At 22.5% G+C, this 72,089-nt stretch overlaps 3 protein-coding genes across 5 annotated transcripts; 1 reads left to right on the top strand and 2 right to left on the bottom strand.

The window, feature by feature from the left end:
• The first annotated feature begins 1,944 nt into the window (after nucleotides 1–1,944).
• LOC105366698 (CD151 antigen) lies at nucleotides 1,945–8,536 on the top strand. The gene is made up of 5 exons (XM_011505228.1): nucleotides 1,945–2,123; nucleotides 3,075–3,266; nucleotides 4,912–5,085; nucleotides 6,806–6,967; nucleotides 8,186–8,536. Exons 1-5 carry the CDS (start codon nucleotides 2,004–2,006, stop codon nucleotides 8,330–8,332), a joined length of 795 nt encoding a protein of 264 aa, XP_011503530.1. The 5' UTR covers nucleotides 1,945–2,003; the 3' UTR covers nucleotides 8,333–8,536.
• A 9,129-nt stretch (nucleotides 8,537–17,665) lies between these two features.
• Nucleotides 17,666–21,146, bottom strand: LOC105366708 (uncharacterized). The gene is made up of 5 exons (XM_011505241.1): nucleotides 21,027–21,146; nucleotides 19,784–20,080; nucleotides 19,579–19,697; nucleotides 19,130–19,322; nucleotides 17,666–17,847 (listed from the first exon to the last, which is right to left on the bottom strand). Exons 1-5 carry the CDS (start codon nucleotides 21,144–21,146, stop codon nucleotides 17,671–17,673), a joined length of 906 nt encoding a protein of 301 aa, XP_011503543.1. The 3' UTR covers nucleotides 17,666–17,670.
• A 5,222-nt stretch (nucleotides 21,147–26,368) lies between these two features.
• On the bottom strand, nucleotides 26,369–46,650 carry Ets98B (DNA-binding protein Ets98B). 3 transcript variants are annotated; one of them, XM_011505230.1, is made up of 7 exons: nucleotides 46,239–46,650; nucleotides 37,516–37,614; nucleotides 35,328–35,758; nucleotides 33,781–34,433; nucleotides 31,307–31,461; nucleotides 27,628–27,820; nucleotides 26,369–26,744 (listed from the first exon to the last, which is right to left on the bottom strand). In XM_011505230.1, the coding sequence occupies exons 3-7, from the start codon at nucleotides 35,756–35,758 to the stop codon at nucleotides 26,398–26,400; spliced, it is 1,779 nt and encodes a 592-aa protein (XP_011503532.1). In that variant the 5' UTR covers nucleotides 37,516–37,614; nucleotides 46,239–46,650; the 3' UTR covers nucleotides 26,369–26,397. The 3 variants fall into 3 exon arrangements, with proteins under 3 accessions (XP_011503532.1, XP_011503533.1, XP_011503531.1); XM_011505231.1 differs by lacking the exon at nucleotides 37,516–37,614 and having other exon boundaries at nucleotides 27,700–27,820; XM_011505229.1 differs by lacking the exon at nucleotides 37,516–37,614.
• Nucleotides 46,651–72,089: the final 25,439 nt, after the last annotated feature.

Here is a 72,089-nt window from a genome sequence, read left to right on the forward strand (position 1 = left end):
GACATCAACTAATAACAGCAATATAATGGAATTTAATAGTGGAATATTCATAACGAAATGAATCAACAAGGTTAATACAACTTAATGATTGGATAGATTGGCAAATTGGCTGTTGGTATGGGACATTTGATAAATGAGGATATGCCCCTTGTAATGTACTGTTCGTCATAAATTAATGGTGGAGCTCCGAGCTATTAGAGATAGACAGAAAAAGAAAGAAGTAACTTATGAAAGATAGTTTTCCTCTGTTGAATATTCGGGATTTTACTATGCAGGTTATGATTTTACTATTTTCAAAATAAGTTAATTTTGTTTAAGATATGGAGTACATACAGTATAGAATATATAAATTTGTGTTTAAATGATCCTCGGAACATATATTTATCAATTACTTTAAATTCCCATTTAAAAACGTGTTCATTAATCATTCACAAAAACGTTGAAAAAGATTCTATCCACGGTAATATTTAAATTTAATATTAAAAATATATATTACAATTTATTTTTCATGACAAATTTTTGAAGTCTTACATTCATTTTAAGAAATTGTGAAAATTATAATTATATTGAATTTTAATAAAAAATTAATATTTTAGATACTACTAATCATTTATTCTAAATGAAAAATGTGTGTTCATATTTATTTATTAACAATTTGTATCATTTACTAAGAATTAATTTGATAATATTAAATGTACATTGATTCTTAAAAATACATAATTAATAATTTTTTGTAAATCTTTATAAAATTAAGATAACATTTATAAAGGTAACAAAATTTATGAAAAATAATAAATATGACCTGCAATTAAATAATATACACATTCCATTATTTAAAATTTATAGTTCTTAAGGTGGTTCTAAAACAAAACTACTACAAAAGAAAACACGATTTATATTTTAAACTAAATTTATTAATTAATTACAGCAAATATAAGATATCAAATGATAATTACATTAGAATAATTGATTATATTTAATAACTGAGCTTATTATATATAATTATAATTATAGAAAAGTGAAAGTCATATATACTTAATAATAATAATAATAATAATAATAATATATATAATATGTAATTATAAATATGTAAATATCACGTTCATTACAAGCATATCAGTGATGTATATATAAGTATAAAAACATATGATATGTAATGATCAGTATATTAAATATACTGATTCAATATAACCTTATGAAATATTTTGTCTCATCTAATGAATCTATACAAAAAGTTACGTTGTAATACTTAATGTTAAAATCACTTCAACAATTTTAATATTAATCAGAATAATATTATTAACAAGAAACATATTAAAAGTAATTGTAATCATGATTTTATAAAATATTCAAATAAATATTTGAATAATTTGTTTTCTATTGTCTAAAAATTAATTTGTAAAATTATGTATTACTTTCTAAGTGACTGTATACTCTTACACTTTTCTAAAAAATTGCATAAAATATAAATTGATTTAAATTTTTATTCTAGTAAAACTTTTCAATTCCTGAATGGCTTAAGAAGATAGACCTGTTTCAATGAATATTTTAAATCTCAATGTAGATATTGGATCTTACTTCCCCAGCATCATTGTATTAATATAATTATTAAATAAAATAAATATATTATTCAACGTTTTGAAGTAAATTTTTGAAATAGAAAAAAATGATATTGTTATAGTATAAACCATTATTGTCTATCACTTTGAAAATTTCAATAATAAATGCTAATAATTTATAAGTTATTATTTTCTTTATTAAATATATTTTATCACGAAACTATGAGTTATAATTAATAAAAAATTTTTAAATAATGAAACTTTTATAACCTATTTTTATATTTCATGTAATATTGTTTTTTTACGCTGTAATTTCATTTGTACCATAAATAAAAATTCATTTTTACATACTTTTCAAATTTCAGAACATCGATAAAATCATAAAGTAAAAAAATCATATAGATTTTTATAGGCAACATTAAAAGGTGAATATTATTTTAAAAAATGGCTAAAGGAGTGGATAAGTTGCCCGGTACGAACACCAGAATTCGAAACCGTGATGATGGTTGCTGCTCGATTAATTTTCTGAAATACGTTCTTCATATCTATAATGTAGTACTATTTGTAAGTACTATATTAATTCATTGTTTGTATTTCCATAAACTATGTTTGAGATACAGAAAATCTTGTAAAATAAGTAAATCTTGATTATGTATTTTAAAATATTAATCTTTTCTTTAGCCGTACTAACATACAAAAATAATGTTTCAACTATAATATAATTATGTTTTTAATTGAGTTTCAAAATTTCTTATTAATAATAAATCTTAAATCTATATATTATCAATTTATAAAATATATTATTATCGACAATTATATTTAAAATATTATTATGATTATAATAAAAAATAGTAATAATTCATAATTAGTTGTTATCCTACGTAAGTATTTATTTAAAAAATATGAATGTTGTAAATTTTAATTAATAACGCTTTATTAAAAAATTAATTTAGTTACCTTAAAAGAGCAATAAATAAAGTTAATATAAAAATTGCAATAAAAACTTAAAGTTTATCATTATTTTATTTTTCAAAAAAAATTTTTTAAGTATTTTCTATTTGTATCAAACATATTTTATAGATACTACAAGTTTAAATAAAAAATTTGAAGCAGACGGAATATATCTTTAACTCAGTATTAAAAAATTTACAATGTAAACTATTAGCTTTGTACGTATCCATAATTTGAGTTAATAATGAGTTTAATTTAAAACATGTAAAAATCTTCACAAGTAGATTTGTACATTTGTAAACTATACAAATGTGCATATCAATATGTTTCAATACAATTAGAGTTTCATATAAGTAAATGTGACCAAATAGTGATTGTATGGTAGAAATAATGTTTTAGATATTTCACTTTTAACTGCATTGTCTCGTTTAAATGCATAATGTCGAGGAGTTTTAATTACAGATATTATAATTTGATATGTAATTTGTTAAGAATTCTTCAATCAATTCATAAAAGATTAAATGTTACAGTATTAATAGTTGCTTACATGTATTCCTATTATAGCTATCTGGTGTCGTAGTGGGTGGGATTGGTATTTGGACAGTTGTAGTAAAGCACAGCTACATTTCACTTATGACAACATCGACCTATCCTGTTTTGGCTTATGCACTTATTACTGCAGGAGTATTAGCAATAATCGGAAGTTGGATCGGTTGTGGAGGTGTGACTTCAGAAAATCGATGTGTATTACTCATGGTACGTACCTGTGAAAGTTACTTATCTAATAGATTCCTTTTGTGTTCTTTTTACTTCATATATTTATATAAATATAAAATATGCTATTTTTTAATTAAGTTTTTAAATTATTTTTAAATTATTTTTAAATTAATTATAATTTTAACTATTTTTAAATTAGTTATAGATTATATTTTTAGGTTATTTAACATCAAGTTAAGTAGAATGATTTAAAAAATTATTACATTTTAATACTAGAAAGCGTTGAATAAAAAATAATTTCATATTTCCATTTCATATTTTGCGTAGAATTATTCTATATTTTTGAATATCCAGTTTTAGACAAGCTGTTTTTTAACTAAAATTATATTTAAATTTTGAATTATTTTCCTACTAAACTGTAAACTTAATAAAAGTACTAGAAAATACACGAATAACTTAATAGAATTTTATAAGAATTCCAAAGCTTATTTAATGTCTAATATAAATTAGTTGTTTTAAATAAAATTTATTTATGATAATTTAATAAATTAGTGATTAATCAAGACATTATTCATATTAAACTACATGTTTAATATTAATTAAACATTATATAATATTTAATACAAAAAATTTTCTATTCATCATTTATGAATATCATTTAACAATTTCAAGTAATAACTGGAAATTTTATCAGGAATTACTGTGTTTGAAAATGTATAAAACATTAAATTGTGTATATTTTATATATATTGAAAATAAAAATTAAATTATTCTGGAGTTTTATAAAATAACAAATTCTTTCATTAATGTTTTTAATTATGAATGAGGATTTAAAAAAAGTCTTAAATATACTTTTGAATGGCATAATACATTAAATTTATATATAATCAAATGTTTCAAATTATTAAAATTTGAAAATTTAATTAAAAATTGCAAAAATTCTTGTATAAAATATTTATTTATTAAACGTAACAATTCTAGGTTTTATTTCTTGATGCAATTAAGACTTTATCATATTTTTAATTCATTTATAAAGAGAATATATTTTATCCTTTTTTCAATTATTATTAAAAAGCATGAATTAAATTTAAAAAAAAAAGCATCAATTTCAGTAACATAGTAATGACTACTAATTTCTTAATTTTTGACAGATAATTTATGGCAGCTACTAAATATTTAGTGTTTTCATTGTATTATTCTAAAAATGGTGCCAAAATTATCATTCTTTATTAAAATGTCAACACATTAATAGTTTATTTATTTTTCTCTGGTTTTCTTATTCTTTTTTTCAATTTCAATTTATTTATTTAGAGCCAATTCTGCGTGAAGCCATTTGCTTCACTTATTCCTTTGAATATTGAAATCGGAACCACAAATACAGTAAATCCGAATAGTCATCACGATAATCACGTGATTTTGGAAATAGTAGAGAACAGTAATTACTTAAAAATATTATCTCGAAGCTAATTAGTGCATTTACTAAAATCATGAGGAATTTAGATGACAATAGTGCATGATAATAATGTGTCAAATGCACCCACTAAGCTCATGAGGAAACGGTGAAACTGCGTAATAGTCACTAATAGATTATAATTACTTTTGATTTATTAAAAAATTATTTAAATTATAATTTACAAAACTTTTTATATAGCTTATTAAATATAATTCTTTATTCTATTTTTAGTATATTTTTGTTGTGATGAGTATCTTTGTATTGGAAGCAGGAGTGGGTACATTAGCTCGACTGTATGAAGAACAGGTGGAAACAGAATTAAGACTAAATTTAAATCGTACTTTTCTCGAAACTTATTCGTTAAAATCCAGAGAGACATCTGCTATTGATCAAATGCAGCAAGAAGTAAGTAAACTAATAATTTGTAGTTCAAACATTCAATATGAATTATTAATTATTAAATCAATCGTGTAATAAAATAAATAGGATAAACATTATCAATGCAAATAACAAATACCTAAATAAGATATACGAACGTAACAATAATATATTAATTAATTAAATAATTAATATTTATTTTAACCATTTAAACATCTAAAATTTGATTTTAGTAATTAAATGCATTTGTCAATTAAATTATTAAAATGATAGCTATTACTAATTTGCTCTTAGAAAAATTTTGTTTTGAAATCAGAATATATAAACAAAAATTGGAATAGATTTATTAAATTATAATTTATTTTAAACGCGACGATTAATAATAACTTTAATCTATATTTATTGTATATCTAGTTAACCAGTATAAATTTTTAATTCTATTTGAATAATTAATTTACTTTATTTAACTAAAAAGTGTCATAAATAATTTTTTTTAAAATTCGTACAATTTTATAATTTCTAAATTTATCTCTTATTTCTATTTTAAGTACCTTAACTGTAATAAAAATATTGTAGTATTGTATACTGTAACAGTAAAAAAATGAGAATATTATAGGATTTCACAGTTCAAATGACAAATCCTTATAAAATTAACACAGCCAGTTGACAAGTGGCCAAATTAATGCCATGCCATTTTTAAGGTTTTAATTTTGGATAACAAAGACGCTTATAGCTATTTTATTTAACAGAATTCTAAAATTTATTTATTGAACATAGTAGAAACATACGAATTTTGTTATATTATATTAAACATTTTCTATTAAACATTGTAATGCAGAATTCAACATTTTTATTAAATTTTTTTGGATATTTATAAAATATTTTAATTTAATCTTAAAATAATTACCATTATTTATAGTAGATTTTTAAGAAAATATTGGTCTTTGTAATAATTGTAATACTATGAAAGTCACTATATAGAAAAAATATAAATATTGTTATGACAGTTTCTAAGATATTAATTGTATCAATTTACAATTGGTTATTTGAGTTAAAATAATAAGTAATATCTCAAACATAAATTTTCTTTTTTTGAGAGTTTTGGCTAACAGCATTAAGACGATTGTATATCCATCAATGATTTGTAGGAGTACTTTATATTTAATTCCTTGTAATATTTTGACAACTCAATATTCTTGTTGATATATTTCTATTTTTTATCAGAAATTATAAATTGTTTGTATTTATTATCTAATTTAATTAATTTTAGAAATTAATTATTCATTGGTAATAATATAAATAGAGATATAAATGTATTAATTACGGGTGATGTAACAAGTATAGATCATCATTTTTATTTAGAATATATATAAATTCATAAATGGTTAAAATGAATATTTTATTAATCGATAGCTTATACGACGTACTTTAAATAATTCATGAATATTGTGAAGATGAAGATAAATTTGTTTGCTTATCTATGTATTGAAATGCAAGGTTTTATATAGAAAATTATTATTTAAGTTTATCAATTGAGATTATATTAAACTTTGTGATTATATTAAAAAAGTATTATAGAATATTGTATAGCTATTGTTGTGATTTTCACGATATTCTATAAATAAATAGAGGAAGCTTGCTATATGAAATTATTATAAAGTAAAAATCTAAGTTTAAATGAACCTATAATTTACTTTTCGAGATATATATGATATGTATAAATTCATTAAGCTAATGTAATTTATAGTTTAAATGTTGCGGCGCTGTACGATTTGAAGATTGGTTAATGAGTGAGTGGTATAAAGACGAGGAAGTACAAAAAAACGGAAATCTCGTACCAGATAGTTGTTGTAAAACACCAAGTTTCCTATGTGGCAAACGGGACCATCCATCAAATATTCAATATTCCGTAAGTGCTTTTATTTTATTAACAGTGCTTATTTGAATTATTTATTTTAAAAATAAGGTTTTAATTAAATGATAGTAAAAAATTATACGCGGTATAAATAATAGAATATCTATTGGACAACACTTATTGATTATGTTTCTATTTATATTCATTATCGTAACTAAATATAAATATTGAAAAGTGTAATTGTTCATATAATTTAGTGTATCAATTACGTGTGTTATATGATTGACATTGAAATATTGTGTAATATCAAAATTCTTTAATAATTAAATATAAATCATTTGCATTAAGAAAGGTAATATTTTTTTAATATAAGAAAATAGAAAATTTTTAATTTGATTAATACTGTTAAGTATTAAAATTTTAATATATTTCTTTAGTTTGTACACAAATTTTTATATTTAGGTTTATGAAGTAACTGACACGCATATATATATATATATATATATATATATATATATATATATATAAATTACGATAAGTCAATGTAAGGAGTCATTTAAAATAATCGATTTGAATTTCAGTTCGTGGTGAGCTAATTAATAAACGTCAATATAAAAATTTGTGTGCAAGCCGAAAAACTATATTTAAATTTTCATGCTTATATTATATTTTAATATTATATTCTAAAGATTTTTGATTTTACAAATAGTATACATATTTATAAATAAATGTTATGTAAAAAGTAATTATAACATTAATATAATTATAAATATAAACGGCAATTCTTTTACAATTTCTATAAAAGTCACTATTACATTGCTTAGATATATACTTTATAGTAATAAATGTTATCATTTATTCATAGTTACACATTTCGATAATTACTAAGGATTAAATAATTATTTACTATATTTCATAAAATTCAATGTTATCCACATCTAATTTCTGTAAATTATAAACTAATATTAATATTTAACATTATCGACTGTAATCGAAATATATGCGGAAACCTCTTTTAAAAGATCTAACGTTAAGAATGAACGATTCAAATGTTCAAAATATTTAAAATGTTTAAAATGTTTAGCTAAACATTTTAATATAATTAAAATTTGAATATATATCCATATTTATTTTTATTAATATTAATATTAATAAAAATATAATTATTTCATAATTTGAATGAAAAATTTATAAATTTAATAAAATAAATTAGATTATTAAGAGAAATTAACATTTCTACCAAAATTTTATTAAATTATAACATTTTTACAGGGTTGTATCTATAAATTTCTGGAGACCACAAAGGATCACTTGATAATTCTTGGTGCGATTGGACTTGGCTTGTCTGTACTTGAGATTTTTGGGATAATTCTTGGTTCCTGTCTCTATATTAAACTCAGATATGATTTTGATGACTGAGTGTTATTATTCCGAAAAAAATGAGAATGGTCACTTCTAATATCGATGTATCGAAATCTAGCCTTACAGGAACCAATGTGGTTCTTTAAAATTACTATTTATGGTTGTTCATTATTACAAGATTGTAACTGATATATCACAGAATATATTATGGAACGCTGTAAATAAAAATCGAAATGCTTTTACTACTATATACAATATACTAGTATAATTATATAATCTAAAAAATATAATTTTTATAATCTAAAAATGAAAATTAATATGGGAAAGATTTCAAATTTAAGTCTTATAAAAAAAAAATTTTTTAAGTCAGTAATGTGAACATTTATTTCATTTCATTTAAGCTTAAAAAAAATATAAAGTAAAAGTTTTTGTTCAATAAACAATATCTTCGATAAGCACATTTTTTTTATTTCTATTTATTCAAATATATTGTTTCTTGAAAGTACAATAAGCTCAACGTTATATTTAAAAAAAAATATATTTATTGAAGATTTATTGGTGTTAGTAAAGTATTTACTATATTCTTATAATATAAAAAATGAATAAATTATGTGAAATATATAATTTTTAACAATTAATCTATTTTAATAACTAGAAAATGGATAAAAAATAAAATACATAATTGGAAGTCGGATATTATAATATCGTTAATCATGTAATTTTGAACAATCTCAAATATTAATAATATTGAATAATTTAATCGATTTTAATATACATATATTATATATTAAATTTTTTTCTAAAAATCAGAAATTATATCATTTTAAGAACGTACATACTAAAACATCGGCATATTCATTTCTAAAAGATATGGTAATTATGTTTTCAATTTATGTTTCTGTATGTTTCTGAAACAAAATTAAGATTTATATATTAAGAGCTTATATATGTATATCATAATATACTTAAATATAGTGGAATAATTAAAAAATAATTATTTATATTATGCAAATATAATTTTTAATTATTTTCATAATATAATTGATATAATAAAAAAGTAAATAAGTAGTATATACAAGCTTTTATTAATAATAAGAAAAAATATGTGCCTTACTAATGTAAATAATATATAAGCCATTTATAATCATACATTGATTATTCTTAGATACGGATTATAGACGGCAAAAGATTATTTAAATTTTAAATAGTCATTCTAGTCAATGAAATAATAAAACAAAACGAAATGTATTTTGTTTTTCTTATTAACAGAAGAAACTATTTCATAATTTTCTAATAAATTAATAATCAAAATAATTTTATAATTTCATTGAATTTCTTATGTTGTTATCAATACTATTGAGTGTATTCCTTTAAATTCATATATCATTGTGCATTAAAGGTTGTAATAGTAATTTTTAACTTAAACAGAAAAATTAATATAAATTATTATTTTATATCAATTTACTGTTTTATTTTAATTAATAGTATTTTAATATTATTAGTTTTATATTACACAACTATTTTAACAATCAACATAATAAATTATATAAATTATTAACGAATTGGTTAACCCTTATGAAATACTAAATTTTTTATTGTTGTCATAACAATTTTGTTACATCTAGAACAATATTATTTTTTTATTTTAATGTAATTTATAAATTTTAATATATATATATATATTAAAATTTGATATTTCCAACTAAATAACGATTACAGTTATAAGATGTATATACCGATAACTTTATATAGTGCTTTAATAAATAGCATACTAATATTATTCTTTGTATATATTTTATATCAAAATAATATATTTAAATATATTTGATCAGTATTTATTAAAATGTATTTCTCGAATATTGCAATAACTATCAACATTTTTTAACTATATTTTTAAATAATATATGCTTTTCACTTTTCATTGTAACAATATTTTCAGTAATATAATTTGTACAATGTAGAAAAATAATTTTAAGTAAATTAGTATATTAATAAATAATGATTCATGATATAAACCGACATACATATATACTTCCTTATTATCCTTACTAATTTATAAATAATTTGATTCATTTTAATACTAGAAAATGTATTACTAGCCAATAAAAATTATACATTTTCTATTTGGATAATTTTATAAATCTTGTTAATGTGTTTGATATATTGTTAAAAATAAAATAATTAAAATTACATTATTTGAAATTTATTTTTCTTTGAATAGAATTAAACTAACGATATCCATGCATATAAACGCATGGGTTATAATCATATTCTCTTTTATTTTTCACCATATATTCTATTAGGAACATGTGTTCAGACCTTTATTAAGAACATGTGTTGTCTTTCATTTAAATTGAGACTAACAGTTTATAAAATATGAAAGTATATTTTAATATACAGACGTTGTTAAAGAATATAAATTAGAGTGCATAAATGTATCAGCCAAAGAGTTAAAGCAAGAATTAAGAAAGTAATAGAAGAGAAAGAACGTACGTATTTTATGATTATATTAGTTGTATTGTAGGATAATCTTTCGCATCATCTAGTACTTATTTCTTCTGCTATATAAAAACTGTTTATTCATATTATATAAAGACATAATGGATCAGGCTACTGATGCATACATTGACTGTATTTGATTCGATTTTCGATTATTAATATCGTAAAATTTATGTATAAGTATATCTTTTCATAATACATTAGTGGCAATTGTGATATAATTGATATTTATACTTTTAAAAACAGACAAATACAACTTTAATCCTAATATTTTTAATTTATGTATCCTCTTTCTCTATGTCATCTTCTGTTTCTGTAAATATCTTCCATCAACGTAAAAAATCTGTACATTCTTAAATTTATGCTGAGTGGAAATGAAATTCTATATGAAACACTATGATGTATATCAAAAGTATACATTTTTTATTATTACAGTTTCAACATGGTAACAACTGGTGATTTTTGTTGAATTAAAATAATAATTTCTTTGTTTGTGTAATTTATTACTACTTGTTCCGAATAGGAGCAGTTATCAAGAATTTAAAATTGGGAAAAGTACAAGCTGCCGGACACTCATGTTTATAAACATGATTCTGCGAATTCGTAAATTTCAAATATACTACAATTTCTCCGCATAGCAACGATGATGAAGCTTCTAGAACCTTCGAAGGCTGTGCTCTTCGATGCTTCTAGCATATTCTAGAGCTTCGTTTTCTGACGTCACTAAGATTTTCAGCATAGCGACAGGCCCAAGTGCTGTCGCCAGCGTCGCAAGCTGCTACGAGAAACTTTATTGTTTATGTTTGCTAGAGATTAGTTGTGGAAATGATGAGCTGCAAAGAGAGTTGGCTCTTGCTGATTTGGAGGTCCTGGCACCCTTGGCCTACATAGTGGCGTCTTTGCTTTCTTTCTTGTTCCTTGATAACTCATGGAATAGGACCACGTGTTCTCTACTGATGTATTGCCTTCACTGAGTCTGACAGGCCTAATGTATGTGCGTATAGGCCCTGCTCGTCTGCTCGTTTCCGTAAATCTGCTATCTGACGATGAGACAATCCGGCTCGACGGACCAAATGTTCGATTTTTGTGAGTTTGTTTTATGGCTCGAACTGCCAATTCAATAGTTCAGTGGATTAGTCTCTCGTCATGATGACTCATGAGGAAATAACAAATGTAAAGGTTGAAATTCAGTACAGTATATTATTATTGTGCTAAGATATTGTTTATTCTTGTTATCAATTATTATAATATTGCAGTTTTTATTGCTTCAGGTGAGAGAAGGGAAAATATTCTATTGCTGTGGTGAGGTTATTACTTCAGGGTGATGGTGATGTCGTTAATGCTATGGAGATTACTGTGGATCTTGAATGTCGGTTTCGTGCTGATGTCGTAAGGATCAGCACGTGTAGTCGATCATGCTTATTCATTAGCATGAGAAGATGGTGGTTGAAATCAAGTATGCTTGGTAGAAAGAATGATCATTCTCAGTAGAGTGTAAAAAAGTCTTGATGGAAATTGGTACGTAATCAATTATGTCTCTAGTTAGGACGGGAGTAGTTAAAAACTAATCACATGTAAGAATCATAAATGATAAGCCTTCGAACTCTGAAGGACTTGATAAAAATGTATTTATAGTCGATTATTCTATAAACTGTTGTCTAACCTTGACAATGTAATTGACGTATTGCGTCACTTGTGTCGACTGTTTTAGGGATTGCACGATCTTCGAAGTGTTAGTTTGAGAGAGCGTACTCTATCACCCATCGACTCGTTCAAGAGAAGTTTTCTTAAAATTGATTTGCGCGTGTGCGACTAACTTATTTAAAGATAATATAAAGAGATGTACCTCGTAAATTTGCTGCGTGGCTGGCGTGCCCTTTTTTGATTACGAATTCAATTGGCTTCACTGTAAAATCACTACCTGATTTTGCTGATTCTGTTTAATAATGCGCGCGTATCTTTAGATTGATTGCCGAACATGCGGTCACATGTCGCCATCACAATATATACTAAACTACTGAGTGCTGATAACAGTTAAGTAAACGCGAGGTAGAATTACAATGAGCGTATAAGCCTTTTGAATACGATTAATGTAACAGATTACACAATTTTTCAACAATTATTTATTTGATTATTTACATAATAATAATTTTAATATTATTATATGATTTTATTTAATTATTTAAATTAATAATATTATTGTTTGAGTCTGAATTCTTTTAAATTAAAAAAGAATATTTTGGACACTTAAAAATGAATTGTGTCATTGACCTATCCGCAATAAATTAAATTAATTAAATTATGCAGAGGATTATATAAGATTTGGAATATATAGATAATAATAGATTTAGATAATATATCGATTACATAGATACTAGTATATGAGATTTAGAATCATCTACATAAGTTTGTATTATATAATTTTAATTTCAATTCGATATTATAACGATATCTAATTGGATTATATACTGCATTAGATAAAGTATTATATTAATTTGATTTGTGCAGAATTTTATTGATTTACAATAGCTTAATTACTATTCAGGATGGGTTGATCTTTTCATCAATTTTTAACATATCGATTCCTATTCTAACGTTAATTTTATGTACAATTCATCGTTAATTTTAAATAGTGTAAAAAGTGAAATCATTTCTTATTTATAAATATAATTATTCATTGAAGTCTTACGAATCGTAATGTAAAAATAAGTAACTAGTTAAGTATATATTTAAATTCCGCTATCGGCATTGTTAAATTCGACATTATTTGTACATCCACGAAATAACTTATATTTATTCATATGCAAAAATTTAGAATTATTATGCATTTGATGGAATTGATCAATGACAATACACCATTACAAAGTACTTAATATTACCTAGGGAATTTACATATTCATCGAAAGATTAGTACAAAATTCACATTTGTTGATTGGCGGAGCTTTGTTTGCTAACAGATTACATAATTTTTCAACAATTTGCACAAAGCTAGCTTGACAGTAATTGTGTAATTTTCTTTTCATCTCTCGTACTTATTTTATTCTGTACTTTCCTATGTTAGATATACTTACACATATTAGAAGTGTATAGTTATTCTCATTAGTTGCTCTAGGGACAAATTATGAGATGTTAGCAATTGTGAATGCTTGTATATATATTCAAATATGTGCACACATACATGCACACATGGATGGTGAACCAAATCATCACTACCAACACGAAACATTCGGGACGGTGAGCTATTCATCAGAGGATCAGATCAAGGCTACTGTATCTCTGTGAGTAAACAAGTGTAAGGCATAAATCATTGCTAATCCTTACAAGATTAACATGAAGCTATATTAATGTAGCATAAACATACTCACTAATAAGGAGTGTGCAAAATCAGTTGCTGATCTTTACCAGATCAACAACAACATCATCACCATCATCAAGGAGCATCTCGTATAGGTAAACTAGTCACCACAGGATGAGTTTCAAGCAACTGAATCGTCGTGATTGAGCATAGTATATACCCTTCCATCACATAAATCGAACAAATCAATAATGTAATTGTAAATAAATCATATTTACTGAAGAAGCGCACACTGTATTAAAGATAAAGCCTTTCCACTTAAGTCCTTCACAAGCATCCGCCAGGACAGGTGGCAAATTATTCTAAAGCTATCGAACATTGGCAGTTCCGGCCAGAAAATCAATCATTTTCGAAAATTGGGTTTAAAATTTTATATATATATATATATATATATATATATATATATATATATTACGGATTGCAGCATTTTTAAGCGGAATAAAAGTGGCAAAGGTATGAGCGCGCGAACATTTGTTTGTAAACAAATGGCTAACGGACTCGAAGAATGCTTCTAACCGAAAAACTCGAATATACGACTATAATTCCGAAAGGTAATAACAAATGAACCCTACAAGGCTATGCCCTGTTGACGTCACGACAAATATCGGCATAGCAACAGCCACCGATGCGCTGTCGGCGCAACAAGTTCGTACGAGAATATTTAAGGAGCTGCACTTGACGCTCTCGTCCTCTTACTAGTTCAACCAAGCAGTAATCAAGATCGAATCGCCATTTGACAAGTTAACTCCACGTGCATAGAATTTATATCCAACACACACAAAGCGACTCCAACACACGTAAGCTACGCTATTACACGCGTTCTTGCGTATCAATTCAACTGAGATCGACTCAAACACATGTAAGCTACGCTATTACACACGTTCTTATGGATCACCAACACACGAACCAAGTAAGCAGCATATCAAGATAACGGCATTATTGCCCAAAAAAGAGTGACGTCACAGTATCGCTCCCCTCTTACAGCGCCCCACAGGCCGCTCCAGCTTATCGGTAGCGGCAACCGGCGGCGTCAAGACTCTTTATCAGCGCATCTCCCTCCACCACTACGAATCACAACCACGAGTAGGAGAATTAACAAGATTATTATCACAGATTACCTAAAGAAACTCTCGCCTATTCATTGTATCCTACTTTCAATCTCACCTCAATAGACCACTGACTATTTATTATATTCTTATATTCAATAAAGGAAAATCAACTCATACAAAGGCCGTGTTGAATTATTGTACTGCCCATTCCACTTACCAGCAAGCGTCCTCTCAACACCTCAGGGAAGCTTTAGTCTGATCTCAGACAATATATATTATATGAATAGTGTTCAGGATTGCAGCGCTTTCCAAGAAAATTAATTCTCTGAAATTTGTAATCGTTCACGATAGCTAAATCGTAAACATTGACTCCAACATTTCTCGATCATTTTAAACCCTTTGCTTGCGAACGTCCTGTAATATTTATTTGGTTTCCACATTGCAACATCGTTTTGAATTCTACAAAATTTGTAGAGGCTTGTTTTCCTGGAGTTCTCGAAAGTTCTAAAGTTTTGGTCTCTGACGCCATGCAAGACTTTCTGTATAACAACACCTATGTATTGTTGCCAGCTAAGTAATCTGCCGTGCGCATATTTAAAGGAAATACACGACAAGCCTAACTCTCTCAGTGTTGATACCATGACATGGATCACGGTCTGTCTTGGCAGGACCGCAATTGAAAGTGGCTATCTATCAGCAGAGCCGCCAAGGAACGAAAAAAGCCTTCAGTTTCGTGTGTGTATTTAACAGGCTTATAGGCGATCATTGTAACAACATCATTCAGACAGACTTCACAGCTATAAGCTAGTTACTCAGTTACGTCAACAGTGAATCCATTATAATCAATACACGGTCAATTCTCAAGCGCGCAATAATTGAAGTCAGTCAAGAGTGTTGACTTCATTACAAGAACGTATACGACTACAAGAAGCACAAAATCTGATCACTTGCTTGAGTCGACTAACAGGAGACATGCTGAACTATAAGAGGCCACCACACTCACATATGTACGCCGTCAGTGTAATCGGAGCTGTTTTCCGGATGAGGCGCGGCATTTTCTGTAAGACGTCATAACTATTGATCTATATCATAACTATCATGACTATAATTATCATCATCATCATCATCACAATCTCTATCGCATTATCATTATCGTCATCATCATCACCAACCACACCAATACCACCACTATTTTATATAATTTTTGTATTGGCAAAATAATCAGTAATTTTCATCAATAAAATGTTAAACATAAACTATCTAGTTATTTTAGAGCAATAACTTTATTTCATCATAGAACATGAAAAAGTTTATCATTATTTTATGTTATTCAGTATCTTCTTTTTAAATATATAATTTATTATTTTTCTGTAAACACTGTATATAAACACCGGTAGGTGCCAATCAATGACGTGATGAATGATAAAGCGATGAAATATTATATTTTTAATTGAAATCTCCACATTTTTTTACTACGAAAATGAGGTAGTTTTGATTAGTTAATAATAATCAAAAGTAGTTATGTAACACAGGTAAATAAATATAAAAAATAATAAGTTATGAGGTTTTATCAACTTTAAATGTCAAATACATTTCTGCAAATATCTTTCAAGCTGTATAACTAAAAATAAAACAGTTCTATTATATTATGGCAAAAATATATGCAACTTCATTATCTTTCTTTGATGTTTCTAAAGAAAAAATAATTTCTTAAGTGCAACACATGTACATGAATACTTGCATATAAATGGATTGATAAATTCGAAATAACTCTCGAAACGTACGCGAAGCGTGAATTTTCTTTAGCTTACAATGAGATATTAAAACTTAAAATTAAATATAAAATTTATTTTGAATTTCATAATATATTTTATAATAAATTTTCATAATATAATCTCTAATTTATTTATATCGCATGGATTTATAAGTAGTAATACAACACTGAGCGTGTGGGGATAAGCATGTGAAAAAAATTCGAGTATATATTCGTAGAAAAATTTTTATATTTATATAAAATAATTTTCTTTTGAGAAAATAATTATATTTTAAATAAAAATTCGAAATATATAATTTAAAATGACAATTATCATTAAATATGTCATTGTATATTTTAAAAAAACTAGTAAAGTTTTACCTAATAATAGGTAAATTGTATTACTATTCAAAGTATATAAATATTATATTACCAAGGAATTATTATTTTTGTATTACTATTCAAAGTATATAAATATTATATTACCAAGGAACATGTATTAAAAATACTGTATCTTAAAAGAAAATGATTTTATATGTATTATAGGTTTAGTAGTTAGAAAAATAATGATTAAGTAATAAAAATAATATTTATTTAAATATTTTTTATTTACAGTGCCTTTAAAATAATAAATTATATTATATTATGTTGTGTGTTATATATGATATTGAATAAATGTAATATTATGTCATAGTAATAAAAACATTGGAATTTTGAATTCCTTTGAATTTATAGTTAATCATGGATAAATATTCAACTTTTCATAATAACTTAAGATTTTAAGTTTCGCTCGTAGCATATTCTTGCGAATGTCAATAGATACTAATATCCAACCAAATATGGATAACACATCCTTCACAGCTGTAATACTTTGCCAGGTTTTCAAATTCAGAATATTTATTTCTACATTTCTATTCTATTTGAATAAAATATATTAATTAAATTATTTACATAAATACTAAATAGTAAAAATACTAATGAAATGTATATAAATCTTTTTTTTTAATTTTTAATTAAATTATTAGCAATTCTAGATTCTTATTTTAAATATATTCATAATAAAATTAAAATAGGCTTTTTTAAATCGTATCTTAATGCAATATTAAAAATAATGTTTAATTAAAAGGTTTATAATATGAGATTGTATAATTTCAGTATTTTATTTATATGTAGATTTTTAATAATATTTTTAATTAAAATGTTTGTGATATTCGCATAAACTATTGAGTTTTAGTTTTATTCTAAATATATTTGAGTATGGATAAAGTATATTCTTGATACTAAATCTAAATTTGCATATAAATAATATTTGAAATCAAAATAAATTATTAAATAGAAAGTAATTTAAAATACTATGTGTTGATATTTAAAATACGAAGAATAGTTTAAAATTAATCTAAAAAGACCGACATTGAAGTTTGTCGTTGTGTCAAAATAATAACTATAACTGGGTTTCCCGCTTCGTTGCGATGTGTTCAGAAGTAGAAGTAGAAATAAAAGAAACACGGTTAATACTGGCAACATCTAGGAAAAATAAAAGCCTCATGAACATCCGTTCCTCTGAAGTCGAAAAGTTGAATAATAAATATATTTCTGTAATAGAAACTGAGAACATAATTTTCTATTTAATACTGTTTAATGTTCTGTAGTATTTTTGAACCTTTGGATTAATTTTCAAATTAAAATAAAAAAAGCAAAAACATGCATTTCGATTGTAAAATAACGATCAATTTTATTTTATATTGGCATATTAATGAAAAAGTAGACAATGAAGTAGTACATGTATGAAATAATGAAACGTTCAAAATATACAAATTAATTTAGTCCAAACTAAATTTCAATAGTATTATAGTATATCAAAAAATTTTTAGTTAAATATAAAATACATAAAATTGATATAATGTATAATGTAAAAATAAAAAATTATTTAATATAAAATATTATAAATTAATATAGTTTACTTTATTTTTTTTGTGAAAAGTACAATGCTTGTGTTGGTATTACGATTGTAAATAAGGAAATATAAATCACGAAAACGAATATATTTTTCAGCCCGTGCAAAAAAAAATATTCTACAGTTTTAGGAATAATTTATTTTCAGATAGTATATAAAAATAAAAATTTATTCAAATTAATATACTTAAATTTATATAAATTAAAATAGGTTTAATTATACATATGTTTACGTGTATACTTACAAAATGTACTTGGATTAAATGGTAAGATATATTTTTAGAGTTATAATGCAATAATATTAGCTCATTGTCCATTTTCGAAATTATTTGATGTAACAAGAATACAGTTATATATAATGGAACTGATATAATCGATAACATATGCTGTTTAATTAATGTGCAAAAATTCTTCCCCCCAATATGAAAGAAATCAAATCTGAAAAAATTAGTATAATAAAGATAAATATTCATACAATATCTGAACTAAATATGTGTTTCTGTATACATTATTTAAACGGCAATATTTTCTGCAAACGTACTATACATTATACATAAATTATCTAAAAAAAAATCATAATATAAAAATGTGAGATTAAAGGTATGTATGGATTAAAATAACTTTTTAAATATAATTTACATGATAATGATAATTGAGTAAAATGCAAATAAAATTGAATTTAAGTATAACTTACTTATCAAAAATAGAAATAATACAAATAGCAATAAACAATGAAAAAATGCTTGAATATATTTCCAACATTAGAAGATAATTATGAATAAAACTGTTATAGTCATTGAAATATGTTTGCATCTGAAAATAAAGAAATTAAATAATTTTAATTATAGGAATATTATAATTAAACAATCACTTAAGTAAATTAATCTGTATGTACTTACTAAAATAAAATGTAATAAAGCTATTCCACCAAGTAATCCCTGAAAAATATAGCCGATGGAATGTCCAAATTTTTTAAACATGATTGCGATTTTAACCGGAGATAAATTTGACCTTAAAATATGTACATCTTGGAAATTTTTTGATGAGAGATTATTAGTATTATTACTGATTTTCATAGCATTAAATCCATTTTTACCCTGTACATAAATGGTATTAGTAGTAAGCTCAGGAAGAGGCTTTGGATCCACATACTCGATTAGAAGATTATCAGGTTTCTTCACGAACTCTTTGGCTTTCTAAATTTGATAACACTACTTTATACATTGAATGCAATTTACTTTTATTGACGTAAAATTAGACTCATTCTTATTTAAATGAAATTTAAAAATTAGTTTTTGCAATCTCGTAAATATTAATCTAGAGTTCTTAAGGAAATGCAATGAGAACGAAATCTGATATGATAGAAATTATCAGGACCCGATACGATATTGCAAAATTATAATATTTCTAACTATAAGAGATATAACCAATGCGTATAATGTATATTAAATTATGAAATATATTATGATTTTATTATATTTCTTAATGTTAGCTTTAAGTTTTTGTTTATAATATTAGCATACTAATAGTACAAATATTTAAAAATGAACATCTCCTTATTTAAAAGTAGACTTATTTGTTGCTAGATTAATTATTTACGATACAGAATATTTGAAAACTTTTAAAAATTAATATAAATGAGCGCATACATTCAACAAAAAATAAGAATGTTATAATTCATGAAAATCAATATATTATCTACGAATTCAATGAATTTATAATTCAAATTTTCTTTGAATAATAATAATAATCATAAAAAAAGTAACAATATGAACTAAAAAGTTACATAATATAGAATACACTTTGGTTTAATTATTTATTAATTTTCTTAATGAGATTGGATTTGTACTTTTATTTTAACTATTTAATAGTAGTTGGTTATATCGATTTGTAAGCTCTTTTTCTGAAGATATTTATATGAATAATAAATTTAATTTTACACACATTTTTTAATCAGCTTATATTGAATATTTACATGAGCGTTTTTTAATTATCAAAATATTTTAAAGTGATCATAATATTTAAAAGTGAATCATTTTAATAATAATATTATTTACAAACACGATCAAATTTTACAATCCAATTTACTATTTAATAAAATATTATAATTGTTAATTAATAAAAAAACTTTTTATGATGTACCTTGTCGGACATATGTAAATGACCATCAGAAATAAATGTAATATTTTGATTTGATAATTCTCCATCCTTGTTGGAATCCCTTTTATATTTGCTACAATTTCTTGCTTTCTGGGATTTCATTTTTATTTTTGATAGTAAATTAATTTATGTAATCAACAAAACAAAATCACTATATAAATTTCAAGTAAAATAAACATTAGAGTATAAATCATATTAAAACTTTTAGAAAATCTTGATTTGTAAGCAATTATAAATAACTAATAAGAGTTACAATTACATTTTTATTTTTACTCATTATATTATACTAACAAATATGTAACAATTAAAGTTTTATATAAGAATTCAAGTATCAATTAAATGTTTATAAATTATTATAAATTTTATCTATAAGTAAATTTTATAGGTTAGCTTTCACGTATTTTTATTTCACTTAAATATATCTTCTGTTTTGTATGTTTTTTAATGGATTATCTGTAAAATATAATGTATATAAATTGGTCGATACAAATATATTAATAACTATAATTTTATGAATCTCTTTTAGATAAATTTTTTTTTATGTGATAATATTTGAATAGACTATGAGAACATTATATCCCTAGCAACCTGTTGTTATGATTGAATAATAAGCAACTTGAGGAATAAACACGAAGCTTAGAAGTGACTGATAACGATAGAAATGTAAATATTTCAATTATTGTTTTACCCTTATATAAAAAATATTGAATTTTTGGAATCATCAATATTATTATAATTCTTTTTTATTCAATAAATGACTTGAATTTCTATAGGAAGTCTTTAATTTAATTTTTTTATTTTTATCAATATTCAGTATATAATATAAGCTATTTCCTTACATTACATTTCGTAAATATCTTCAATTAGCAATTCATTTATAAAAATTTTAATATATATATAGACCTATCATAGTGACCTATAATAATGAAAAATAAATTTTAAAAATAAATTATAAATCCATCGTAGTTACTTAATTTTATACAATTTATATAATACTGCCCTGTATATATATACATATATGTATTCCATTTAGATTTATTCCAATTATAATTTGAAGATAACAGAATAAAAAATATTTCTACAAATATAAAACAATACTATATGAATTGTATAAAATTAAGTAACTACAATGAATTTATAATTATCACATTTCTCTAGAAAAATAACTAATTAAAATTTATTTTTCATTATGATAGGTCTTCTCATTGTATATAACTCATTCATAATATAAATACCAATTAATATAATATTTATATTATAAATCAATGTAATTTATGATATACAATTTCTATCATAAATTAATACGTTATTTATTATATAATATTTAAGGTAAATTTATATTTGCTCACTAATTCATTTTTCATAAAATTATTATAATAAAAATTATTCGCATTTAAATTGATTACAATTATTTATTTGATTATTTACATAATAATAATTTTAATATTATTATATGATTTTATTTAATTATTTAAATTAATAATATTATTGTTTGAGTCTGAATTCTTTTAAATTAAAAAAGAATATTTTGGACACTTAAAAATGAATTGTGTCATTGACCTATCCGCAATAAATTAAATTAATTAAATTATGCAGAGGATTATATAAGATTTGGAATATATAGATAATAATAGATTTAGATAATATATCGATTACATAGATACTAGTATATGAGATTTAGAATCATCTACATAAGTTTGTATTATATAATTTTAATTTCAATTCGATGTCATAACGATATCTAATTGAATTATATACTACATTAAATAAAGTATTATATTAATTTAATTTGTGCAGAATTTTATTGATTTACAATAGCTGAATTGTCTGAAAATTAATAATCGATAAAAGGAAGATAAAAGAAAAAAGGAAAATAAATAAGTTTAAAGGCTTGTGAAAAAAAGGAATAATAAAAACAGAAAGGAATACTTAGAACAAACATGTTTAGCTTTTACAATATCATCTTTAAAAAAATGTAGTCTTTAATATTGAATCGATAAAAGTAAAAGGCATATGAGAAAGCAAGGAGTGAGCTGGAAGCTCTTTATTTATACTTACTTTTCTTGTATTAATTGGTATATCCGTCTATTTATATGAAAAAATATGATTATATACCAATCTACTCGACTATAGATTAAAACAGATTTAAATGAGAAATCTGTCAATTCAACTTTATAATTAGTAATGTTTTATATATTAAATATTTTATCTATTTTCGAGCGTAAAAGTAAATACAAAAATTGTATTTAAATTTTTTTATATTTGAAAATTTTAATTAATTTATTCAGTGGTTAATCTAAATAACAACTCCGATAAAAATATTGGCATTAGAAAAGTAAATGTTTAAAAATGTTTTTAATCATTATGTATGTACAAGACACATTAATGAATAGCATAAATAAGTTTAATACTTTGTCTTTCATACATATAATATATATATATATATATATGTGTGTGTGTGTGTGTGTGTGTGTGTGTGTGTGTGTGTGTAAATGTGTATGTATATTGTATTTAGGCCGAATAAAATATAAAACATGTAAAATATAAATTTCATTTAATATTTAGAATTACAAAAATATAATATTAATGACATTTAATGACATTAATATGACATTTTACTTACATAGTATCGCTATTATTTATAATATAGATCCAATCTATTTCTAAATTACATTACGATGCATTTCAATAAAATGATAAGTGTAATATAGATAGCACAACGAGAAACAAACTGTTATTTTATTATAAAACAAACTTTTTCACTATTCATGAATATTTATAAAATTTTGTATATTAATGATTTTTGTTAATAAAAATAAATGGATTCTAAAGTATATTTAATAAGATAAAAACTACGATCATAAATATTGTAAATGCTACAATAAAAAAACCAGCTTCATTTTATACTGTGTAGTAATATATCTTTAATAAGTAAAGAGTTAAGAGTGAGAGAGTAAGGAGTTCAATGCTAAACATTTTCCTAATTTTTATAAATCAAGAATTACCTTGCATAATTGCACCCTGTTGAATGCTTACAATATTTATAATTTTTTGCATCATATTTTACATAACAGTATTACTTAAAAATGACATACGAACATGCGCGCGCAGACACCTTTCGCACTTGTCCATATACTGAGTTTTATATTTAGAATATGAGGTATTTTATAAATAAATTCAAAATTGTTAAATCAAATATAATTTATAATAAAAAATTCAATGTTTTTAGTAAATTTAGCTTCTTGAATAACTTAAAACACTATACTTTACTACATATTAAAGTATAATAATAATACTTATCTATAAGTATTATTCATAAAATTATTATTAAAACAAAAGAATAATAAATTTAAAAGTTATGTATAAATGCAGTTATAAAAATTTAATTTTGTAAATTTTGATATTAAAACATACAAAAACGAAAGTTTAAAATTAAATTAAATAAATGAAAAATCCTATTATTTTATGGAATATAATAAATATTTTTTGTTTCATCTTAAAATTCTATGAATATTTATAGTTATTATTCTCTATATATAATTAATTATGAAATATAAAAATATCATACTTGTACTTCATTAACTAAAAACTTTAAAATTATGTAAGTAAAAATATTTTCTATATTATTTTATAAAAAGTAACTCAATTATTAAAATACAATTTGAAAACAAAATAAATGAAAATCAATTTTACTGATGTTCAATATAAATGTTCAATATATGAATTATTATTATTAATTTTTATTACATTCATATAATTATAAGATATTTTAAATGCTTATAAGTCATCTTAGACATAGATATTAAGCATTATATCGAATATTTTAGTTAACAAGCGAGAATGTAAACATAAGAATAACCATGTATTCAAATTAACAATATATCTCAATTATTTTTATTAATCTAGGCAAAATATGATATTTTTTACATAAACATGAAATATTCATGACAAAATATTCAATAAAATATATAAACACAAATGAGTAAAATATAATGCAATAAAATAAGTTGTGTTTATTATTATTTAGTTAATTGAATATGGCCCACGTGAGCCTTATTTAAGCCTTTTCTAAACTATTCGTTCATGGAACATACTAGATTAATATATCATAGATATATAGGACTAAAATCACCGATCTCATCAAATTCTCAGCATTTAATTAACTCATGTTTATTATTAACATAAAATAAATTTATTTCATGTAAAAAATTATTATATTATATAATAAATTATAAAAATACGTAATGTTATAAATAAATAATTTTTATATTATTCTATTTAAAAATAAATTCGATCTTTTACTGAGATACTTTATGATACTTATTTTATTTTAAATATTATTAATGTTGATCAAGCAGTATTGAACAATTTTATATTTAATATTATCAACAAAATTTAAGATAATCCTATAAAGCTTGAACTTGATGAGATCAGTAAGCAATCATAAACAAGATTTCATAAATTATTTTTCACATTTTGTATCTTATTTTAAACAATAAAGTAATAAAGATAAAAAATTAGCGATTTTGTTAGTAACTCGAGACGTACCTCCCGAGTGCTTTTTGACATTTATAATATTTACCAAAATTTATTAATCTACATAAATACACAATATGTAGAAATAAAAATATAAAAATGATGCCTAAATAGGCTTACATGATAGACCCTCATGCTTTATCATTGTTATTACATACAACGAAGGCATTATGGATCTTAATCCACATTTCGTAAGGCTTTATATGCTCTAATTCGTACATAAAACAATATGCAAAAGATTTCAAACATAACCTATAATATAAATTAAGATGCGTGCCGCATTCATATACACTCGTGCGCGTGCAAGCAGTCGTACACAAACAATTTATACAACAGCCCCTATTAACTGTATTAAGGGTATAAAGTTTATAATATAAAGTTTAATAGATAATTGTTAGTTTTAAAGTATTTATTTACTTTAAAACTAACAGAATTTTTAGTAAAATCTCATATAATTAACAAATATATGTATTATATATTTTTTAAATTATTTCAAGTCTCAATATAATCTTATTTTTCGTTACTTTACTCATATTTACATATATCCACGATTTTCGTTATATAGTATCGTTACTAATTAAAAACCAATATTATATTGTTGATACATTAAATTTGTAATCAATAAATTCTTAATGTCTTTGTACTTCTTTACATTATATGTACAATTATTTTGTTAACAATATAAAAATAAATCATTAAATAAAAAGGAATTGAGTCTCACACGTGTTTGCTTTTATACTTTATATATAAATGTTAGAATATGAAAATATTGTTATCGAATTTGGAAACTTAAAATTCTTATTGTTGTTTATTAGCTTTATAAACAGTATGGATGGCAAAACTGATAAACTAACCTCTGGCTACGTTCAGTTTTTTTCATGATTCCCTTTTTATAATACTGACGAATACTGCGACTAAGTTTATCATAGTTCATAGCCGGTCGATTTTTGCGTTTACCCCAGAGCCTGGCCACACGTACTGAGTCTTCAATTTTAAATATACCTTTATTTCGATCAAGCCATCGTATACATGAACCATGAATACTTGGACATTGAAGAAGTTCTTTCAGAAACTGCCAGAGATGAATGTGTGAGCCGTTACTACGAATTTTATTGTTTTCCCTGTTCCTAATACTTGTTTCTATAGAGCTTATTTCATCTTCATCTACAACAAAAAATGTCATGCATTTTATTTAAACAATATAATAAAAAATTTTTAAAATTCAAATATTTATACATCTTGTTTAACAAAGCCCATAAAGTATTTTATTTTGTTTTATTTTATTTTGAAATTAGTCATTTTAATTGTATTTATTCATTTGAATAAATTGTCTTAATAAACAGTTTCTTATATTATTTATAATTTTTATATATGGTCTCAAAGTTATTGATCTCAATCAAATTATGAATTATATCATTTCATGTATTAATAATTTAATTTACAAAATCTATTATCAAGTGAATTTGTATATTTCGATTGGAATGACTTTAAATCTTTACATTACTAATGCTTAATCTATTGGTCGAACAAAATTTAATAAAACTCCATAATATTCTATTAGATTTTTTTTAGAACTTTTATTTATCAAATTTAAAGTCGCATCTATTATACACATTATAATCAATATTTATTTAGAATATATAATATAACAATAAATTTTTATTACCTGATTATTTTAATAGAAGCTGTATTAGAATATAGAACTATAATAGAAATTATAGCGGTATTATAATTATTACAATAAATTATTATAAATTTATTATTTACATTAAATGATAATGTAATAACGATAATTTGTAAATTTAATCTATGATTCAAAATTAATTTTTCTTTATCTTTTAATAATTATGTTCATTATTATAATTATAAAATGTATTATTTAATCATAAATACACACACATATATATATAATATATATATAAAAATTTTAAATAATATATATATTATTACAATTATAAAATACTATTATAAAATTATACATATGTATATAATAATATAATAATAAAGATTCATATATTTTTATTTTAAAAGTATATTTGAAACAGACCATCGGAATAATCCATATTACATGAATCTTTCATATTATCTGAGATACAACTCGCAATCGATGGAGAACTACCGATATTATCAGAACACTGTAGAACACTCATAGAAGTCCCAGATGTTGCCAATGTATTTCTTGGTGATTCCTCAACAGCTGCTTTCCAGATTTCCAATTGAGCATGTAGCATACTGCCACACTAAAAAAGTTTTTGAAGATGGCTTTAATAAAATTTGAATTAAATTTATATGTTTTAAATAATTATTTAATTTCTAAATTGAACATTGAGATTACGAATATCATTGTATTGTTACGTAATTTTCATTTTATAAATATATTGAAATACTATTATTTGTTGATTATAAGTTTATGATTTTTAATGCATATAAATCATTTAAATAAAAAAACTGATAAAGTTAATAATATTATAATTACTAGTTATAATAACTATTGTGCAAATTATGCAAAATTAATTACAATTTACTTCGTTAAACATATTAATATTGCTAAAATATACTGTTAAAACATTTATTTTTCTGTCATAAATGTTACATGAATATTGTAAATATTTAAAATATTTACTTTTAAGTGAATATTGAATTTCGATTACTGTAACAGATTAATGCAAAGTTTATTCTTTATCTTATTTAAAAGAAAACTTATTGAGATACTGTAAATTATATTTACATAATTATATTTACAAATAAGGAATTTAATAGTTTGACTGAATATAGCTTAAAATAATATACTACATAAGTTTAAATAAAATTTGTAAATAGTGATCATATTAGTAATATATTTAAAATAACTAAAAATTGCATATGTAAGTTAGATTTGCTAAAATTTCTCTATGACTAGTCATTAGTAGTTAAGACGAACGTTCGACAATAAAATTACATTGGATATAGTATATATCTTATACCATAATAGTATTTATATTTTATTGAATAGTATAAATCTTGCAGTGTTATTTATCTAATGAATTTTTTTGTTTACTTTTTTTATTGACTATTTTGATTACTAGTACATTCAATATTTACTATTAATAATTAAATATTCCATTTAATATTTAATAACAAATTGTTTAAAAAATATATCTATTTTATAAAAAATGTTGTAAATCCTAATAAAAGCAAAATTTCTTAATAATACTAATGTCTATCTGACAAATAATTAAGCAAATTAATAATGTAAACATTAATAAAGATTTGATTTTTGTACCTATGCAGTTGGAAAGAGAAAATATAGAATATATAAAACATAGAGATACACGTATGAGAACTAGAATTTCCCGATCGTGCGCCTCGCATCGATACATCGTCTTATTATTATACACTGCCAAGAGAAAGCAGTCGCGACGTGCAGTGCGATATCGCGCAACATGGTTGACCCACTTTTATCTTTGCTTATTCTTGCGCCTTTCTTACTATACAAATTTTCAAGTAATTTTATAAAAGATAATTTTTTAAAGGTCCAACATATGATTCCCTTTAATGGAAATGGTTTTTATATTTTATTACGATACCTATAATGAACAAAAAATTGAGAAATAATACACATTACAAATTTTGAAAAATAATCTACATTTTAAGATTTTTTTTTAAATCATCTTAGGTTAATATTGCTGTTATTTTTTGATTTTATATTTTAACTTTTTATATATTATAATATTGAAAATTCAATTCTTTATTTAAAAATTATCAATAAATTATTATCATTTATTTTTTAATATAAACAATAAATTATCTTTTTAATTAAATATAGTTTTATGACATTTACATTTATATATTTCTAAACAATCAAATATTAAATCTTATGCTTACTTTGAAAGTATGAAAAGTGTACCAATGTGTAAATTAAGACAATTATTAAGATTAATAATATTTAATATAGGTATTTTGAGCATATTTTTCAATTTATAATTTATATTCAAAGACTATCAGAAGACGTAATAAAAGTATTATTAATGTTTATAATTGTTACGTATCAGCACCGAAGAAAAGAAATCATTTACATTAGAAACGTGAATATTTCGATACAAGTGAATTAAAAATTACATATTGTATTTTCAAAATAGAAAATTTAATTGAAAAATTGAATTTAAAAATCTGATATTATATGTTTATCTAAGTATAAATATTACACAATAAATTGAAGAAGAATATGCTTATTTCTTATTAGATATATAGTTCGTTCCTTTATAAAGTTTTTTAGAAAATTGTATATACTTACTTAATAAATTTTCATTAATATAATTCAATTCACTATTTTTAATTATAAAGTATTATTTCTATTGAATAATAAAATATATTACACTTTACATAATAAAATATTTATTAAGCTATAGATTATTTAAAAAGCTTGGAGTTAGGTATAAACAGCGTCTTATGTTAAGCTAAACTACATACAATAATATTATAATTTACTTCAAAAAATATTAAAAACCAAAATTTATATTAATAAAAATGTATTATTATTAATTAAATTAATAAAGTACTATGAATATTTGATCGCTTCCTGTTTTGTCGTATTTTCATTATTAAGATAAAATCCGAGAAATAGACAAGTGCCTTAAAATTACAAATAAAAAACGGTAAGGAATGTTGCGTATTCCTGTTGTTGATTGCATGCATCTATTCGCTGCAAGAAAAGACGTCATACTTGATCAGGGATTTCCCGGAAATTCACTTTCACTACAGCAGACTAAAACACATATGTACGTATGTCGCCGAAGTTTTTCTTTATAGTTGCTACTAATCATTTGGAAAATGGTGTCTTTTATATATTTTAATAGATGAAGTCTTATAAATTTTAAATATTTATAAGTTTATTGAGTGAGTTCCAGATAAAAAATGGTTTATATGGAAATAGAATAATATATTTTGTTTGGCCAAATTTCAATTTAATTATGATATTACATATTATAGATAATGAGATAAAAAATATTTATTACCGTTAATTTAATTCATCATTATTTTAAACTTCTAATTTAAATGATATAAAAAATAATTCATTAAATTTATTTTCCGTTATTAATACTTCAAATAATTACTACTTATTCTACGTACAACTAATTAAATAATTAATTAGTAAGTTCACATATAGAATGTTATTATTTAAAAATTTTTTTGTTTATTTTAAAAAACTGATATTTAAATATGTATTCAAATATTATTCGATCGAGTATAATATTCATTTACTGATTATTTGTTTAAAAAATACTTAAAAAATCCAATAAAAATATTATATAAATTTTTTTCTAACTGTGTTTATAAATGAAATTGATAAGGTTATAGTAATATCTTGTGAATTCGTATAAAAATGAAAATGCATGTAACTTTATCTTATATTTATTTATATTATATATATAATAATTAATGAATATTGATTATTCTTTTAGTTCTAAATTATTTACACAAATATTTTTCGTGAATAAATAATTAGAATAAACATTTCGTACAATAATATTGTTTACATTTTCATCTTTTATTTAACATACATACAGAATTGAGTAATTATTAATGAAAAAATAAATAAATAATACGAGAATATGTATACATATATTTTGCATAGTTGATTGCAATTAAATGTAAGACAATATTTTTAATATAACTATTAACATATATTAATAATTTTATAATATATAATGTTTGCAAAAAAATAAAGTATTTGAATAAAAATGTACCTCAGGAGCTCTTTGACAAAATTCTTCTTCTGTAAAAGTAGCTAAAGTCAAACCATCTACTTTAAAACGATCCAATGATACTAATGGTAACTGCAATTGTCTTTTAGCCCACTGTACCCAAGCTGCGACATCTGACATACTCCATCGATGGGGTTCTACAATAAATTTTAGATGATTTAAAATAATTTATTATTTTATATTTTTAATTTAATTAAATACAAATAGTTTGTAACAATAGTATTTTGATGATTGAAAAATCTGATTAAAAATTTTTCCATAATTGACTCATAAAAATAGTTTACTAATTGTTATTATTACTGCAACTAACATTAGATAATTTTAGCGTTGAATTTTGAAAATTTTTGTAATGATGAAATATTACTAAAAAATTTTTAAATATACTTTATAAATAATTAAAAGTTATATATTTATAATATTCAACTCTAACAAATAATTATACAACTTTATACACGATATACATCGTTGTATGACTATTGACATATTCAAGTTTTAAATATAGTAAAACTTTTGTAAATTTTATATTAATAAATATATTTTGATTTATGAAAAATACAAGTTATTTTTATAAGAAAAGTTAATGCAAAATAGTAATAAAAATTGTACAAATATCTTATAAATAATATATAAATCTAATTTAAAGTTTTTTTAACTTTAAAAATCAACAGCAGAAGAATTAAATAAGAAACATACGAGCAAAAAATATTTCAAATAGATGTCTAAATAAATGTAAAAATCGAACTATTGCACTAGTATTTGTAATTATCCAGAAACATTTATAAGTTCTAGTAGAAATTTAGGCACTTTACATAGAGAGAAATATTTATAACAAAAAATAATACTATAGATTATAAAAATACAAAGATTTATAAAATGATATTTTTATAATACTTTTTTAAAAGTAATAATGTTTCAACCAAAAACATAGATAAAGAAAATTTAAAATACTTTGATTAATTTACATGTAACTAAAAAATGTTATTACATAGAGTAAAATTTAGCTCATTTTTATCCATAATTAATATTAAATAAGTAAATATAATAATTTATCATTTAATTAATTTTACATAATTAAGTTTTTGATTTGCTATTAATAGCTAAACTTTTGTATCTTATAATTTTGGATATATAATAAATATATCGTTATACGAAAGTTTTGTTAGATTTAAAATACATTATTTATTTAAAAATTCAATAGGATTTCGATTAAAAATATATAACTATATTAATAGAATATTCCACATTTTATAAAATGAAGAAACAAATATTTAGTATTTGTAAAAACTTTGTAAACATAAATTTAAAGAATTAAATACAACTTGCTTTCTATGTTAAAAGAATGAATATGGATAAATACAAACTTATTTGGTAAGACTTTCCTAAATACTTATTAAAAATTATTTTTAAAATATTAGTTAATGTATGAATTATGACAATAACAATTATAACATTGTAAGAAATTCACCGCCGAAAAGTATCTGTTGCGAGATAGATTTGATTACCAAAAAAAAAAAAAAAAAAAAAAAGGGAAAACTAAATATTCTACTATGTCAATGAGACTTATATTAAATTAGCAAAACTGAAATGAAATATAATAAAGGATTTTCAAAAATGAATTGAAAACTTGAACATTTAATACTAGAAAGTATATTAAAATTATTCATGATAAATGTTGTACATGTACAAATGTTTTCATATTATTGTAAAATTAAGAATTGTACGAATGTCGTTAATAGCGAATATAATGCAACATATTAGTCGTATGCAAATAAGATTAGAAAAAAAAATATATATACAATAAATTTTTCGTACATGCAATAGTAAACCCATCGTTAGTGTGCAAGAAGTGTTGTACTGATGGATAGCATGCTATAAGGTGTTAAATTTTGATGAATATCACATATTTTACTTTTATTATTGAACGTCTTATCAACAGTCAAAGTTACAATAAATATTAACAATAACATAAAAATAAGAAATGCTGCTAGTATTTCGTAATTACCTGCACAAAATTATATTTATATTTTTATTACTTCTTTATTTATAGTACCGAAAGTAAAATGAATATTTAAAGTAAAGATAATATTATTTAATAAATGTTAATGTTATACGACTTTTTCATTTATCTTTTGATCTGCTCAATAGCAATTAAATATAAACTCGTATTTTAATAATTTAGTACATAGATTTATTATCATAAAAGTTTAATTATAAATTACTAAATAAGAAGGAAATTCGACAACTCACAGACATTTCAGAAAGAATTTCAACATTATAACTTAATGGATGATTCTTTGTAAATTTTTCTTATTAATTTATAATATTAATTCAAAATAAATTGATGGAATATGAAAAATTAAAAAAAATTTTTTTTATAATATGAAAACTCTTTTAAAATATTTGCAATATATAGTTTTATATAAAATAACATACATTAATTTACAAAATTAACCCACCAGGATGTATGCCAAGAGCCACGCAGGTATTATCGAAGTCTTTTTGCAATTGTTGAATAGCCAAATTCAATACTGGTTCTATCTGTTCGCACGCTAGATCTTCAACGCACTCACCAGATTCGGCCATATCTTCAACAAAACCAGTTCCAACTGTACCAAAATCAATAGGTCTTAGATTGTACCTGCGCTGAAAACTCGTATCTCTAAGAACTTCCCTGAGTAGTAGATGGTCACCCTTTGATTCAGGATCTTCTTCAATTATATCTTTTGAAGTATTAAAATCTTTTGATTTACCTGTTTTGATCAGTATGCTACTCTCATTATTTTGGCGGTTTGGTATAATAGTACATTTCGTATTATAGAATAGGAGGTCACGTAGTGAGGTTTTATCATAATCTAAAACAGTAGCTGATGAAGAAGCTATTGATGAGTTAGAACAATTTGAAGCCAAAGATGAAGTAGAAGATGAATATTGGGAGAAATTAATATCTTCTTTAAAAAGAATCTCTTTCAGTAAAGGATTGGATTGTTCTTTTATAGGAAAGAAATCGGCATCGAGTGCATTGTAAATATCTTCTTCTGTTCTAGGAGGTGTACAAGGTACTGTACAATCTGTAGAATCTGCTTTATAACCTAAACTTTCTGCGAGAATTCTAAAATAATATTGAGAATGACAAAAATATGGAATTTTTATTTATTTATTAATATATTAAGGATTTATTTATTGGTTAATCATCTCTTTATTAGTACTAGTTTATTATGATTGTCAAATAATTCATAAGACCCTTTCAACATCCTCAATTTAATACTTCGTGTTATTTTACTTTTTAAATTAGAAACGTTAAATGTATTTATTAAACATGCTGTATATATTTATTTAAATGATGGTTATATCTATATTTAGTTGGTAAAAGTTATTAAGATATGTTTTTATCGAACTTAATTTAAATAATGAATTTGATAGAGATTGTCAATTGTTTAAATAGCTTAGGATTTTCGTTACTATGGTATAATAAATATTGTTTATAGTAAGCACTATTAATATCTTTTTTTAAATGAATATTTTTATTTATTTCATTTACAACATAAAATTTCATATTTCATACTTTATAAATTTATGTGTCTCCTTCTATTTTATTAAATTATCATAAAAACATTTAGAATTTTACTTTAATTTAAATAATATAATGCTACATTAGATTATGTATGTAAAATTACATAATTTTTCAGAGTATTTTATTGTTATTGATTAATATGGAAAAAAACATAAAATAACGATTTTAATAATAAAAATTTATCAAAAATAATTTTAATTGTAGTTATCATATATTTGAAAACCTTTATAGTACTTAAAGCAAAAAAAGAGGAATAATAATAAAATAATTTGTATTTTGTTAAAAATCAAATATCATACTTATATATTAAGTGATAAATTGCATTTAGTAGATAGAATGAAGAAATTTTAACGTAACTATAATTGATATTCGTTTATGGATTTAATATTTTCCAATTTGAATTTCATATATAATAAATGAAAATGTTCTTACCTAGATTCATTAAGTATAGTAAAAAGATCCCAACTTTTTTCTCTAATGACGGGTTGCTTAGTAATAGTGATCGCTGGCTCAGGACTTGTAGGATAGAGCTGAGCACTTTGTGGACTTTGAGGTACATAATAGGGGCTTGCAGGGTAAACTGGAGAGGCGTCACGTGCATAATTAGGTGATATTTCACCACTTAAGCAAGGATATGGTGGGCTGGAGTATGTATAAGTTGGTGAAACAGATCTAGAGGAACAAGCTTCTTGTTTTATTTGAGTTGGCTTAAGGTTACCACATCCAACCTGCAGAAGATGATTTGATATCATAGTTGTATTCGTGATAGTGTAATCATCCGACAGTAATGATAAATCAAATTGGAAAGTGCTGTACTCGAATGCCGATGATAAGCCAACAGCCGTTGGTACGGTTTGCGGCATCTATGGCAAATAAAAACCAACCTTTGTATGCCAGAATGTTTGAAATTTATAATAGTGTATATTTTATTTAAATTTAAAGTTTATTTAATATATTTTCTTTTAATAAATTTATATCTATGCATTAGAGAGTATTAAATGATATATTTATAAATTTCGTAACATAACTTTATTCGATAAATAAATAATGATATATGGTTCCAAATTTATTTAATATTTATGTTATTTCAAGTGTTGATAATATCGTTGAAAGAACTTATGTTTTAAATAGTAGGGTATTATTATTATTATTTTAAAATTATTTAATAAAAAGTTTATCAAAGTCTTTGTTATTAGATTATTCAATTTTTTAATTTATTCAGTAATAATTTATATCAAAATTCTATTTGTATATTTTATATTTAAATTATAATAAGAACACATTAAAATTAAAAATTAACAATTATACATTTCTATTATTGGTAATTATGTACTATTTTAAATAAGAATAATTAGAATCTTGAATCACTCTAAAAATACTAAGTATGTAGGTCATAATATTGACAAGAATACATAAAAAGAAACACTGCTATTTTTTTATATTTTACTTTAAAATGTTTAGAATAATCAACAATTAATTAATGATAAGGTAATTGATGCCTTCCGTTAACTAATAATTATTTTACAGTCAACATCAGAAAAAAAGAGAAATCAGAAATTAATATGTATGTATATATAAAGAGGAATATAAAGAGGAAGGAAAAGAATTCAGAAAGTTACGAAATGTTAAATTAGGAGATTTTAATTAAAGGTGAATAGGAAAAAAATGAATTGCTAAAGAACTTCTATAAGTTATATATTGTGTACAAATATATAGTACATTTTCCAAAAATGAAAGACTTATGAAGTTAATACGAAGACAGAAATCTGTTATAAATTAGATATAAAATTGAACAAAGTAAAAAAGAAATTTCAATTGCATTTTATTTCATAATACAATTTATTTTAATTAATTCATGTCAAATCTTTTATTCATTATTTAGAAAAATATTTCAAATTATAGACAGTTACATAAAATATATATTATATTTACAAAAATTATTTAGAAAATAAGTGATAAAGCTTTATAATTTGTATATATATATTACTTTCTTGTGAATTAAAAGTGAATTTTAAAGATTTAAAAAGTATTTATATATTATTTCAAAGTATTGAAATTATTTTTAATGTTAGTAGTACATTACTTAAATTTTGTTATCTATTACATAGATCATTGAAGCGTTGATGTCCAACGAATAATTAAAATAATAAAGTAAAGAAAATATATAGTTAACATAGTTTTGAACAAGGGATGTATTTAAAGTATAAAATTATAATCATAAAATAAGTATAGGTAAATAATAAATTGGAAAGGTTCTATAACATAATTGATATATTGATATTTTCAAATATATTTGAAAAAAACACTATTTGATAGAAAGTGCTAAGCTCTCCCATTCGCCCCTGCACTTTCGCAGTCATTCGCCCACCAGCACTCTCTCTCTCTCTCTCTCTTTCTCTCTCTCTCTCTCTCTCTCTCACCCTCTCTTTCTGCCTTTCTCTAACATACCTGTCATTCTATCAATCTATCTATTTATCGACCTATGTATTTATATCTATCTATCTATCTATGTATCTATCTATCTATCTATTTATCTATCTATCTATCTCTTTCCTTTTTGACACTTGACCTCAGCTTCAGTTTGTTACGCTTTGTAAGCCCATTATCTGAGCATGCTCACCAAGAAAATCGAGCTCAAGAGTTCCCAAGACGAACACCATTGAGTTTAAGTTTATCTGCTTGTGTGGATTCATCCTCACTGACATCCTGATGTTGCACCCTGCAAAGGTCGAGAAGAGAGGGGAAAAAAAGTCAGAAAGGAGGCAAAAGTCAAACAGTCGAGAAAAAAGGGAAAAGAGGGTGAGAGATAAAACATCAGATTGTGAGAATCGCATCTACAAGAAACAGGCGTTATTGCATAAGTTAAATAATAAATAAATTTATTTGCTCTTATAATAATTTTTTTAAATAAGCAGATTCATAAAAACATACACGATATATACAATATAGATTAAAGGATTCATTAACAGACGTAATTGATATTACTAATCAGCAATATAAATATTTAAGATTTTGTAGGAGAATAGGAATTATTATATATAAAGTAAATCATCCTTTCGACTTCTACAAAGAAAATTCATATTCAAAATAATACATACATATACAGCTTTTTATCTTGAATTACTATTAGATTATATTTAAATAATTTTAGTAGTTATTTGAAAATAGACTAAACGACTCTAAAACATACTTTTTACTAAATTTAGAGATATTTATAATATTGTGTTGAATTTAATATATTGTCATTTATTATTATAACAAATTATTATAATATTATACTATATTATTATTATTATTATTTCTTTATAAATACTTTTAACGCTTCAGAGTATGATTATATTATAATATTCTGTGATATGATGATAAACTAAGTCCATATTGTTTAAAGAATGGAAATATAATTTTATATATATGTAACAACAAATAAGAACGTTAGTTGTTTTAATATTTTGTATTATAAAATAACATGTGTAGATAAATCATTAAATTCACAATAAATTATTTAATTATTAAATTAAATTATATTAATTTAGAACATTAATATATTAATTTCACACTTCTAATAAACAGGTTAGATTGAATTAGAATAATAGAACTTTTTATTTTTAATTAAAATATAATTTTTTATTTATTACAAGCTATATATATATATATATATATATATATATAATAGAATAATAAGTACATTTGACTAATTATTTTTCAAAAAGAAGCATTTTGATGTAATGAAAGTGAATTGTATATATTTTTAAACATGTTTTTCTTTATATTTTTGATAAAAAGAAAAACTGTTATTGTCGTTAATTATTATTAATGATATAAGTGATACGGTAACAAAAATGGTATGCATTTATGTATTTAATTTTAATTATTATATTTATTTATTATTCATTTACTACATTTATTTTGTTTTATTTTTTAACTTATATATTTATGATATTTTTATTTAGAAAAATCGATTTTAATAATCTCTTATTCCATATACACGCGATATATTCTTAATACATTCTTTTAATTCATATATGATATCCTTAACCTGTAATAAATCAATGTCTTAAAAATCAATTCTTTTATTTCAAATAAATTAAAGAATTATTTTAAATTAGATAAAATGTGTAAGAAAAATAATATATTTAATAATATTTAAGTTTTAGAAAATTCAGTAATACATTAAAGTAATAATTTTGAAAATTTATTTTACAAAGACAGTTTTGTAATGAATTTATATAAAATATTTGTAGTATTTATCATAGTTCTACAATATATTAAAAAAATCTTATTTACGATTGTACCATTAGTAGCAAATAAAGCAATAAAAAAATCTTTAAAAAATATATCAGAGTAATTGCATCATATAAGCATTACAAATTACAAATAAAAAAGTATTTCTTAATAGAAAAATTCTGGACAGTGCTATTAATTTAACAATAAATGTAAATCTATCTAAATTTATCAGACTTTCTCACCTCATAAGTGAAAATTTAATTTCTAATAGACACTATTTTAAGGATCAATTGCAAAAGATTTTTCAAGCATAATATATTATATTTACTTATGTTTATATTTATTATTTTTGAATATATAATTTATTGAAAGCAAATAAGATTTGTTTATAAAATGTTTCTCAATAATTTTATGTATATTGTATTTATATTAATAATAAAGCTATTCTAAGACGATTGTAACTATTCTGAGATAATCACCATTATTATTACAAGATATATTATAATATAAAGAATCAAAATTATTTGATTTATAAAATTCTTTAAACATTTTATATTTAAGTTATGAATAGCACGTCAGATTTCGTAAAAATCAACCGAATTTAAATAAAAGTGTTATCCTTTATTCTATTATAACATCCTGATATATAGCATTTGCTATCGATGTACATCTATTCATAGTAAACTATATTTTACTTTTTCCTTCGTCCTATAAATGATGCAAGTTTCAGTTAATCTTCATAATATAATTTAAAAAGATAAAAAATTACATCAATATTAAAAAAAGAGATATATAATTATCTTGATAAAAATGAATAATATTCTTAAAAAATTGCAGAAATTTTCTGTACCACTTAATAGATTTTTTTAAATCGATTATTATTGATTGCTTAATAGTTTTTTAGATTTTATTGAATTTATTCATTAGTAAAGTATTTTTCTAGAAATATGATTTATTTATTATTACTTTTTGTTTTTAAAATATTTGTGTAAAAACTTTTAAAATATTAATACATTAATTTTTAATAGAATTTTTAAAATATTTTAATTATTATTGTTTTTAAATCTTGAAAATCTGTAAATTACATGTAATAATATTTTCTGAATTATAAAAATTTTAATTTTCAATCATTATTTATACGTTTAAATTTTAGTTACATCATTTTTAAAAAACAATGATGATATAGGTTTAAGAATATTTAAATGGTTTATAAGTTTAAGCATACGTAATCGTTTCGTTTAAGCATACGTAATCGTTATGTCAATATAAAGAAAAGAAAAAATATAATATTCAGAATCTTCTTAACTTTATAAAATAAAAATTAAAGTAGACTGAACATTCTATAATACGTTTTTCGTGTTGATCTTATTTACGAGGGTAAGAATATTTATCTATTTTAATATACATGAGAACAGCCTGCGCAGTTTATTTGGAATACTGTTCAAGTTTTGAGATTGTCTTTTTATGTCGAATATAAAAATATGTAATATAAAGGGATTAAAACGTAAAGGGATTTTTTAAATATAGGAATATTCTTAAACTCTACAATTGCTTGAAATTTAAATTAAAAAAATTATCCTCTAGCATTATTTAATTTATTTCTCTATTTTTCATTTACAAATAAAATTCGACTTGATATAGAATAGTATTTATTGTATATTGAATCTTATAATAAATAAATTAATAAACGTTTTAAATTTGATCGTGAGATATACTAAACATTCTTTTTCAAGGAAAATGATCGAAAACGATGTACGATGGTAAATGATGCTGTTTCTTATTAGACAATTTCCTTGATGTGGAATTAGAAAGAATATTTATTTTTCAAATTTTATTAAGAATGAATGGAGAACTAGGCGAAGTATAGCTTATTTGACTATACAATGTATTTGGATAACTGCAATAGAAATAGTTTCAATTTCTATTAAATATAAGAATTTTGATTAGGGAATATTGTCAAAATTGAATAAATATCTTTTTATCAATATTTCAATATTCATAAAACTGACAAGTACAAATAAATGTACTTAATAATAATTTTTTATTTTATACATGCAGAATGATTTTTCATTTATAATATACTGCTATTTGTTTATATTCGTATATATTCTAATATGTATTTTCTTATATAACAACTAATTTTTTTTTTTATTTTTATAAATTTTTATTCAAGTGTCACTTAGGAATCTTAAACGAAATGAAAGAGTTTTTGAATTTTAGGCAATAAATACTAAATAAAATCGAATTTAGTTCGAAAGTTATTGAGCTAATTATTTCTGATAATTAATCTAAATCGAAATTGTAAGGCACATATGGAGTAACTTCTGCACTGTATCGACATTATTTGAAATAATTTATTAATTTAAAATATATTCGAATAAAATTTAATTTAAAAACAATTAAAAATTAAAGAATTAAAAATATTATAATAAATTAAAATTATTTAAGAACTTACAGTATTATATATATTATAGAAAATATTCTATATTTTCTACTACAAATTAAAAAAGAAGTAGAAGGAAAAATAAGATAATTTTTTACTGTAATATGTAATTAAAAAGATATATTGTGTATATATTTCAAGTTTTATTACAATATATATACATACATTGTAATATATTTCAAGATATATTGTTTTTTAAATAGTTTATATATTAGTAATTATTATATTTACATTATTTTGTTATTATTATTTTATTTTTACGTATGAAGCATATTCTTTGCAATAAAAAAATTTATTTTTGGAAATCATTTTTCCCTTTAAATTTGTGTTTATGAAATATTATTACAAATAATTAATTTAGTATTTTATATAATATTATGTAGAATTTTCTTTTCATATTGTATAATCTGAAATAGGGTAATTTTCGTTTCCTCAAGAAAGCGTGACACAACTTTTTAATTGAAACCATTAGATATTTATTATTGCTCTCCATCACAACATATGTAATTTTTATCAAAATTTTATTTATTGTTTAAATATAATTTTCTGATTTAATTATTAAGTATATTGATGAATACCGTCATTTTCTGGAAAATAAGATACCAAAAATTGCAGACTTATAATAAACAATTCAAATTTAATATTTTTATTTATATTCATTATGAGTTTTTTTTTTAATTTAATCTATGTTAATAATTTAATGATTAAATAAAATAATTTAATCCAAAGTATACGAAAAATATATAATAATTTTTTCCAAAATAAAAATGCAAACTGGACGATGTATTATAATAAACTACAATTTTTTAAATCATTCAAGAAAATATGTTAGTATCTAAAGACTAATTAACAGCATTTATTAATAACGAATAATTAATATAAGTAATATTTCATAACAAATTTATCTAATACGCTTTTAATAAAAAGAGACAAAAAGTAATATAAAGAACTGTTATTGTGTAACATTTAACTTAATCATGTAAAAAATAAAAATAGCTGTAAAAAAGAATATTAGTCTTTATTTACTTAATCAAAAGAGATTTAAATTAAATATTATTTTAATTAAATACTACATTTTCTAACAGTGTTAAAGTAAAGTATTTAATAATAAATTTTAAAATCGAATTTGTAGAGAAACTGGAATAAAGGACGGAAAAAATGCCCAAAATCATAAAAATAAATTTCCACAGTTTTAAATTTTACATTTTGACAGTTTAAATTTAAAAAACTCTTATTTCCTTCGGTATTATATATGCAATATAGTTAAAAAATGTTCTGAGATTTATCAGTTTTGTGGTTCATTCTTTGCAATGATATTATTTTTATACATTATCAGTATCAAATTTGATCACAAATGGTTGAAGATGATTAACGATCTTGTTAAAAGATGATGAAATATATATTAAATATTAAAGATTAGACACCAAGTTAAATTAAATTATTAATTAAAAATATTCTATAAATTATTGTATTTTAATACTTTTAACATATAATTCGTAAATTTCACAATTAATATCCCATGTATATAATATATAGTCAAATCGATGTATATATATATATAAATTATATAAATATATATATTGAAAATTAAAAATTTATTTAAAAATATTTGTTTCTATTTTAGATAGTACACAATATATAAATACAAAACAAAACACATACCATATAAAAATATATAAAAATGAGTTTCAATTTTTATAATTCATGTACAATTTAGTTAAGGTATTTCATTGGGCTCGGATAGAATACAAAAATGATTAAAAAAATAATTATTATAATCATGCATTTAAATTATTTGTATGCTATTTAATTTTATATTAATAAATAGAAATTTATACAAATTATGTAGTATTCCATATATTTAAAAACTATATATGTTTATCTCTAAGAATTGTTATTATTTCTATTAATTGAACATTTCTAAATTTTTTAATTGAAATTATATTTTATAATATATTGGAATTCATTAAAATTCTATTTTAAATTATTAAATAGCTATTTTACATAAATGCACATTATAAATTATTTTAATCATTGTACTTTTTTTGTAAAATTTACTTATTATAAGTTCTTTGCATATTTTTACAATTTCTAATTTTAAATATTTTTCGATTACATAAAATAATGTTTTAATATTATAAATAAGATTAAATTTTCTTTAAGTATAGCATAATCGAAAGTTGAATGAATATAATATACATATAGTAAATTAATACATTTAGTAAGAATGTTAATCTTATTCGTTATTTATTGAAAATTGAAGGCTCAAGGATTCGAAACAACGTATTGGAGCTCATATATTTCAGACTTTACGCATTACTCGCAAAAGATTTTGAATTGTTCGTGTTTCTAATAGTTTCGTATAGTTGACGTCATTGTAGGCCAACGAGGTATCCTTTCTAATTCCAATTCTGTGCGCTTTTGTATTCAACCAGATATTAAACTTTAATTGTGAGCTAATTTTAATTCCATAGGTACCCTAAGAACTAATACCGATCGATATTGTTTAGCTAATATGGTAATAATGTAAGCATTCATTAATATCATGAAACATATTTCATTGAATTAAAATAATAAATAAATTAAATGCTCTTGTAAATTAAATATATTATGTTATCATTTATCTTCATCAGAATTTTATACGTTTAAATCTTTACATTTTAAAAATGTAGAATTATGTTATAAAATTAAAATTTTATTTGATTTAAAACATACATATGTTGTGAGTTAATCTATTAATTCAGATTGAGTTAGTAGAACTAAATGGTGATCTAATTAATTACAATTATAAAAAATTCATGTAATAATATGTATACAATTATTTTATAATTAATTCGGTGTTCGTATATTTTAATATAGTAATCAGAAACATAATCAAATGTTAGTCAATCATTGTATAAATGACAGATAAATAAATATTTTAATTTTTAATTCAAATTTGATAAATTCTTTAAAATTTATGGAAAATTCTAATGAATATTAACAGGTCATCATTATAGCATAATTATGATAATATACATATACATATATCTTTTATAAAGTTAATATATTTCATAAAAAATGTATAAATTATACAATTTTATTAAATAAAACTTTCAGGGACTCTTTTTTATGGAAAAATTATTTTTTTACATTATATGCTTACAGAAAAAATAATTATGTTGTATATATTTATATTTACTTAAAAATAGAAAAATTCAGTATATAAATATAAATTACCAGAAATTATAGTTATAAGAGTATTTGATTTATATGTATTATAACAATATTTAAAGTATGTATAATTATAAAAATTAATTTTCTAACTTAATGAAATTTATTATAAAAATTTTAATTACGGGCTTATATATTTGTAGATAAAATATTATACTTTATTTTAATAAATAATCAACTTTCGTTTGTATACAATTCTGGCTTACCTAAAATAAAAATTACTATATACTTAGTAAGAGGGTCTAATAAACAGATTAAGTCATTTATAATTATGAAATAGATTAACATTAAATTCAGACAAAATGCAATTTGAAAATGATCCTTGTAGATTATTTTTTATATTTAAGAATATTATATATTATTTTGATTGATTTCAATATTTTTGATATTTTTAATTTTCAGTCTTTAAAATCAGTTACATTTTGAATAATGAAATAAAACTACTAAAATAAGAATAAAATACAAGAATTTTCCTTTATTCGAAATATAATAACTGTTGTACATAAAAAATCAAATAGAAATGTTTCTACTTATTATTAGCCACTACAGTTTTCGCCTTAGTATTTATATAGTTTTCGATTTTGATATTTTTCAGGATGACAGTGAAATATTCTTAAAAAATTTAGAACTATTTATAGTTATTTAAATTATTATAGTTATTTCATATTAGTTATGATAATATTAATAACAAATGTAATTAATAATTAATTAGTTATTGCTAAAATATCATTAAATTTAAGTCATTTTAATAATAATTGTCATAGAATAGATTAGATAAAAACGACTACTACTAACTACTATAATGTTTAATGGATAAAAAATTTTTGTACAAAAATAATCCCTTTATATTGATGTTCAAGTAAGTTAATAAAAAACAGTTCATATTTTAATATTCACAAATATTTACAAATGGATGCGTAAACTGTTCAACTTTTCAATTAATAATTGAAATAAATATAGATAATACTATACATCCCATCACTATAAGTCAATGTAGGTTATAAAGTTTCTAATCTTTAATTAAATATAATGTTGGGATAATCTTGAAAGTTATTATATAGTATGAAGTTCCAAATTATTAAATTATAGGAATGTTATGTTTGTTTCATAATATTCTCATAATATTTTTATTCTTATATTTTTTAATTCAAATCATAATTAAATATATATTTAAAAATATTAAATATATGAATTTTATCATTTGACTCTATTTAAAGTTTATAATTCCTTTATTTACAATATATGAAAAGCTTTTAAATATAGAAAATTTAATTACAATATTCATATAATTTTTTAATATATAATTTTTATTAATCTTTATTCGATGAAGTATCTTATAAAAGTTTGATTAATATATAAAAGTTATAAAAATTCTAATAATATTGGAGAAAAAGTATGTCCAAATTGATAAATGCAAGCAAAGTAATTAATGCATAGAATATCACATAAATTGAAAATCTTACTTTGCTATTAATTTGGTCCTCGATATTTTCACAATCACTGTATGAACTTTTTAAGATACTTAATATACACTACACAGTAATGACAAACCAATGATCTCACTTTTTTGCAATAAAAAAATAATCGAATAAAATATAAAGATTAAAAGATAATGATCACCGTTACTATTTAAAAAGAACGGTATACATAAAATACCGGCCATTAATTGAGTCACGTGTTCCAGCCATAATAATCGTAGGTATTGTGACTTCGTGTAAGCTGCGCAAAAGATTGCAACTGCGTCAACTCAACTCGATTCTCTAACTTCTTCTGAAGAGTCAGAACCATGGCCACTGCTGTTGCTACTCATCCTTTGCTACCACCACCTCTTTCATTGCTCAACTGTCTTTTCCTCCACTCTACAACTACCTTTCGCTCACGCTCGAACAACTGCGATTTAAAAGAGAGAGGTACGCTATAGCAATTCCTTAGCGTGAAATTTTTCGGATGACTATAACTTCTTTCCTTATAATGCAAGTATACCTATTGATGATACTAGATTCTATATTACGATCAGATTATATATCTAATTAAAACAAACAATTTATAATAATTTCTAATTTCATTAATTATTTCATACTGCTTAAATATTCATAAAAGATAAAAATAGAATATTTATTTAAATATTTATTTAAATAGCTTATAGATAAAATGATTAACTTATTAATTTTTAATGAATAATTGTGAAATTGGAATCATATAAATTATAAATTTGATATTTTTTATAACACAAAAACTTTTTCTTAAATACAAAACATTGTTGTTAATATTTAAACTATAAAGTATCATAACTAATTAATTTACCTAAGCTATCAGTAATGTCTCTATTTTAGATTAATAAACCAATGGTAACGAATGCAAAATTATATATAATGCAATATCATTTTATAATACAATATTATAAATACATCTTTAAAATAGAAAATCAGCTATAACTGCTGTAATCATTTTTTTTAATAACATTTCTTATAAATTAAAATGATTATTACTATTTTATAAATATTAATATTTCTTCTTCGTAAGTAGCTAATAGATAAAGATAATCGGAGAAATATAATGAGAATCGTAGAAGAGGAGAGCGTGTTACTTTACTGTAAGATCGAAAGTCATGGTATAAATAAATAAATAAATGATGGAATATGAGGTGTATAGACCGCAAAAGTCTGCCTGTCATCTCCAAAATGAGATTATTTTATTTTAATCGTATTAGGGAACTATGAATTCTTATGGCTATTGGCTATAGTCTTCCTTGTAGCTAGTCAATACCACAACTCCAATGTAACAATTATTTGTGGAAAGTTAATGTAAAGAATGTATGATTTTGTATCCTGTTTATATAAAAATTATCCTTTTATATATTATTGACTAGTTGCACTGATAATCACAAGCTGAACTTATTGTTTTGTTAAATTAAAAAAAAGAACAAAAATTTAAATAGCAAAAAATAATAGAAATAAAACACTTATAAAAGTTATATTATGCATATGTAATATTCGTAAGACATAATTTATTTGATATTATTAAGTACAATAATTACAACAGTATTATTTATTCAATAATAATTAAGTACTAACAAAATTAATTACTTTTATTAATGAATTCATCGACAAACTAAAATATATACTAAATTATTTATTTTTAGTTCATTATATTTGTTTACACTCTACTATTAACAAAAATTGAATATTTACTTTTGAAGTACATTTATAATTCAACACGATTCGCATAGTTAATTTTTGTAAAAAAGATATAATTTTAATTAGTTATTGAAATAGAAATAACATTAGTTTACATATTTTCAACGCAATACAGAATGCAGTAATGATAACATAAATTCTTATATAAATCAGATAAAGTAAATTATTTCAGTCTTTTATTGTATACATTCATTTTATTCTGCCCTAATTCAAACATTTGTAGATATAGAACAAAAAATGTGAATATAAAAAACTAAATAAAAGGCTGTTCTTGTTTAAATTTATAAAAGCTTAACAAAAATATCAAAATGTCTAAATGACTATTAATCTGATTTTTTGAAACGTTGGTGATATATTTTAATGTAAATCCTATATTTTAATGCAATTATAATTCTCGAAAAAAGTGTTCTTATTCATGATGAGATGACATAACTGAGATGCTAATCATAATGAATCGACGTTATGAAATAGCCATTTTTAACACAATCTTATTGAATGCACCATTTTAATAATTTGACGATTTAAATCCTATTATTATATATAATGTGATAGTAATATTGCATAATTGGTTGAGATTAATGATACTGTTGATCGTGATGTGAAATTTTCCATACACGATCATAATTGTTTTTAATAGAAAAATTAATTATCCATTTTAATATTAAAAAGTTAACATTTGTTTTTACCTTCTTTGACGAGATAATAAAAATAATCTGCTAATCAGATTCCATAGTCGGAAATAATTTTCAGCTGAAAGTATCAATCATCAACAGGATATGTTTTATTGTACCCTTTATCATATTTATCACGAAATTATAAAAGAAATGTTCACAGATTTCACATCAGTTAATATACTTCAACCTTTTTCTTTATCAGTTTCTTGTATTTATTAATTTCATTATTTCCTTTCCTTTTATTTCATATTATGAAATTTTTAAATTTTAATTATTTTTATTAATGAATAGAATTTATTAAAGAATACGAAGAACTGTAATATATGTTCAATATTTTACAAAATATTTGAATAAATATTGTTTTTATTATAAAATATAAATATAAATATTTTATAAAGTTATTGTATCTATAAACCATTAATACCTATGATAATATATGAGTGAATTCTATAATCTTATGATTTGTATCAACTTATAATCTTATAATCTGTACAATCTGTACAATCTATATAATCTATACAATCTATATAATTGAAATAATTGATAAATAGATTAAAAATAGAAACCATGCTAATTTTTATCAAAACGTTATACAAACAAAAATATTAAAAGCGTCATTAGGAATTTAACTTATTATCCTATATATGAAGAAATTATCTAAAATCTTTAAAGTTTCTACGACACAAGCCAAATACAGGTTAATTTTTTATATACAATATAACAAAATAACTGAAAATATATAATTACGATTACACTTGGAACAGAAAATTACAGCTGCTGAGTGTACAAAGATATTAAACAAACTAAAAATTAAAAAAAATTGAAATTATAAATTTTAAAAGATTGAAAAAATGAAATTTTATTATGTATTTACGTAATTTTATTATGCTTTTATGAAATTTTACTATGTTTTTATGAAATTTGATTATGTTTTTATGAAATTTGTGTTTTTGTACAACTATAACAATATGTATGCTGATAATAATACTAAGTTTTGCATGATAATTTTAGAGAAATTATCCAAGAAAAAATAAAATAATTATTGACAATAGATTATGATAAGGTTAATAGTAAGATAATACATAATTAATAGATAATACTACAACGGCTGTTACGCATTAAAAAGCTGAAAGTCGAAAGTGGGAGAAGTATGAACGCGCAATTCAGTTATTTAAACAAAACATCAGCAAAGAACGTTCCAGGCTTTGCCCTGTTGACGTCACAACCAATATCGCCATGGCAACAAACACCGGCATTTAAGGAATAGTGCGATAATATTTAAGGGCTGCGCTTCACACGCAGCAGTTCAGTTTGCCTCAGTCTAGTAACAATTACACAGTCATTATAACAAACTCACTATACATCATCAAGCTTTCTCTACAGTGACCACAGTTTAACGGTATACATACGTAATAATCAATTAAGTAATAATCTAAGAAAGAAATAGTAACATTATATTCTAAAATTCATTAAACTAAAATTAAATTAATAACGTATTAGTGCTAAGATAAAACAACAGTGAAAACAAAAATTATATTGAAGCATCTCACAGATAAGACCGACCTATCATAGGCGCGGCATCAAGTATACTACTATTAAAACATCATCTCACAGATAAGACCGACGTACACATAGGCGCAGCACGAAAGTATAACACAAACATAAACAATTTAAAGTATGCTAAGATAGCATTTACTCATTATACAACAAAAAGGAAATACATTCATCAACACAGAACAATATAAAGGAAACTTTATATATTTAATCTATCATACAATTATTTACATACTTCATAATTATTAATTATTTATTATATTATTATTTTTTATAAAAAGAACAACAATAAGCATTATAAGTAGTCTTGAATAATTGCATTGTTCCTTCCACTTGCCAGCAACACCTCCACTCAACATCTAAAGGAGGTTTTTAGTCTGATCGCCGACAGGCTGGTATTGGTGTGACGCTGTTTGAGTTGCGGCTACACAACTTAAAATTACGATGAGCTCCTTTTATCCAAGAAACGGTAAACTATAGTATTAAATGATATTTACTGAAAGATATATTAAGTTGCAAATTGTAAGATATTATATAAAAAATTATAAAGAAATGATATAAAAAAGAAAAAATCGAAAATAAAATTATAAATATTAAATTAATTAATTTTATTTCTCATAGTAAGTAGACTCATAGCCAGCAGACAGTCTGTCATATACATACACAAATATATAGTATGTAGCAAATTAAAATGTCTTATCGTATGAATATAATATAACAATATACAATTGAATAAATACATTTCCAAGAAGTTTCTCAGAATTTACAAGACGTGTTAATTTTTGTATATATTTTTCTAAATTCTATTAATTATTTATTTAATTTATATACATCTGATAATCATTCATACTAATACATATATTCAATTTTGTATTTACAGTTATTTGAAAATCTATAAATTATTTATCTATCTGTAAATAATTTCGTTTAGTACTCAAAGCAATTATTATAATACACATTATTATATTAACATTGATTATAGAATATGTAATATAATATATACATCTAGTACAATGCTATATATATTATAATACGAACATTGAGCATAAAAAGAAACTATTGACGGATATAAATAATTATAGAGTATTAAATAGAATCTATTTTTATACTTATTATGGGTACATAAATCAATTTAAAAATTAATAGAACTTTCATTTATAAAAAAAATTATTTTTATAGAAGTAATACCAACTAATTAATTCATAACATAGAAATTAATCAACATAGTTAAAAGAATGGAAAATTAAAAAATTTTATGCAAATATATTTATTAAAATTAATACATTTATTAAAATTAAAAGTAATAATTTCAAAATTTTAAAAGAATAAATAGATTTCAATAACCGTAAACAAAATCTATGAACTTTTAGATTTCTTAATTGAAGAATGTATGATTAGACAAGCATTTATTGGATTAATTCAAATATATCATATTTTACATAATACTGTATTATACTGTAATATTATATATTTAATAATAATAGGTAATATTACATATTTTACATATAATGCTATATATAGAAATTATATATCTTAATATAATATATTTGAGATTTTTATAAAAGTGCGTAGTTAAGTATGAAACAACATAGAAAACAACATTAAAATGGTACAGTAATCCTTCGAAATTTTTTTCTAATAATTTTACGAACATGGGTAGGAGCAAAAGTATGTAACATTTATATCATTCCTTAATTTTAAAAATTTCACCATATACATTCTTCATAATGACTCGAATATTTTATGTTAAATAACTCTAATCTTAAAAAAGGAATTACGTATTATTAAAATATTAGTAATATTTGTAAAACTATATCTAACATACTAGAAAAATATTTCATACAAACCAATAAAATATTAGTACAATATCAATAGAAACTTTTATTTATGAAAATACTGCATATACCTATGTTCAATTTAATATAAATAAGACGTACATGTATTATTATAAAAAAATTATATTATATAGAATTCACATATATATAAGTTCACATCCAAGTTATAACAAGAAAAATTAAATTAAATTAAAGGTTATAGAATATAATGGATTGTGTAAAAAATTATGTTGCACACGAAGTTATTGCAATTACGCCCATTTTTGTTATTATAATATATACAAAGAATCGATTGATTATCTTTATAAGTATTCAAAAAATCTCATACGATTTCTCATTGCATTTTCAGAAATTCGTTGCTTTACAGATAACATGTAACTTGCAATACCTCATGAACAACAATGCAAATCGCATTTATATTATAATCGTACATTTCAATTCAGTACTTAAGAGAATACACAAGAGCCTTTCGCCAAAGGCGTACAGAACAGTCAGTCCAACCACCTTTGAATGCATACCTTGTTTACGATTGTTCTCTCTTTTTTTCTTTCTTTGTTCTTCCTTTTCTACTTATTATTTCCTCGCGTTTTATTCTTTTTCTGTTTTTTTTTGTTTGATATTTTATTCTTATTTTTTACGTTAATTCCTCATTTGCTATTTCTTTTTCATTTTAATGCGTATTTTTTATTATTTTAAATTTCTTTTTAAGATATATGCTGTTGGTAAAATAATAATAAAAATTTGCCTGTATGGCTTGTTTTTAAAATATAATTTTGAATATTAATATTCTTAATAATATGTGTTAACTATATACAAATTTTTTGTATATGCAAATTTAAATAATAAATGCTTATAAAGTTAATCCTAGGTGTATTCGAATAAAACAGCTATATATATTGATTTTATGTTCAACTGGTATATATTATATTTTTAATTGTAATAATATTTCATATATGATTTATAAGTTGTTGATAATTTTAAATAGAAATTTTTGTTTTTAATTTACTACATTAAATAATTAATAATGAATTATATAGCTAATAATATATATATATATATATATAACTAATCATAAATTTAATTTAAAATATTAAACGATTTTAAATAATATTAGAAATTTAAGTTTAATATTAAATTTTAGATTAAAGACTTCTTTTTGTGACTTAAAATAAAGTCATAATTTGATTATGATTTTTTATATCCTTTCCGAGTTAAGATGTAAGACTGATTGGGATAATGACTGATATAGAAAATAAAGTTAAATTGTAGGATAGAATAATAATTTTAATAAATTAAGTCAATTCACCTTGAAGACAACGACAATGTTTCAGTTCTTTCACTAATCTGATTGAGTTTGAATAAAAGATAGGGTATACGTAAGGCAAAAACGGGAGAGAAAAGACAGAGAAATGCTATCTGCTATATCTTTTATTTATGCAATCATCAAAATTTATAATCATGAAAAACTATTTTCATCATCAAAAGTTATTATCACTATTAAGAACTATGAATATTGAAATAAATGAATAACTTAATAATCAAAAGGTTGTTTTAAAATAAACCGATAGTTTCTAAAAATATGCTTAAATTGTTTAGAAATTTAAATTGTACATTTTATTCTATACATAATCATATTTTAAATCAATAGTTTATTAATTTGAGTAATTATTTCTTTGAAGATGTATAACATGTATATAATATGAATTAAAAATTTTCTTTCATATATATATATATATATTGATCATATTTAGTATAAAATAAAATTTTTGAAATTAAATTGTAAGTATTATAAAATTAATAATTAAAATGGCCTCTGTATCTATTATTTATTAATATTTTTATTTTGCCTTTATATAAAAATTATTATTTTATAATTTTATATTACTTATTTTCTAATTCTATTATAAAATAATAGCTTTTATTAAAATTGGTTTTTAATCCAGTTCCTCAATTCAATTAAAATATGATTAAGAACAATTCAAAATGATATGGATTAATCATTTTTAACTATATATTGTATAAATATATATTTCTATATGAAATATATAACATATATATTTCTATATATTGGTTAAAAATTAATTTGAATGTTGCACTTATATTAAACTTCAATAATAAATGAATTTGAAATATGTGCCTATATTTTTCTTAAACGAATTATATCATGTAAAAAAATGGAGAAAAGGATTAATGTAAAATTTACTTACAAAATATTATAATTCAAAATTGGTTTGGAAATATTTATACAAATGTTATATGATTTAAACATAAATAAAAATATTTATAAATATAATCATTATCAAATAAAAATTACTTGAATTGATTGAAAATTTTTTAACAAATAAAATAGAAGCACTTATTAAATTAATAATTAATCATATTAAGTAAGTATATAACATAAAATATTAATTCAGATGAATAATGTATTAAAAAGAGAATATTACCTAAACAAAATTGAAGTAATTCCTAATATATAACAATTCGAAAAATAGATATAATACATAAAACATATAATAAATTAATTATTTAAAATATTTGTAGTTCCATAACATTATTAATTTTTTATTTAAATAATAAGTGTAGAAATAAGTTATTTGACACAATTTTCAATAAATTAAATTTTATTATTTGGATGTTTCTTATCAGTTAAAATGATAATCATGAATGTTACGACTGTTTTTAGTATTTTACGAATAAAATTATAAATATTAGTTTATTAATATGAATGTAAAAAGAATGATTAACATTCAAGTTATATTTGTTAAATAATTATTTTCGTAACTATATGTTCAACTTAAATTTCCTATAAGTAAAATTTCTTTAAATTGGAAAGTTATTTATAGACCATTGTATTTCTAGTTTCGTTTAGAATGTGTAAATGAATTTAATATTTATAAAGCACCTTATATATTAAAAAGGTTCTTTAAATAAGAATATTTTTTGAAAAAATTTTTTATTTTATGCATACATATAATGTTGTTATAATATTCAGAAAATGATAAACTAAACGCCATTATGAAGAAGGTCAACTGCAATATAGTATTTTTTCGCTAGCGCCAAAAACTCTCTTGCATTTTGATATCTCACTGGCTCTTTCTATTCTTTCTATTTTATAATTCAAACCACGTTTCTGTTTCTCTAATGTCATTAGTTATTTGTTTTTCTTGATAGTCGTGATATCTACTTTTTATCTATTGACCTTTTTTCTGTTCCTTCTTTCTATCTTCAAATAAATTGGTATTTTATATTGTAAATGATGCAACGACCTTGTAATTCTTTGAATCTTATCTTTCCCGAAACTGTTATTAAAAATAATTTATTTTGTATATATATTATATTTTTAAAATATAACAAAAATTTAAAAACTGAATGTAATATAATAAATTTGACATTTCAAATATTGTTGATTGAACTTCAAAATTAAATATTTGTATCAAATGAATAATAAAGAAATTAGTGTCTATAGTACTTAATGTAATTTCCTAATTATAAAAATATTTAATATATCTTCATTAGAACTCAAATTAAAAAGCCTTACTTTTAATTTGACTATATAAAAAATAATAACTTAAATTAAATAAATTATTTTAATTTTTAAATTATGCTTTTCATTAATTGTGATTTATAGACAATTACAACATTTATTATATTATATCGTTTATTAATAAATTTTCTTCTTTCATAAACTATTTAAAAATATTTAAAATACTAAAATTATCTTTATGTAAATTATTCAACATAAGAGTGTGTGACAGAGAAAGAAAGGGGGGAAAAACTATTTTTATAAATAAAGATTGAATCAAAATATTGTGCCTGAATATGCAGTAATATACTTTATTTATTAAAAATTATTTATTATTAAAAGAACTTGCTTAATGTACAGTACATTAAATAAATGGGACACCATTACTCTATAGAATGTGTAATTAATTTTATAAAATCTGTTTTATTTATTTTATGATATTTTTAAAAATTTCTAATATTTTATATTTTTATTTTACAACTTATAAACAAGCAAATTTTGCCTACATAAACATTTTATTTAAGGAAATATTTTGATTATATTAAAATCATATACATTTAATTATTTTATATTTTACTTTTCACGTATGTTTCTTTAAATTTCTTGTTTATAAAAATTGTTAAAGTTACTTATATGTAGATAAAGTATAATTAAATTAATTCATAAGCAAAATCATAAATAAATTTATCAGCTACAGTGGATACTGCACAGTTGTCGATAACGTAATAGTTCTCTTGTTCTGCATACTCTGGAACCGTATAACTAGTATAAGTATTTTGCTTTTTCCTCTTTTTCATCTCTTTTTTTGACTTTTTTCTGACTATATTAATAGGTACAAAGTACATCATTTTGTATTGAGAGACTAGTATATGTTCAAATGATTTATTGTGGCCTGCTATTCTTTGAATTCTTCATTGTATTATTAGCAGATCTAATCTGTAATTATTTTTTTATGAAATCATACAGATATTAGTAGCAAATCATAAAGATATATTAGTAGTGAAAAGAATTATTCATATAAAATTCTTGCTTGCATACTTAATAGTAAATATAATATAAACTTGTTTATTTATGAATATTTACATAGTATAAATACCCCATATATAGACTGCTGGCTTATACAGATAAATATGAATACATAATATCAAAAAATATATATCGTATTTAATTATACACAAATTTTGTAAAATTGTTTTTCAATTTATTTGAAATTTATTAAGATAGGAACTTCATAAATTGACTATTATTATAAAAATATGTGTATACAAAACTAAATAATAGACAGATCAGTACAAATAAAAATACCTCGAGAACAAACATAATTTTGGAATACATCTGTACTACTACAAATTTTATATATTAGAATAATATGCAGATTCATTACTTTTTTTTGTATTCGGAATTGTTTAAATATCATGTAACAATAATAACAAATAAATATATGCTTGCATTTATATATTATTCTAATATATATATATATATATATATATATATATATATATATATATATATAATTTTTTTTTAATATATTATGCATAATTATGGAAACTTGCTGTTTATCATAATTGAGAAATAAAACTATCATAATTGGTAGATATATGAAATTTAATTAATTTATACACTTAACTACAAAATACAATTTTGTATAATTTCTTTTTTTTTTTATTCAAAAATCGTGCTGATTATATATCTTTATATTCTTGCAAAGCTTTTGTAACTAGGATATGACTGAAATAAATTTGATCTAAAATCTTGAATTCTCTAATAATGATGATAAACTTTTATACTTCTATATTCAATTGGTTAAAACTTCTATATTATTTTAACCTTATATTTTGTAAATACATATTATTAACAAATAATTACGAATCTGACAAATATAATGATGGAATTATATAAAAAGTTATGTGCACATCATGTAATGCAATCTAACGTCTGTTTTTGTTTATTTCTAATGCTTCTGTACGTAATCATAATCAAAACAATTTTATAGCGGGAACGTACAATAAATTTCATTATAATAATTTGATTTAATAAATACATTTATAATAATTTATTATTAATAATAATTTATTAATATTTTACAATAAAATTAATAAAATTTATGTTATGTTTCATAAAATATGCCGTGTAACAAATCAATTTTATATAAATTGAGAATTAATATTTAGTAAATTTTTTTAGTTAAACATATATTTAATTAAGAAACGACATAATAATTTTATAATTAATATCTGCGCTCTGTATAGTTATATAATAATCAAATATTTAAAAAATTAGATTATTTCATATGTTCAAAATCATAATAAATTTTATAAGATTATACGTATAATAAACAATAATATTTAAATTAAAGTTTTCCTTAAAAAAAATGTCTAATATTGATGAACGATATGTTGCAGCTATAATATGTATTATGATTAATATATTGAAATAATAGAATTTAAAAAAAAAAAGTGGAAATGATAATTCGCAATAGACACGATCATTTATAAAACACCCACTACATCCTATTCTATTCAAATTAATTTTGTTTTGTAGGATTCTGTTCCTTCATATATTTCTGACTGTCCCTATGTTCGGTTTTTAACTCAAAATACAAGAGTTAATCACATACAATTCAAAATACGTGTTTATAATTCGCGCTCGTAATACATAGTGATTTATTGTTTTGTTTTTTAAAATTATGTTCGATAACTCCATATTTAATGTCAATATCTAAAATAAAATCCTTAAATAATCTAATATTAAGTAGCATAAAAAGTAATGTCAGAATCATGACGTTATAATAATAATAAAGAGGCTGACCACTACTGGTTATTTCTACTTCTGTGCTACGGGAACGTATAGAATATACTAAACGACCAATCACGATCAGACAAGCTCGTGTCATTTCTTCTTATTCATTACAATTTATGGAATGTATTCGATGGTTACATAGAATATTTTTATCACTCGTTTGATAACTTTTGTATAACGAAATTTCATATTATTAATCGAATTTATGGAAACCAGGATATCAGGACATGAAAAAATAATGAATATAAAACTACAAAACTTATGAGTTATACATGAGTATGTACTGTTTGAATATTTTGGACATTAAATACTGTAAATATTGTTAACATAAAAATATTAGAAAGTCCTGCTATTTAAATTTAACATATGTTAATGTTTACTAGGTATACATTTTTTCATTATTAGTGAAATTGTTATATTTCTATTATGTTTATCGCAGAAGAAATACACAAGACTAAACAAGACTGAATACAAAAGAAATATACAAGAAATATTTATAAACTGAGAAACTACAAGAAATTTATAAACTGTTTTCATAAATATTGAAAAACTACTAAAAGATGATTTGTTACGGATTACAACAGTTTTAAGCGGAATACAAAGTGGGAGAGGTATGAGTGCGCGAAGAATTCTTTGGTAAACATTGGCCAACGGACTCGACGAATGCTTCTAACGGAAAAACTCGAACATACGACTATAATTCCGAGAAATATTAACAAATGAACTCCGAAAAAGCTATGCCCTATTGCCGCCACGACAAATAGCGGCATAGTAACAGCCACCGATGCGCCATCGGCGCATCCAGTTCGTACGAGAATGTGAAGGAAGCTGCACGTGTCGCGATTGCCCTGCTAGTATCAATCATGCACTCTTCACAGCGGGATCGCTATCCTACCTTGCAATCGCTATTGGGAGGCCATGGCAAGCATCAAGCAACCTAAGAAACTAATAGCGATGCCACAACTATACTGGCACCCACACCTCCGTAAGCAACGCAGATGCTCGTTCCTTACTACTTCTTCTAGTTATCAAGCACCCGTCAAGACAGGACCGCCACTACTCTACATTCGCGGTTTACGACCGCATCGGTTCCTGCCAACTCAAGTAAGATGCGACCAGACGCTCATTCTTACTATCTCATCACGCGGTTCCTGCCACTCTGCTCATCACACAGTTCCCGCCACTGTGTGCAAGTAACGTCGACTCTTGTTCTTGCATATTACCTCGCCACGCGGTTGCTGCTACCTCATCACACAGTTCTCGCCACTGAGTGCAAGTAACGCCGACTCTCGTTCTTGCATATTACCTTACACCGCGATTTACGCCCGCATGTAAGTAACGTCGACGCTAGTCTTACCTTTACCTGTACACCGCGAGTTAACTCGCATCGAGCACACGAACGTGCACCAACATCACCACACCTTGGAGCTCACGGACAAAAGCTGTGACGTCACACGAACGTTCTCCCACCACTTCGTACACTACAGCTCACCCTTCGCCGGCTGCCAAGACGGCACTAACTTGCTTCCCCTACCACCACGAGTTCCCCACTACGCTACTAAACCCAAGAAGAAGGGGAATCACGCTTCAGGCCATCAAGAACACACCCTCAGACTCATCGTCACCACACTACTGAAGAAACACTAATAATATTCACTATATTATACACTCATTCTAATAATTAATAGATTATTAACTACTCATTACTTATTACATTAATAAAAGTAACGACTACAAACAGAAAGAACAGTATTGAATAATTGCATTACCCCTTCCACTTGCCAGCAAGCCTCCACCCACCATCATAAGGAGGTTTTTAGTCTGATCCCAGACATAATTAGATTACTAAAATTTGGAATTGAATTTATTAAAAATAGAAGAAACTACGTAATTAATATATTCTTTTAATAATCATACAACTGCTTAATATTAATAAGAAAATTAACTGAATTAGTGTAGATTCCATCGCATTAAACTGATTACAAACAGCTCTTAAACTAGAATAATAGTTAAAATACTTAATTATATTACTTATGTCAACAAGTTAAATTTAAATAATAAATATAAAATAGATTGATAAAATAGTTCTTCATAAACATGCTCTGATTTCTATTTTGATAATGTGTACATTTACTAATGCAGGCAAGTAAAAGTAATATCATTCAACGCCAGTATGAAAAAATTAAAATATTAAGCAAGGATAAGAGTTACTTTCAATATTAGTAACAGAATTAAATTGTTCACATCGGCAAAAAGTAGAAGTAGATAATGCATTTCTGTGGTACGTATAAATTTAATATATGGAAAACATACTTTCTTAATTTTTATTTTTTTTTTACATTGTAGTGAACGTACTATAACATTAATTTAACCTAAATGACAATCAAATTGTTATGTTTCATTTTCTATATGGTAATACTTTTAATTAATGTAAATTTATCCTAATGATTTATTAATGCGATACCAGTTATTTAGGCGCTCATAAATACTGATAATAATTATCCATTTAATATTTTTATTACATTTCTATAAAAAATATATAATAATATTTTGAATCAGATTAAATCTCTGACTTAAATATGAATTTTTAAAAATATTTTTATAGTATTAGATATCTTAACAAAAAGTTTAGAAATTAATTTTTCAATAATGAAGAAAGATTTTTTATATCATTACTAAATACGTAGGGTTCGTCAAATTTTTGAAAAATAGATGATATATAAAAAAGATAAATTTATTATGATTCATAAAATAGAAATTATAAATTTTCCATAGTTTTAAATTAGCTTGAAGGTTATTAATTTAATATTTTAAATTCAATAAAATATATTTTATATTTGTAAATATTCACTCGATTAAAGTTGTAGTATTTAGAAATGGATTATTATAAAATTAACTAATGATTGCAAATGAATATCTAATTTAAAAGTTTAATTTCTTTAGAATACATATTAACGAATAATACAACTAATTACTTATTTTAATGTTCCTAATGTCATAGATTAAAGCAAGTTTTACTATTCCTGCATTACTTGACATTAATTAAAAAAATCCAATGCAATAACAAATTTTTTCATTCATATAAAACTTATATCAAAATATTAAAATACTTAAAAATAATACTAAATTTTTAATTATTGTTTCATTATATATTAAGTATAGTTCTTATATTTATTTATCTAGTTTTTATATTTATTTCTCTTTTTTGTTATTTGTTACATTTTCGATTAATTTTTTATTCGTAGTTATATATACACGTACACTCTATCTCTATCCTGTATATATTATTCTCTACAATTTAATTTGATTATTCTCCTTAGTGTATATTCAAATAGAAGTCTATTATTTGTTTCATATTAAAATAAAATATTTATGTTATTTAAATTATTATTATAACAAAAATTCGGTTCATCAAGTATAAAGAAGATATTTAAGTATTGCAAAATAAAATTAATTAAAAATAACCTTTAAATATTATTATTTCTTTCATTAAAATATTATAATTAGCATTTTAAAAAATTTTCTCAAAAGAATTTTATTTATAATAACAATTTTATTATTCTTATACTATAAAAACTTAACATTGATTCAAAACATTGTATAGTATCATTTATATACAGAATGTCAATCTCATATCACAATTAAAATAATTTAATATAAATTTCATATAAATCATATAGTAGTAAAAAGTATTATTAAATAGATTATGAAGTAAAAATAATTATCAATATTGTTTAAATTATAATAGAATGCTAATATAGATTGAAATATTTTCATTTCATAAAAAACATAAGTAATAGTATTTCATAAATATATTTTATATTTTTTAATTACTAATTATTAAAAATAGCACAAATATACTAATATGCATAATTATACATATAAATTTTCATTTTTAATTTGTGAAAATTTGTATACATTTATATTGGGTATTTTTTAATGTTTAGAACATTTAAAATTTGTTTACATTTTAAAAGATATTTTATCTCAATAGTGATTATATAAAATCAATTCGACATGAATAAAAACTCAAGTAGCATTTACAAAGCTTGAAAATTCGTACATATAAATGGTAAGAATCGATAATACGATTTGCATAGAATGATAAGAAAGGAAAAAGAGAAGCGAATGAGAAGGAAGTCAAACTGAAAAAAGAAAAAATCAAGTGTTATAAAAGAAAACAACATGAGAAGGGCAACCGAGGTTGAGAAGACGGTATTACTAGAGAGAATCTCGAAGTTCCATGTCTCTTTTGCACTCTCATAGAATTTTGTTTTTATTCTTTCACTCGCTATTTGTCTTTCTTTTTCTACATCGTTCAATGAATTTCTATCTCATTCTTCCTTACAGACATTCTCTTTCTTTCTGCAACATGCTATTTATTTGGTGCTTTCTGGGTAGAGTACAGATGTGAACGTGAGTCTGGCGACGTGTATAACCCAACAGTTACTCCACACAACGCGCGCAAGAGCACAAGGTAAGAGAAGGATTCGTTTGAGCGACAAGACAAAGAATGTCAGTCGCGTAATGGCCGTTGTAAATTTTGCGTTACTTGGGCTTATACTCACTTCACCGCTTACTCATTTTATTGGTATTTAACGATCTTAGGAGGGAACCAATACAATCGAGAAAAGATTATGATTATTTATCTTGTTTCTAATAACCGAATGAATTAGAAAATATGAAAGTTGTTTATAAAGTACTTTTATATTAATGTAATAAAAATACAATTAAAAATATTTTGTGTATTCAGAATAATATTACTTTGGCTTATTAAGTAAAATGAATTTGTATATAAATTCAATTATATAATATCTTTATATAAATTCAATTGATAAAAGTATACGAAATTTTACTATATTGATTATATAAATAATTATTTCTAAAATTTTGAACGAGTATGTGTTACTAATATTATTAAGTGAATTTTACTATTCTATATTATGGCGTAAAGTAATATTTATACATTAAGTAATATTAAAGTAATATAATAAGTAATATATAGAATAAAATATATTATCTGTCATAATATTTTAAATATTCTTTTATAAATGTATAATAAAAAACATCTATTATTTATTAATATTGAAGCATATATATATATATATATATATATATATATATATATATATATATATATATATATATAATATCCAAAGAGAAACTACAAAAAGTGCATTATTAAATATTATAAGCTTAATATGTATTATTAATATAAATAAATAAAAATAAAAATTTTGAATATTGTTAAAAAGAATTTATGAGAAATTGATATGGATTATAAAGTGAAAATTATATAGTATAAAAACGTACTATACGAGAAAGTATAAAAACTGTATTATTTAAAATATGAGAAAATTGTAATAAATATTAAAAAACTATCTCTATTTCTTAGAAATAAGAATCCCCATGCTAGAACAATACCCGTGTAAAGTAAGTATCTGTTTCGCGCCTCTCGCTCTCTCTCTCTTTCTCTCTTGCTCTTTTTCTCTCTCTCTTTATATCTTTCTCTCTTTCTCTCTTTCTCTCTTTCTCTCTTTCTCTCTTTCTCTCTTTCTCTCTTTCTCTCTTTCTCTCTTTCTCTCTTTCTCTCTTTCTCTCTTTCTCTCTTTCTCTCTTTCTCTCTTTCTGTCTTTCTGTCTTTCTATCTTTCTCTCTCTCTCTCTCACTCTCTCTCTCACTCTCTCTCTCTCTCTCTCTCTCTCACTCTATGCATACTCACACATATATATCTATTTAAAAGAGATGAAGATAGAGACGTAGAGTCAAGGTAGATTAATGCATGTGATTTACACGAAATCAATCGTCAATCAATCAACGGTAGCATTAGATGTACTTTCCCACAAATGTAGACGGGTACCTTTATAGCAATCGAAATAGAATAAATGAAATATGAATAAAATGCCTATGATAAGTGAGAGAAAACTATGAAGCTAAATAATTATGTAACCCGTTATTTTTTATAATTATTTTTTATTTTTTATTTTATTTTCTATTATTTTTTACACGGTTCTTTCGATATATTTTAATATATAAAACATAATTTAAGCAAACTGCAGTGCGCGCTTTCAACGTGTCAAATATATAAAATAATTTATAAAATACCGGTTTCGTTTAAAAATCTTCCTAAAAAAATAATTTTAACTTTCTACAAAATGGTCTTTATTTTTTCCATGAATTCTTCTAATAAGGATAATTTAATATATAAAATAATATTTCATAAATAAAGTAGAAATACTATCTTGCCATAAATTAATATTAAAACATTATTTCCTTTTAAAATTGTATATGCTCAATTAATGAAGTAGAATTATTGATGATTATATATGATTACATTTAAACATAATCATCTGTGAAATATATCAACTTTTAAATATATAAAACCTAAAATAAATGTTAAAATATTAAATAATAATGTAGTGAATTTATTAGAATAATTTTTAAAATATTAGTGTACAGTGAATTCTTTTCTAAATGTTATAGAAAGTAAAAAAATATAAAGTATAGTATATTATAAATATTAAATAAAAATTAAATAGTTATTAAAATATGTTATTATTTATTTGAAATCTTTAAATTTTAAATAAAAATATTTATTTATTTTCTAGACGAAACATATTTTTATGTAATCAGTATTTGTAAATTGGTATAAATTATTAATGACATTACTTATCTATGCCTTTAAAGTTATTTGATAAAATTATTAGCTTTTTAGATTTTACTTAATTTAATACATTGGAAAATTATGCAGCCTACGTTTAATAATAAATAATCTAAAATTAATGAATAAATTTTATTTTTAGGCTGATATACAATAATGTTATAAAACAAAGTATTCTTCGTTTTAATCAATCATATAATCAATTTTAAGTCCATTTTAAAATCAATTAAAAATAACATTCAATTTATTTACAGGTAATATTTAATACCTGTTTTTATGCCAGTAACTTAATGAAGAAAGCAATCTTGTATATTTAACTGTGGAATGCATAATTTATATTTATTAAAAGCTAACAGTAAAATACCATAAATATATTTAGAAAACAAAGTAATATAATTATTATTCAAATAGCTTATTTACTAAAATGATTTATATATATTAGAAATACAACAGTAAGAAATATTCTATTTAATTCCTATAATTCAAATACTACACACATAATATAAAATATAGTAAAAAAGTATTGTTTAGTTCGAATGCTAATGCAATATTCAAAATGAAGACGCTGGTATCATATAAGGTGCTATGTAGGTTTAATAAATTTTTTTTCTACTAATTTTTCATAAAATTATTATCCGAAAATAGAATAGTATTAAATAGGCGAAAAAATTCTCTTAAAAATTAAAAAGTTAAATTTATAGTAAAATTTTAAATCACCTAAAATAGTAAATTTCAATCTATCTAAAGAATATTATTCAATTAAAATAATTTGTGACTTAGTTACTTAATTAGATGAAGGCGTTATTGATAAAAAACCTTACCTTGTTATGAACCACCAAAAGTTAATAAATTTGTTCACAAAATAATTTTGAAAAAATTTTTTAAATTCATGTAAGATGATTCGTTTAAATCTTCTAGTTTTCATACATACAAGAATTATACATACTTATTATACATACAAGAATTTTTATATTGTAAGTATAGAAACTAATAAATAAATTATAATCTATATTAAGAAATTAAAATTTTCTATATGACCTGCGGAAAATAATTTCTTAAACAACCATATTGGAATATTAATAAATGTTTTTTATTCTATTTCTTTAGTATAAACTAGTAGATACCTAGATAAATCTTATCTAAGCCATACTTTACTTTCACGTACCATATAAGGCAAATAACCCAACATTTATTATACATTTTATGGAAATAACATTCTCAATTGTAAATTTGTCGTTGTCATAATGTGGCTAAACCTCAACATTTCCTAAAATATTTTGCCTGCATTGAAGCAATGTAAATTATTTGGAAAAAAATCTTAATTTTAATTATGAATGAAAAAAAATTTTTATAAAAATTTTCTTGAATTTTTTTGTATATTTACCATATTAACTTATTTACTGTAAATGATAATTTTCTGAACTTTGATTTATATAGATAAATTTCTATTATCTTTTTAATTTTAATTTATTTTATATATTACTAATTTATTTAAGTACATACAAATTATAAATCATAGGCTTTAAGAAAGTACAAAATTATATTATTTGTATTATTTACTTATTAAATAAACTAAATAAAAATGTCAACAATATTATATAATCCATCTATTATATATTGGTTTATAAGGTTTATTATAAATTTAATTCCATGACACTAGCAAAAATAATTTCTTAAATGAATGTTATACATCTGAATCTCATTTTTGAAAATGCCTTACAATGTTTTATAATATACTAGCAATATATTTTTAATTAATTTCGATTTTTCCTAATATTTATAAAATTTTTCAATTATGTACATTTCATTTCAAAACTATTTCAAAACAATTTTTGAATTTGTACAATACCATTTTTAAATCTTCATTAATATGAACAATTGTTATAACACTATATTATTGTAGATATATCAAACGTCATTAAACTCGAGAAACTACATGAAAATATAAAAAATTGGTTATAATAAATACAATTATATATAATATTAAGTATTCTAAATGAATGAATATTAAAAACTTTCGTCATAAATGTATCGTTACCACTAATAATTAAATCAACTAATGTTTTTGAATGTTTCATATATTATGAGTTTTAAAGGTTAGAAAAATGATATACGTATATTAAACATATACATATACATGAAAATTAAAAAAATTATTTTCATTTTAGCATAGCCATTAAGCGATAATATAGTACTAGGATCTGTGAGTATTTTCTAGACGTAAGTTTTAGAAAGAAAGAAAGTATTTTCTTTCTTTTTTTATTTAAGAAGTTGATTATTCAAAGTGACCATCACAGAAACAATGAAAATTGCTATTTCTATCTATCTTTTCTAGTATATACGAATGCATTTGAATTGGCAGATACAACTAGCATGAGCAAAAAAGAGAGACTATGAGAGAGCCGTCTTTCATGGATGAACTACGCTATGCTCGAGATCATTGTAGTCCATATAATACAAAAAGGAGCAGGCAAGAAGAACGCGCTTAAAAGCTTATGCCTGTTGTATTGTTCAAAGAGAAACGCCACAAGACATTGCACGCGCAAAACTGCATAATAGCTGGTTAGGTCGATATTTATAGAAACTGATAGACGGTAGCTTGGATTGAACCAAACATCCTTATACATATGGAATTCGCAGAAAAAGAGGACCTGATTCAAGAAATTATCATATTGAATACCACATGTGTATATCTAGGTATATATCTTTAAGTATATCATATACGATAATTTCCTTACAATAAACATGAAATACTGCAAGCAAAAATTTCACTTTTAATATGTTATATTTAACTATAATCTATTTATTTGCAAACATAGTAGAAAAAAAATAAAATAAAACGCATTTGGATTGTGCATAATAAATTTAAATGGAATATCAAATTAGTGATCGATAATAGATAAAAATTAAAATTTATTAGGGATTTAACTTTATTATTACAGGAAATATATAATTAAAATAAATAAATTATTTTTTATTGTTTTTTAATGTTAGGATACTGATTACATGTAGCATAAGTTAAAATCGAAAAGTATAATAGCCATTCTGAAGATCAAATACATTTTAATATACAAAAACATTTGATTAATTTTATTATTACAAATTTATTATAAATATTATAATAAATATTATAACTTTATTATACAAATTATAGTTTCATTTAAAAGAGTACCAAAAGAAAATAAATACGATGCATTTCTGATCGCTTTTATTCCATTTTTCTGAACTCAAGCATTCACAAGAGCAGATTGCGAAGGTGAAAGTATTGAACGGGCTGGGGGGGGGGGGGGATGAAAGGCTAAGGTTAAAATTTCGATACAAAGACAGAAAGAAGAATGAACTCACTAATCTGAAATTAAAATAAAACCTTCACGCTTATTAAAATATGAAAAAATAACGATTAAAAAGAAAATATATAGGCAGTGATAATAACAAATGACGGAAAAAATACTCTAAATACGATAAAAAAAATATTAACTATTCTTAAAGATGGACATGGTTTTAGGATGCCCATATTGATCAGTAAATCAAATAAATATTACAGAGTTTCATATTTAACTTCTGCTTTTCTTTTAAAATTATAATGTTATATTAATAAAGGCATGTAGTTTTTCGGTTACATATTGTTTTGTTAAATATAGTTTATAAATATTTTACATTTCTTGATTTGAAAAAAATAACAATTGTGATGTAACATTTTTACAGTTACATCGTAAATATTACTTTTATTGACAATTTACCCTGTAACGAAATATAGTTTTAGCAAAACATGAATGATCTTAAGGTTAATAAAAAAAGTCAAACAAATATTTGAAAGATATGAACAAATAAACTAGTATGAACAATCATTTGTACAAGAAAAATTTTAATTATCATGCATATATAAAGCTATAAAACTATAAAATAAATAAAGTATCTTAATAAAAAAAATAGAAAAATTTGAAAAATTAAAACAAAATGAAAACTAACGATAAAAAACCTATAAAATCATTATAGTAGTGACTAGTTATCAGGTTAAAAGGTGAATAATTAAAAACAAAGTAACGAAATAGATAACATGCGTATAGTTAACATAATTTGTCAATTGCATGTGTGATTTACTTATTTCTGAATTACCAAATTCAATAAAAAGTTCAATTAAATCAATGTAAAACATTGCAGATATTCAATTCATTATGTGTTTACATTTTTATTTTTATTCCTATTATAAGCAATATTAATAATTTTAAAGACATTTCGAAAATATTATAAAAGAAAAAATGAAATTCATAAATATATATTGTAATCCTTTAATCTAAAAAAAGTTCATTCTTAAATAGCTCCAATACGAAATAAGGGAATACATCATTATTATGGATTTAAATATAAGATAAATATTTATATTCTCAATTATAATAGTTCGTATAAAATTTTAAATATACAGTAAATTAACCGGTTAAATATAAGTAACAAAACGCTGAATGTATGGATGAAATATATTTAGTTATTATAAAGTTTTAAAAATATATTAAATATTCTATTATACTTTATAATGTATTTTTAAGTATTATTTTGAAAAAAATGTAATAAAGGTTTTGTATATAACTTTAATTTAATTTATAAATTAAATTAATATTTATAAAATTTTTCTTTTTATATGAATTTTTCAAAAAATAGATCGAAACTCTTCTTAATTATAGATCTAAACTATATTCTAATATTTTTATAGTTTTATAGCGTTATAAATTAATAATAAATAAAGTATTTAACACTGTGTATATAGAATTTCAAATTAACATGAAGATTTGAAAAATAAATAAATAAATAAACTTCCGCAATTCAATTTATAAAACATCTATTGTTAAAATGAATGCTCCTACTTCAATTATAGACGAATAAAAACAAGTTTGTTTTTCACCAGCGTTTTTTCGCAACATTAGGCAATTAAAATAAAAATTAAATAATTATTTTTATATTCTACCATATTTTATAAAATTGATATTTATTTAAAATAGATGTTGTTTATATTATTATGTACATATCTCCTTTTAAAATATCTCTAATTGTAAATATCTCTAATCTAAAACAACAGATTCTCTGACTTAATGTTTGGGCATAACTTTATTCTACCTGCCTTACATAAGTATTAATACATACGAAAACAGAACGTTGTATCTAATAATCATTTAATCTTTAATATCCATCTCAGATTCAATAGACTATTTATCAAATTTTATATATTATTTATAATCAATTTAATATGAAAGAATTATATAAATAAATTATACCATCTATATAGAAAAAGATCATGATAGATTATGTAAATTCTTTCTTCTGTAGTGTCGTACATTTAACATTCGAGAAAAATTAAGAATAGCTGACATGCAAATACTCAATTTAATCATTACTTACTAACTATAAAGAGATACAAAAAAATGTTTATTTTGTTTTAAATAATTGGTTTGTTATACAATTTAGCATCGGTAAAAGCAAAATACATAGTTAACTAAATTGATGACTTCAATCAAAAATATTATTAAATGGAAAGAATACTGTTTGAAATAATATACTTGAATCGTAGTAAATATTATCGTATAGATCATGACTTAAAACTCAGTAACTATATATATTATGCTATAATATATAGCAAAACTATATAAATTATGCACATGTACTTTTCAATTTATTTTATTATCAATAATATAATGAAATTGTAAATAAAATAAAAATAACGCTTAAAAAGTAAAAGATTATATATATATATATATATATATATATATATATATGTTTATTCGATTTAATTTAACTTCTCTTAAAAATAAGAACTCAAATTAAAATTACGTATATGTTACATCAAACCTTATATAATAATATCTCCTATATCATCTTTATCATATAAAAAACAATTGTGAGTTTATTTAGAATTTCATTCATCCATTGGCTGAAGGACCAAGAGGATTGGATTGGACTAAGACGGTAAGTAAGTAAGAGGTCGTAAATTTCTGGTACTTCTTCGTGTAGTGCCACGTGATGGTAACATGTTGAGGTCTCCTCACTCGAGAGGCTTTGTTGGCCTTGTGCTATGCGCATTATTTTTGAAGGGTCTTATTGGCCATGTGCTAGACGCACTCTTATTGGAGAGGCCTTGTTGGCATTTTGCTAGACGCACTCTTATTAAAACGGCCTTGTTGGCCGTGTGCTGACCGCACTAGTAAAAGGGCCTTGTTGGCCTTATATCATTTCTGTATTAGATGCTTGTGGTAATCAAAAAGATGCAGTTGCCTTACCTAATCCCGTGATGAATGACGCTTGATTGAATGCTTGTTAATTGTCATGCACTTGAGAATTGAACGTTTATTACGTATAATAGCTTCACTATATTAGCGTTACTGATTGACTAGCTTATAGCTGTAAACTCTGGCTGAATGACGTAATTATAATGAACGCCTACAATCCTGTTGAATACGCACACCAAACTGTAGGGTTGTTCATTTCGTGGCCGTCCTGCTAAGACAGACCGTGATCTTTACGCGACAGTTTAGGTAGATGGCAACAATGGATAAATATTGCTATGCAGAGACTACACTAACTTGAGTACGTTCGAGAATATAACTTTAGAAGTTTCGAGAACTCCGGGAAAGCTTTCGAAGGTAGGAGAATTCCATCCGACACTGCTATGCAGAGACCAAATAAACATTGTAGGACGTTCGAAACCAAAGCTTTAGTATAATGAAAGGTCTTGGAAAGTGCTCCAATCGTGAACAGAGTTATTAATAATTAACAGATAATTTTATTATTTAATTACAAACATTCAAAATACATTTATTGTTTACAATGATTTAAAAAAAAATTATTTATTGAAACATTCATCAAAAAATCTTGTATCTGTTAATAATTCAAGTTTACAACGTAAAGATCTATTAATTATAGATTTTTTTGTTATATTTATACATATGCATTCCTAGATTAAATATAAATACATAATTCTTTACGTATTAAAATATTAATAAGAACACTATTATGAATTATTGTATACGCGATCTATTTATTTAATTTACATTAAAAAAAAATTAATTTTAATATTAGATTAAT

The sequence above is a fragment of the Ceratosolen solmsi genome, unplaced genomic scaffold (assembly GCF_000503995.2).
Source record: "Ceratosolen solmsi marchali unplaced genomic scaffold, CerSol_1.0 scaffold93, whole genome shotgun sequence".
Lineage (NCBI taxonomy): Eukaryota > Metazoa > Arthropoda > Insecta > Hymenoptera > Agaonidae > Ceratosolen > Ceratosolen solmsi.

Excerpts from the sequence above, each read along its gene's own strand:
- LOC105366698 (XM_011505228.1), top strand. The coding sequence starts at position 2,004 with ATGGCTAAAGGAGTGGATAAGTTGCCCGGTACGAACACCAGAATTCGA. Across the intron at positions 2,124-3,074 it reads TCTATAATGTAGTACTATTT|CTATCTGGTGTCGTAGTGGG; the intron begins GTAAGTACTATA and ends TTCCTATTATAG. Across the intron at positions 3,267-4,911 it reads ATCGATGTGTATTACTCATG|TATATTTTTGTTGTGATGAG; the intron begins GTACGTACCTGT and ends TTCTATTTTTAG.
- LOC105366708 (XM_011505241.1), bottom strand. The coding sequence starts at position 21,146 with ATGAAATCCCAGAAAGCAAGAAATTGTAGCAAATATAAAAGGGATTCC. Across the intron at positions 20,081-21,026 it reads ATTTACATATGTCCGACAAG|AAAGCCAAAGAGTTCGTGAA; the intron begins GTACATCATAAA and ends TATCAAATTTAG. Across the intron at positions 19,323-19,578 it reads ATTATTTCTATTTTTGATAA|ATTTGATTTCTTTCATATTG; the intron begins GTAAGTTATACT and ends TAATTTTTTCAG.
- Ets98B (XM_011505229.1), bottom strand. The coding sequence starts at position 35,758 with ATGCCGCAAACCGTACCAACGGCTGTTGGCTTATCATCGGCATTCGAG. Across the intron at positions 31,462-33,780 it reads GGCTCTTGGCATACATCCTG|AACCCCATCGATGGAGTATG; the intron begins GTGGGTTAATTT and ends AATTTATTGTAG. Across the intron at positions 27,821-31,306 it reads TTTGTCAAAGAGCTCCTGAG|TGTGGCAGTATGCTACATGC; the intron begins GTACATTTTTAT and ends AAACTTTTTTAG.